Source organism: Ostrinia nubilalis, chromosome 19 (genome assembly GCF_963855985.1).
Source record: "Ostrinia nubilalis chromosome 19, ilOstNubi1.1, whole genome shotgun sequence".
Taxonomy (NCBI): Eukaryota; Metazoa; Arthropoda; class Insecta; order Lepidoptera; family Crambidae; genus Ostrinia; species Ostrinia nubilalis.
The window spans coordinates 10,744,800-10,796,749 of NC_087106.1; the positions used below are offsets into that span (position 1 = coordinate 10,744,800).

General features: G+C 41.3%; 4 protein-coding genes across 4 annotated transcripts in view; 1 reads left to right on the forward strand and 3 right to left on the reverse strand.

The window, feature by feature from the left end:
- Positions 1–7,333: 7,333 nt before the first annotated feature.
- Positions 7,334–15,584, reverse strand: LOC135081343 (AT-rich interactive domain-containing protein 2-like). The gene is made up of 6 exons (XM_063976062.1): positions 15,362–15,584; positions 14,728–14,972; positions 9,746–9,927; positions 9,175–9,268; positions 7,553–7,714; positions 7,334–7,414 (listed from the first exon to the last, which is right to left on the reverse strand). The coding sequence occupies exons 1-6, from the start codon at positions 15,582–15,584 to the stop codon at positions 7,334–7,336; spliced, it is 987 nt and encodes a 328-aa protein (XP_063832132.1).
- A 2,282-nt stretch (positions 15,585–17,866) lies between these two features.
- Positions 17,867–22,230, reverse strand: LOC135081344 (AT-rich interactive domain-containing protein 2-like). The gene is made up of 5 exons (XM_063976063.1): positions 21,934–22,230; positions 21,549–21,639; positions 21,051–21,160; positions 20,405–20,526; positions 17,867–17,958 (listed from the first exon to the last, which is right to left on the reverse strand). Exons 1-5 carry the CDS (start codon positions 22,026–22,028, stop codon positions 17,867–17,869), a joined length of 510 nt encoding a protein of 169 aa, XP_063832133.1. The 5' UTR covers positions 22,029–22,230.
- A 1,159-nt stretch (positions 22,231–23,389) lies between these two features.
- LOC135081346 (RNA cytidine acetyltransferase) lies at positions 23,390–44,158 on the forward strand. Its single transcript, XM_063976064.1, has 21 exons — positions 23,390–23,661; positions 23,734–23,828; positions 23,980–24,139; positions 24,214–24,350; positions 24,493–24,655; positions 25,162–25,304; positions 25,759–26,035; positions 26,563–26,778; positions 28,300–28,527; positions 29,405–29,550; positions 31,450–31,597; positions 32,231–32,373; positions 33,220–33,357; positions 33,894–34,090; positions 34,624–34,628; positions 35,058–35,157; positions 36,221–36,390; positions 36,968–37,130; positions 39,686–39,771; positions 41,524–41,663; positions 44,041–44,158. The coding sequence occupies exons 1-21, from the start codon at positions 23,554–23,556 to the stop codon at positions 44,138–44,140; spliced, it is 3,063 nt and encodes a 1,020-aa protein (XP_063832134.1). The 5' UTR covers positions 23,390–23,553; the 3' UTR covers positions 44,141–44,158.
- A 6,509-nt stretch (positions 44,159–50,667) lies between these two features.
- The window catches only part of LOC135081347 (AF4/FMR2 family member lilli), a 13,340-nt gene continuing 12,057 nt past the window's right edge, over positions 50,668–51,950 (reverse strand). Inside the window, exon 13 of the mRNA XM_063976065.1 lies at positions 50,668–51,950. This exon is cut by the window's right edge and continues 3,503 nt beyond it. The gene's annotated coding sequence lies outside the window, so the exon portion shown is untranslated.

Here is a 51,950-nt window from a genome sequence, read left to right on the forward strand (position 1 = left end):
CAAGGTCACCCAAAGGGCGATGGAGCGGGCTATGCTCGGAGTTTCCCTGCGTGATCGAATCAGAAATGAGGAGATCCGTAGGAGAACCAAAGTAACCGACATAGCTCGCAGAATTGCTAAAATCAAGTGGCAGTGGGCGGGGCACATAGCTCGTAGAGACGATGGCCGTTGGGGCAGGAAAGTTCTCGAGTGGCGACCACGGGCTGGAATACGTAGCGTGGGCAGGCCTCCTACTAGGTGGACCGACGATCTGGTAAAGGAAGAGCCTGGATGCGGGCAGCGCAGGACCGTTCATTGTGGAAAACCTTGGGGGAGGCCTTTGTCCAGCAGTGGACGTCATTTGGCTGAAACGACGATACAAGTGTACATTTAAATTATTTTATCATTAATTTTATTTATCTTCATGTAAATGAATAAACAGCTGTACGTACCTGTACAGTCCGCTGCTGCATGTGCGACTGCTGTAGCGAGTTAACGGGCGCGGGGGAGGCGGCGGGCGCGGGCGCGGCGGGCACAGGCGCCGGCTCTGGCTGCTTCGGCTGCGGTTGAGCCTGTGGAACGACGGTCAATAGGCTAGTTTCCTAAAAAATTTTTTTTAGTCCGTCATGTTTAATATCAAAAAATATTATATTTTTATTTGTCAATCTAACAAATAATTACATAGTTATGGTGCGTTGAAGTTCCGCACGACTTCACAACGTGCGGCACTTTTATGCACGCATTGACGTCACGGGCCTCTTCTTATGAACTTTGACGCGCTTTATCTCTTTAAATTTTCATTAGTTTGAAAAAGTGAAAAATACGTGTAGTTTTTTTGATAAGTTAACTGACGGACTAATTAAAACTCTTGCTTTTTGACCCAGGAAACATCCCTATTAGGCCCGGTTTCCACCAAGGTGGCATGAAGCAGAGAAGTGTTTTGAATAAATAAACAAATAATCGAATTTCATTATTCAGGATACCAGGAAATTCTATTGGTTTTAAAACAATGAAACGCTGGCTCGCTGAGTAATAATACACTTAAAAAGTTGAGTTGAGTTAACCAATCCATCTCTATTATGATTTCAGATACATACAGGATCATCTAAGTGAACGTGACAAAAATATGTCTGCAGCTCAGTCAAAACTCGAGGGATTTTCTCAATTTCCACCTGATGCATGCGATTTTTTTTACAAATTAATCTTTTTTCACTTCTGTGGGCTGAGTGTGACTTTAAATGAAACGCGCTCTATGAGCGCGTTTAAAAAATGTATGAAAATTTTAGTTTTTGAACGTTTCCCGCTAGGGGCGCTGTACAATCCGTCATACATTTTAATGTCATTTTTTGACGCGCTAACTAGTGAGCGCGTTTGATGTAAACTCACACTAGGCCCTCTGGCCACCTTAAAGGTCGTGGGTTAAATGTCCAGTGCCACGATATTTTTCATTCTTTGGCTCCTGGCCAATTCTAGAAGCCTGTGAAAACCTGTGATCTTCTCCCACTCCCAGCCACTTCCTTCCAACAGCCTGTCAACCTGGCTGGGAAAAGTGTTGCTGGTAGGATTTGCATTCGACGATTTGTACTAACTAGTTTAATCAGTCTATGCAAGTAAGCCTGCTGAGATGTCTCCGTTCTCCGCTAACCAACGTTACCTGGTGCGGCGGGTGCCTGTCTGTCGCGCTCGGCCCGCTCACGTCTCCACCACTGAGTAGCTCGGAGCCTGCTGAGTCTCCGTTCTCCGCTAACCAACGTTACCTTCTCCGCTAACCAACGTTACCTGGTGCGGCGGGTGCCGGCGACATTAGCGCCGATTGTATCGTCGACAACACGTGACGTGGTATAAGACACATTGCTGCGTCAAATTAGACTATTATAACGACATGATGTCTTTTTCCTTAGCCTCCAAAGCCTTCAGCAGCGAGACCTCATTGACCTCGTTCTGAGCAAGTTTGTTCAACAGCTCCAAAGCAACGAGCATCCTCCCACGATCCGGCGACATTAGCGCCGATTGTATCGTCGACAACACGTGACGTGGTATAGGACACATTGCTGCGTCAAATTAGACTCTATTATAACGACATGATGTCTTTTGTCTTAGCCTTCAAAGCTTTCAGCAGCGAGACCTCATTGACCTCGTTCTAATCAAGTTTGTTCAACAGCTCCAAAGCAGCGAGCACCCTTCGATCCGGCGACATTATCGCCGATTGTATCGTCGACAACTTAGACTCTATTGCGTCAAATTAGACTCTATTATAACGACATGAAACCCCTACTCTTCCCGCGGGTGTCGTAAGAGGCGACTTAGGGACTACACATCAAACAGAGAATGGGCAGCAGCGCTCTCTGAAAAACATCAATCTTTTAAACTGCGATCTCCAACCCGCCTGCCTAGCGTGGAGATTATGGCAAAACCCTCCACTATAGTGGAGGAGGCTCATAGTCCAGCAGTGGACTGTAAAGGGCTGTTGATGATGATGATGATGATAACGACATGATGTCTTTTGCCTTAGCCTCCAAAGCCTTCAGCAGCGAGACCTCATTGACCTCGTTCTGACCAAGTTTGTTCAATATCTCCATCAGCCTGCTATAGTCTGGTCCGGGAGCACGTAGAATTTTGTCCAATGACCCCAAGCTACCCATCCTTATCGCTCGCGCGTAATTATATTGCTGTCGCGACTATGCGACGGGCGCCCGCAGTGAGTGTGCGAGCGCGACAGCAACATAATTACGCGCGAGCGATAAGGATGGGTAGCTTGGGGTCATTGGACAAAATTCTACGTTCTCCCGGACAAGACTATAACCAACGTTACCTGGTGCTGCGGGTGCCTGTCTGCGTCTCGCTCGGCGGCGGCGGCGAGCGCGCTCGGTCCGCTCACCGTTTCAACTACGCGCATGAGGATGCACGCACGCGGCCCGTAGCTTTGAGCCTGGGTAAATAAAGGTCACTTTAGTAGCTCCTTCGAGGTACAGCCGATCAGATTACACATAATGTTACAAAACAGCACTTAATATTTTTGTTTGTTTGGTGCACAAAACAGAGATACAACCATAATATAAAAGTCATAAAACAAAGCAAGTAATACAATAAGGTCCGGTTTCCACCAAAGCGGAGCGGAGAAGTGTCGAGCCATCAAAAAACAATGCCGGAAATTGGCGTCTTTTTTTTTCGCGCGGCCATCGACCAAACCTTGTTTTATGATTACAAAATAGTGTAATAAACCAAACTTACTATGACATGTATACCTCTAAACTCAGTCTGAACTGAGTTACGAGTATTAGAAGTTTGATGATTTTACATACTAGATTTGCTTTTTGCGCGCAAGTTTTATAAGAAATTACAACAAAATAGTGACATTGTATGTGTAAACAAACAATACCATCCATTAAAGGCTCCAGACATCAGTATGGAGCAGAATCAGCGCAATAAAAAAATACCGCAATATTTTGTTGCAATTTCTTACAAAACTTGCGCGCAAAAAGCAAATCTAGTATGAAAATCATCAAACTTCTAATGCTCGTAACTCAGTTCAGACTGAGTTTAGAGGTATACATGCCGTAGTAAGTTTGGATTATTACACTATTTTGTAATCAAAAAACAAAGTTTGGTCGATGGCCGCGCGAAAAAAAAAAGACGCCACCTTCCATACAAAATCTGGCATTGCCATTTTTCTATAGAATTTGACAGCGGCGGCGACACGTCGAAATGATGTTATTCAACACACTTCTCTGCTCCGCTTTGATGAAAATTGGGCCCAAGACTTATTGCACATTTTACTTGTGATGTACTGTTATCCATTCACATTGCTTAGTAGAGGAGGTTGTATGAGACAAGGAGGTATGCGCACGCGACGCTTCTAATCCCATCTCACAGAATGTCGGAATTGTTTAACTATAATAAACTAGCTGACCCGGCGAACTTTGTTCCGCCTTAATGGCAATAAATAAGCAGAATTTTTTTTTTATTTCGAACGGGATAAAAAGTATCCTATGTCCTTCTCCTGGCTCTAAACTACCTCCCTGACAATTTTCAGCTAAATCAGTTCAGCCGTTCTTGAGTTATAAGTGGAGTAACTAACACGACTTTCTTTTATATATATAGATATAAGATTGGTGACAGAGCGGTTGCATGTGAGCAGTTAACAATCATCATTCAAGCAAAGTAAATCTACTGTAAAATTATCTGTACACCACTACGATGTCTCGCAATGTCAGCGTCAAACAGTTCGTAACACCAAAAGTGGGCAAAAAGTTGTCAATACAACCTTATTCCAATGAGGGCTATCGTTTTAGCGCTCACCAGTTTGCGCCACTGTAGAGTAAGGTCCTGTCACTTGCTAGTAGCGAAGACAGTGGCACCATCTGGTGAGTGCTAAAATAGTAGGAGGACTATCGCATTTGCACTCATCAAGATGGCGCCTCTGTAGAGTAAGGTCCTGTCAATCGCCAGGGGTGCCAACTGTTAAGTATAAAAACGATAGCCCTCATTGTAACAAAGACGCGTTGAGAACTTTTTGGCTACTTTGGGTGTGACAAATAATTAATTTTACACTAACTATACACCCTTGGAGGGCTTAGTGTGAGTTTACATCAAAGCCTCACTAGGGAGCGCGTTAAACAACATGAAAATGTTAGTTCTTCAAAGTTTAAGCTAGGGGCGCTGTACAATCCGTCATACATTTATAGCTGACCCACGCTGAACTGTCCCACCAAACTCAATGACAGGGGGGCGCTACCATCGTTCAACTATATGGTTTCCAACATGGCAAAAATCGGAACCACCGATCCGGTATTGACGGTGGCGCCCCACTGTCAATGTCATGGATAGGACAGTTCAGTATTTTGGAACTATAATTACATTTTTACGCGATCACTATTGACGATGTTTGATGTAAACTCACACTAAGCCCTCGGGACTAGGGTTGCCAGGTCCAAAATCAAAAAAGCCGGACTCTGTACTTTATTTGGTCGGACATTTTATCCTAAAAGCCGGACATGTGACGGGGGGGGGGGGGGTAAATAGTGTCATAGCTCACGAGTGAGTACTGTCATCGTATCATCGGTGGCCCAACATCCTGATGCGTGCGCTTCATATTATTATTCTGTGGCTCAACTTTCGCCTGGCGCAGCAGGCCAAATAAAAAGCCAAACAAAAGCCGGACAGGCCGGACAAGACAAGATTTGGCCGGACAAGACCGTAAAAAGCCGGACGCCTGGCAACCCTACTCGGGACACGCTTTCTCACCTCGACAGTGACCAGCGAGACCAGAGTGTGGACAAGACCTGGTACTCTAGCGACCGCCTCGCTCGCCCGGTCGCCGAGTGACGTCAGAGCGTACACGCATTCCAGCGTACACACTAACACCATGATGTCTCGCAGCGTGAGTAGCGAGCACACGTCGCTGTACACCTGAAGGAAACAATTACTTGTTCATCAACAATAAACAACAAAACATAGATATAATAGGGATGTTTCCCGGGTAAAAAGCAATAGTTTAAAATAGTCCGTCAGTTAACTCATCATAAAATACTCGACACGTATTTTTTCCTTTTCTCAAACTAATTAAAATTGAAAGAGATACAAGTCAAGGAGTGCTTAAAAGTGTAGCACTCAGTGACGTCACGCGGAACTTCAACGCACCATTATATCGTAATTACTCGTTTGATTGGCAAAGAAAAAAATAAGTATCTGTCAAATCTTTTAGCAAAATTGACGGACTATAAAAGTTTTTTTTTATGGAACTAGCCTATTCAAGTCATTTCTTGAGACTGAAATCATCCTAATTTACACCCACCCCACTTAAAACAGTTTAAAACTCTGCATATTTAAGTATGCCCATTTGAACTCGCTTTAAACATGGCACCGATTGATTACATTGTACAAAATATTTCACAAAAATATTCTACAGCACACACAACACAACCTTTTATAATGACGTAAGAGCGGCGAGCTTCCTCGCCCGATCCGGCGACATTAGCGCCGATTGTATAGTCGACAACACGTGACCTGATATCAGGCACGTCTCATCAAATTAGACTCTATTTCAACGAGATAAGAAGCCATTTACCTTGGCCTCCAAAGCCTTCAGCAGCGCGTCCTCATTGACCTCGTTCTGCGCGAGTTTGTTCAGCAGCTCCAAAGCGGCATTTGGCGACACTAGCGCCGATTGTATAGTCGACAACAAGTGACGTGATAATATCAGGCACGTCTCATCAAATTAAACTGTATTACAACGACATAAGATGCCAATTACCTTGGCCTCCAAAGCCTTCAGCAAAGCGTCCTCATTGACCTCGTTCTGCGCGAGTTTGTTCAACAGCTCCAAAGCGACATTTGGCGACACTAGCGCCGATTGTATAGTCGACAACACGTGGCGTGATATCCACGTTGGATCAAATTAGAATCTATTACAACGACATAAGATGCCAATTACCTTGGCCTCCAAAGCCTTCAGCAGCGCGTCCTCATTGACCTCGTTCTGCGCGAGTTTGTTCAACAGCTCCAAAGCGACATTTGGCGACACTAGCGCCGATTGTATAGTTGACAACACGTGGCGTGATATCAGCCACATCTTATCAAATTAGACTCTATTACAACGACATAAGATGCCTGTTACCTTGGCCTCCAAAGCCTTCAGCAGCGCGTCCTCATTGACCTCGTTTTGCGCGATTTTCTTCAACAGCTCCAAAGCGGCGAGCACTCTTGCACGGTCCGGCGACACTAGCGCCGATTGTATAGTCGACAACACGTGACGTGATATCAGACACATTACTAAGCTAAATTAGACTCTATTTCAACGACATAAGATGCCATTTACCTTGGCCTCCAAAGCCTTCAACAATGCGTCTTCATTGACCTCGTTTTGCGCGAGTTTGTTCAACAGCTCCAAAGCGGCGAGCACTCTTGCACGGTCCGGCGACACTAGCGCCGATTGTATAGTCGACAACACGTGGCGTGATATCCACGTTGGATCAAATTAGAATCTATTTCAACGACATAAGATGCCAATTACCTTGGCCTCCAAAGCCTTCAGCAAAGCGTCCTCATTGACCTCGTTCTGCGCGAGTTTGTTCAACAGCTCCAAAGCGACATCCGGCGACACTAGCGCAGATTGTATAGTCGACAACACGTGACGTGATATCAAAGTCTTATCAAATTAGACTCTATTGCAACGACATAATATGTATTTTACCTTAGCCTCCAAAGCCTTCCGCAGCGCGTCCTCATTGACCTCGTTCTGCGCGAGTTTGTTCAACAGCTCCAAAGCGGCGAGCACTCTTGCACGGTCCGGCGACACTAGCGCCGATTGTATAGTCGACAACACGTGACGTGATATCAAACACGTCGGATCAAATTAGAACCTATTCCAACGACATAAGACGTCTTTTACCTTAGCCTCCAAAGCCTTCAGCAGCGCATCCTCATTGACCTCGTTCTGCGCGAGTTTGTTCAACAGCTCCAAGGCGACATGCTGTGACACTAGCGCCGATTGTATTGTCGACAACACGTGGCGTGATATCAGTCACGTCCCATCAAATTAGAATGTATTACAACGACATAAGATGACAATTACCTTGGCCTCCAAAGCCTTCAGCAAAGCGTCCTCATTGACCTCGTTCTGCGCGAGTTTGTTCAGCAGCTCCAAAGCGGCGAGCACTCTTGCACGGTCCGGCGAAACTAGCGCCGATTGTATAGTCGACAACACGTGACGTGATATTAGACACGTCGCTGGATCCTGAAAAAAAACGTATGTTGTCTTACATGTAAAAAATACATTTGTTACGTACGAAATAGCACCTATTTGGTCACCCAACGTTTAGGGTTGCCCAACGAGAGTTGAGGCCATCAACAGTAATCAACACAAGCAAAGACTTGTATCTGTATATACCACAGATCACAGAAACTAAAAGGAGGTAATTATGACAAGGGGCCGGGGCCGGTGTAGCAGCAATATGCCCAAAAACAGAACACATTGCTCGTGAAAGCAATGATGACAGCAGCGACGTCATAATGTAAACAGCTTACATTTCTTGCATAGTACTAAAGATTATTCGAAGTTGAGTACTGATACCGCAGTGTCTCAAGTCGAAAGTATTTGACCAATGCGTGTTGCCAGTGATGGTATACGGATCTGAGACGTGGTCGCTTACTATGGGCCTCATAAGAAGGCTCAAGGTCACCCATAGGGCGATGGAGCGGGCTATGCTCGGAGTTTCCCTGCGTGATCGAATCAGAAATGAGGAGATCCGCAGGAGAACCAAAGTAACCGACATAGCTCGCAGAATTGCTAAAATCAAGTGGCAGTGGGCGGGGCACATAGCTCGTAGAGACGATGGCCGTTGGGGCCGGAAAGTTCTCGAGTGCCGACCACGGGCTGGAAGACGTGGCGTGGGCAGGCCTCCTACTTGGTGGACCGACGATCTGGTGAAGGTCGCGGGAAGAGCCTAGATGCGGGCAGCGCAGGACCGTTCATTGTGGAAAACCTTGGGGGAGGCCTTTTTGCCAGCAGTGGACGTCATTTGGCTGAAACGAACGAACGAACGAACCGCAGTGGATAATGAGCACATATTTTGATTTTTTTGTGTATGTGAATTTCTAATGCGACACTGAGTTTCGAACTCAGCGCATTAGTTGACATCTCTCTATATCTCTATGGTATACACTGTATGCTCTAACGTCTTGCATAGTCGAGCTGACAAGTGCTTTCTGTCTCGCTTGAGACATTTAACAGAGTGAGGTTGTGTTCTGTTTTCAAATATTATATCAGTGTAAGTACGTGTCCGGCTCAACTTTCGTTGAGCGACCTATAAGACGTCACAATACTGATATGCAGTCTTTCTTATGCTGGATTTCTATATTCAATCCTAATCCAAATTGTACGGATTTGGATTGTCAACTGTCAAATTTTAATATGTTTTTGGCCAAAATAACTGCGGTTTTTGATGTTTTTACATTTTTATATTGTTTATAAGACTATTTAAACAATATTAAAGTGTAAATGCATCGAAAATTTTGGAAATATAATCTAAAACTGAATTCAATTTGACAGTTGTAATCCGGATTTGGATAAGGATTGAATATGGGAATCGGGCGTTAGATTGTTAGAGAAATGAAACAAAAAACGATTGGCTCGCAAAACAAAAATGTTCCATATTTCATAAAAATATCACAAACAGACTGCGTGTATTGGCTTACCTTTATTACGAGTTCTGTAGAGACATTCCCAAGAGTGTCCAGTCCAGATTGCCTCAGAGAGCCAACCCAGCAGTTGGCACAGAGGAGCAGGAATCTGTAAAAACAAATGACTAATTGCAAACAAACAACAGAATCAACAGATATACATTTTCAAGACTAGGTACATACTTTGTACATTTTCTTCCGATTGTGAGAGACACGCCAAGTAAGTCTATCACACCACACTAGCACTAGTCTTTTGCGCGTAACCAAGTCAAAATGCTTCATCATTTTTGGATCCCAAGACAAAGCAGTAAGATTCAAAATAGCTTGTTAAGCTATATTTCTCGATCAAAACACTTTTTGAGAGTTACGGTCAAACTAAGTGTTGTCAGTTGTCACTGGTGTGAGTAACACTAGCGTCTTTTCTGATTCAGCAAATTAGCATCATATTCATTTTTGGATCTTAATACCAGGCAACAAGATACAAAATAACTATATCGTCACTACCTGTTTAAAGAGACGTTATTTCTTTCCGTGCGGTGTCACAAAATGTCATATACCTATCACCGTAGTCAAAAACGTCACTCACCTTATCAGAGTAGTATTTCTCGCCAGATACTGCACGTTCTCCTCGTGGAAGGACAGCGAGCGGACGATCGAAGCGATCTGTAGCACCCGCTGTGTGTAAACACACATAGCGCCGCCTGGTAGTACCGGTGCGAAAAGCTGCTTCTCTTCGGACGGCTCGGTCACCCAGTCTTCTAGCATGTCCTGTAATTTAGAGATGTGTATTTATTTTTATTAGAAAGACCGTGGTTTACAACATTGCATTAGGTAAGTCAACAAATAAAACTTACAGCTTAGGTAGGAGTCTATAAATAAAATAAACAATATAATAAAAAGCCCACCAGAAAACCAGAGCAGGTTAGCGTACCATTCCTACATTTTCGATATTCCACTGGCTCGCACCTGTCACTAAGCGTTTCTAACTCTTTTATAATGCGAATAGCTAGGAACAGGAATTCACATCTTTCTCAATCTGCTTTTCAAGGCGAGAGTGAATAGACATTTACTGGGCAGGTATGTACCGCCGTAGACTGCTTAACATTAGTTCAGCATTAAGGCCGGGTAGCAGAGAAAATGGCGAAAATGAGGTTTTCATTTTTCATTTTTGAGGTACTAAACAGTAAAATTAAAGGCTAAGATTTTTTTTGGGCATAGTTGAGGATATTTTCTAGGGCTATTAACGGATGGAAACACGATTTGATGAAGTTGACTCGATAGAATAAATTCCCAAAGTTACCTCTATTCGTTTTCTGTTTATGGTTTTATTTTTAAAATAAGCGATTTGAGATTCTGAATCTTTTACTAAACTAAAGTTCAGAAATAACTTGAGGGCTTTTAACGGATGAAATTTTTATATTGCGTCTTATTTAGTTACTATGTTAAAAAATGTGGAAAAAATCGCCCATGACGGCTTGGACAATCTAAATCAGTCGCGCGGTGGCGCTTACGGAGGTCGGACGCGTGTCAGTTTTATGCACGTGACAGTTCGCAATTTGTCAATATTTTTGACAATGATGACTTTGATGAGTCACAGTATAATAATATCAGTGTTACTGGAGAAAGCTAAAATTTTTGATAATTAAGAATTATGAATTTTGTCTACCTATTGAAATTTAAATCATTGGCATGCATCCTTTTAAACTAAGACTCTACTCATGATACATAGTACATTCCTCAAATATGAGACAAAAGCAATGAGTTAAAATTACATTTTAATAGTACCTACCTACATACAATCGACTTACACTCTTTAAAAGAGCACACTTACACAAATAAATAATAAAAAATTAGGTCAGTGGGTCAAATATAGGGGCAGCTGCACGTCACTAAAAGACGATTCTGTTTACTCGGCATCTGGGCTGGAGAACATCCTTCATCCTTGCTTACAGATGTAGATGTAAATAGAGTTTTAACTGGACAAATTTTACATGAAATGTTTAACAGAAATCAGTTTTTGCGTGAAAGAGTAACAAACATCCAGACATCATGACATCCAGACATGCAAACTTTCGCCTTTATAATATTAGTAGGATATTTCACAATCCAAAAAAATATTTACTATTTAGCATTTACTTATAGTAAATATTAGTTTGGATTGTGAAATATTTAAAATAAAAAAAAGAATAAAACAAAATAGGGTTTCAAATTACCTATCTATATCTAATATTCGTTCGTTCGTTCGTTCGTTCGTTTCAGCCAAATGACGTCCACTGCTGGACAAAGGCCTCCTCCAAGGTTTTCCACAATGCACGGTCCTGCGCTGCCCGCATCCAGGCTCTTCCCGCGACCTTTACGAGATCGTCGATCGTCGAAAGGGCGATGGAGCGGGCCATGCTTGGAGTTTCCCTGCGTGATCGAATCAGAAATGAGGAGATCCGCAGGAGAACCAAAGTGACCGACATATCTAATATTATAAAGAGGTAAAGTTTGTGTGTTTGTATAGTTTTTAAATTGTAAGGGGTAATCACGGGATCTACTGAACCGATTTAAAAAAATCTTTCACCAATAGATAGCCACGTTATATCTGAGTGTAATAGGTTATATAAAAACCGAAAAATTCCACGCTGGCGAAGCGGCGGGCGGAAAGCTAGTGTGGCGTTCGCAAATAAGTGATTTCCGAACGCACATTTACTCTAGGCATAGACAAGTGCTTTTTAATCTGTGGTTTGACTACAAAAACTTTTGACTTGTCAGAGAGAGGCCTCAACTTTTTACCGCGCGCATCGCGATTATAATTACTCTTTCAATAATGTGAAATGTACATAATTCACGTAGTGCTAATTGTGTGTGCTACTTTATTATCATTGTGTCCACGCCTGATTCTACGCAAAGTGCGTCAATACACGCTGTTCTTTGTCGAAACGTCTACGGAGTTTCATTCCGGCATGGGAGACGCCGACTCACCAAAGCCTCCCAAATTGGTGACCCCGACTATGAAATAACCTGCGTCAATGAAGAAGATTGAAACCCATCGGCGTAGGCGCATCCACTAGCAGCAACGAGACTATTGGAATCGATTTTTCCTACACAACATTTTGTCATTCACAAAATGGCGTCGTCTCGGCTTTATTTATAATCTTACATGATTATAAATAAACTAGCTTTCCGCAAAGCATAATTATTAAAGTCGAAATCAAACATTCTTTATTTGTGTGGACCTATATTAACGAGAGATTATAAGACGTCAAATATTTCAAGAAAAAAATTAAAAACTATTATAAAGCTAAATTTTGCTCTCATGGAGCCTTTACCTAATCTGACAAATTAAGACTTAGAGAAGAAACTAATAATAAAACTATTTAACTGTCCTGCAATGAAAAGCTTGATCGGGTACAACACCTCAAGTTATTTCAGAACTTGATTTCATTCAAAGACTCCGAATATCAAATCGCTTAGGTATCTAAAGTCAAACGATTCTGAAATGTCAAGTGGCATAAAGTTGAGACTAATGAATAACCCATTAAGATAGTAGCGCCCTCCTGTCAATGACATACCTGGAACGATAGAGTATTGGACAACTAATAAAAATGCTTTGTCCTAAATGACTGACGGATATCGTAGAGACCTGAAAGTTGGAAAGTGTGTTCTTTGTATGACGTAGGCATCTCATAAGAAAAGATTTTCCGAAATGGGGTCATGAAATGAATGGGGTGAAAAAAGGGGGCAAAGTTTGTATGGGACAAAGTGATTCCTTGGTTCGATCTACTTGAAATTTAGCTTAATGTAATTCATGAAAGACGTGTGGAACGGGTAGAAAGTAATTTTGGCAGTCATTTTCTTCGTAGTTGATATACTACTTATATCAATACTACTTAGTGCCTTTGATTTAATTACTTTTTATTTTTACAAGTGTTTGAAAACTCCATGTCAGATTGTGTTCAATGTCAAGTGAAATCTCAAATTCAAATGTCTCAATCTCAATGAGGAGACTCTGTATTTATTCCTAGAATTCCCCTAACACCGTCAAATTACCATTTCGAATTCAAGACAGTGCAGTTTCCCATCAGTCTGCTTCGTAATGACTATAAACAAAGCTCAAAGTCAAACTCTAGGGACCTCTGCTTAAACTCCCATGAGTTCACAGAGGTACGCAGGTAACCGCGTGTGATGCTCATAGTAATTTTCGATACAGAACCCCGTACATACGTCATACATATTATAGAAAGAAAACACCCAGACCAATACAAACAAATATGTTTCTGCAATTTTAGTATGATATTTTTATTTATTAATAAACAAAGAGACTGAACAAAATTGATGCGTGTACTGATTAATGCTATTAACCACATGCAAAGCTTCGTGAATTTCAACAACTATAATTTATTATCCAAGCTCTAAATAATAATCGCTACTAAGAGTAACTTATCATAAAATGTTTTTCCAATCGCTCAAGCTCCCAAGGGCCTACCGATAGGTCGGGTGACGTAATCTTGAAATTCTTTAAGCCGGCGCAGAACTTCCAGCAGGTCGGGCGACGCCACGGCCTCTTTGAACCGTGTTTACTTCTGCAGTTATATTTTATATTTATTCGATTCTAGAATATATTCCCAAAAAGTCTGAAAGGTGTTTTAATTTGTATCACTTGAATATGATTTGTATTAGAAAGTGTTGTGAGTGTGACGCTTGAAGGGAAGGAAGTCAACCTAACCTAACCAACTGCGTATTTCTATACTGTGTAGCTGGAAATTGTGGCGGGAGCTCTTTGGCGCGCTGTCTTCGGCGAAGAATTGCGCGCGCAGATTCTGACAGCGCGAAATACCTACTTTAGAAGAAATACCAAGCCTTAAAATAAAAATTCACGTCACCATCAGTTCTAGCTGCTCCAAACCTTGCTACAGCGTCTGCTATTGATCCTGCAAGTCAGTCTTACACCAGAAGGTACTTACGTCTTCCATCATCTGACATCTTCTCTAAGGGCTGTTCCAATCCTGGTTTCATGAACTTAGTCTCGATCTTGAACATTACCTGCAGCATCAGAAGATACTTACATCTTCCATCATCTTTTCCAGCATATCAGTCTCCGCGTCCTCCTGCATTATACAATCAGTCAGCGTGTTGTGAGCAGCCAACGCTTGCACCATCAGTTCTGGCTGCTCTAACCCTTGCTACAGCGTCAGCTGATGATCCTGCAAGTCAGTCTTACACTAGAAGGTACTTACGCCTTCCAGCATCTTCTCTAAGACATCAGTCTCCGCGTCCTCCTGCATGAGGCAATCAGTCAGCGTATTATGTGCTGCCAACGCCTGCACCATCAGTTCCGGCTGTTCCAATCCTGGCTGCGTGAACTTAGCCTCGATCTTGAATATGACCTGCATCATCAGAAGGTACTTACGTCTTCCATCATCTTCTCTAGGATATCAGTCTCTGCGTCCTCCTGCATGAGGCAGTCAGTCAGCGTATTATGTGCTGCCAACGCCTGAACCATCAGTTCTGGCTGCTCCAACCCTGACTGCATGAACTTAGCCTCGATCTTGAACATGACCTGCAGCATCAGAAGGTACTTACGTCTTCCATCATCTTCTCTAAGACGTCAGTCTCCGCGTCCTCCTGCATGAGGCAGTCAGTCAGCGTATTATGTGCTGCCAACGCCTGAACCATCAGTTCTGGCTGTTCCAATCCTGGCTGCATGAACTTGGTCTCGTCAGCTAATTCTCTCGCGCCTCCGCCCCCGGCTCGCATCTTCCAGAACTCGTCGGGGTAACGGCCTCGGGCTTCGAAGTAGGAGCGCCCGATTGTGTCGCGGAGACTCGCTATTGATAAAAAAAGTGGAAATTAAAACAAAACCAATAGTAAGAACTTTTTTTGGTTTAGATTTCCACCACTGCAGGACAAGGCAATTCAACTTTCCTAGTGTCCATCAGTAGAGGTCAACTGGAAGACTTAATAATTACCGTTATCGCCCACTGGCATTATCGCTTTTTCACTTCACCAGTGGGGAACAAATGGTTAGGGACTAAGTAGGCGCTACAATATAATTTCTTCATTGAACACATTGTCAACATTACTCAAATTGATTTTAGTAGAATACTTCTAACTTTCAATCGTTGTAATAATAATAATAAAAAAAGATCAAGGCATAATAATTAAGAATACTCATAAAGTCTACTAAAATAATTCTACAAAATTAAATAATACTCACAATGATTATAAACGCCCGCATGCGCCAACAGAAAGTCCAGTATATGCGGCGTGGACGCCAACGGCAATCGATTCGAATGGTCCGCAGCAAGCACGGTGCACACGTTGACAGCAAAGTCTTGCTCGTTCGGCATCGGGGACAGCAGAGACAGCGCCAGCCGCTCCGACGGGCCGGCCACGCGGGAGCCCGCGCGGATCGCCTCACCTGACGCTGACGGTGCCATTAACACAAACTAGGACCGGCCGGGGGGAGGAGCTAAGGCGAGGAGGCGTGGCCTACGTTCTAGGAGGCATGAGATGCTGACAGAGAGAGACAGAGAGAGAGAGAGAGAGAGAAAGATTGTGGGTGGGAGAAAGAGAATCAAAACTAAGGCGTGTCGGAGGGAGTCGGTACGGATGGAAACTAGGGCTGCTATAGCAAGTAACTACGATGTATCTAAATAGGGTTAAAAGTGCTATTATGAACACTAGCTACAAATACATTCCAGAAATATGATAAGGATGGGAGAAAGAGATAGCTTGTAACTAAGGAGGGTGCTAATGTACACAAACTACTACGTATAGCCGGTGGGGGGCAGTTATGGCGAGAGGTAAGGTTTCGAGTACTTTCTGGAATTATATGAATGGTGGACAAGGTGCTATAGTGTTAGACGCATGGAACAAAGAGTGTCAATGTTCGTGAAAGAATGAGAGATGTTAGTCTTGTTCGTTCGGCATCGGAGACAGCAGAGACAGCGCCAGCCGCTCCGACGGGCCGGCCACGCGGGAGCCCGCGCGGATCGCCTCACCTGACGCTGACGGTGCCATTAACACAAACTAGGACCGGCCGGGGGGAGGAGCTAAGGCGAGGAGGCGTGGCCTACGTTCTAGGAGGCATGAGATGCTGAATGAGAGAGAGAGAGAGAGAGAAAGATTGTGGGTGGGAGAAAGAGAATCAAAACTAAGGCGAGTCGGAGGGAGTCGGTTAAGGTGACAACAAGCGTGACCTAACTAGGGAGAATGATACGGGTAGATACTAGGGCTGCTATAGCAAGTAACTACAAAGAAACTAATAAGGTAAAGGTTATGAACACCAGCTATAAATTCATTCTAGAGATAATGATATGGATGGGAGAAAGAGATAACTTGTAACTATGGGGGGTGCTAATGTACACAAACTACTACGTATAGCCGGTGGGGGGCAGTTATGGCGAGAGGTTAAGATTTAAGTACTTTCTAGAATGATATGAATGGTGGACAAGGTGCTACAGTGTTAGACGCATGGAACAAAGAGTGCAAATGTTCGTGAATGAATGAAAGACATGCGAAGTCTTGTTCGTTCGGCATCGGGGACAGCAGAGACAGCGCCAGCCGCTCCGACGGGCCGGCCACGCGGGAGCCCGCGCGGATCGCCTCACCTGACGCTGACGGTGCCATTAACACAAACTAGGACCGGCCGGGGGGAGGAGCTAAGGCGAGGAGGCGTGGCCTACGTTCTAGGAGGCATGAGATACTAACAGAGAGACAGAAAGAGAGAGAAAGATAATCAAAACTAAGGCGAGTCGGAGGGAGTTGGTTAAGGTAACAGGAGGCGTGACCTAGCTAGGGAGAATGATACGGGTGGATGCTGGGGATGCTATAGCAAGTAACTACAATGTATCTAAATAGGGTTAAAAGTGCTATTATGAACACTAGCTACAAATACATTCCAGAAATATGATAAGGATGGGAGAAAGAGATAGCTTGTAACTAAGGAGGGTGCTAATGTACACAAACTACTACGTATAGCCGGTGGGGGGCAGTTATGGCGAGAGGTAAGGTTTCGAGTACTTTCTGGAATTATATGAATGGTGGACAAGGTGCTAGTGTTAGACGCATGGAACAAAGAGTGTCAATGTTCGTGAAAGAATGAGAGATGCTAGTATTGCTCGTTCGGCATCGGGGACAGCAGAGACAGCGCCAGCCGCTCCGACGGGCCGGCCACGCGGGAGCCCGCGCGGATCGCCTCACCTGACGCTGACGGTGCCATTAACACAAACTAGGACCGGCCGGGGGAGGAGCTAAGGCGAGGAGGCGTGGCCTACGTTCTAGGAGGCATGAGACGATGACAGAGAGAGAAAGAGTGGGAGAAAGAGAATCAAAACTAAGGCGTGTCGGAGGGAGTCGGTTAATGTGACAGGAGGCATGGCCTAGGCAGGGAGTGATGTGATAATGATATGGGTGGAAACTAGGGCTGTTATAGCAAGTAACTACAATGTATCTAAATAGGGTTAAAAGTGCTATTATGAACACTAGCTATAAATACATTCCAGAAACATGATAAGGATGGGAGAAAGAGATAGCTTGTAACTAAGGGGGGTGCTAATGTACACAGACTACTACGTATAGCCTGGGAGGGGCAGTTATGGCGAGAGGTTAAGATTCAAGTACTTTCTAGAATGATATGAGGGAAAAGTGTTATAGACATTTATAGTGTTAGACGCAAGGAACAAAGAGTGTCAATGTTCGTGAAAGAATGAAAGAGATGCTAGTCTTGTTCGTTCGGCATCGGAGACAGCAGAGACAGCGCCAGCCGCTCCGAGGGGCCGGCCACGCGGGAGCCCGGGCGGATCGCCTCACCTGACGCTGACGGTGCCATTAACACAAACTAAGACCGGCCGGGGGGAGGAGCTAAGGCGAGGAGGCGTGGCCTACGTTCTAGGAGGCATGAGATGCTGACAGAGAGAGAAAGATTGTGGGTGGGAGAATCAAAACTAAGGCGAGTCGGAGGGAGTCGGTTAAGGTGACAGCAAGAGTGACCTAGCTAGGGAGAATGATACGGGTAGATACTAGGGCTGCTATAGCAAGTAACTACAATGTAACTTGTAATACAGTGAAGGGTGCTGGTGTTCGAAATACATTGCTTATTGCAATAGCTTGTAACTAAAGAGGGTGCTAATGTACACAAACTACTACGTATAGCCGGTATATACTTTCTAGAATGATATGAATGGTGGACAAGGTGCTATAGTGTTAGACGCATGGAACAAAGAGTGTCAATGTTCGTGAAAGAATGAGAGATGCTAGTATTGTTCGTTCGGCATCGGGGACAGCAGAGACAGCGCCAGCCGCTCCGACGGGCCGGCCACGCGGGAGCCCGCGCGGATCGCCTCACCTGACGCTGACGGTGCCATTAACACAAACTAGGACCGGCCGGGGGGAGGAGCTAAGGCGAGGAGGCGTGGCCTACGTTCTAGGAGGCATGAGATGATGACAGAGAGAGAGAGAGAGAGAAAGATTGGGAGTGGGAGAAAGAGAATCAAAACTAAGGCGAGGTAACAGAGGCGTGACCTAGGCAAGAAGAATGATACAGGTGGAAACTAGGGCTGCTATAGCAAGTAACTACAAACAAACTAATAAGGTAGAGGGTGCTATTATGAACACCAGCTAATATACATTCTAGAGATATGATAAGGATGGGAGAAAGAGATAGCTTGTAACTAAGGAGGGTGCTAATGTACACAAACTACTACGTATAGCCGGGGAGGGTCAGTCATGGCGATAGGTAAGGATTCCAGTACTTTCTACAATGATATGAATGGTGGACAAGGTGCTAGTGTTAGACACATGGAACAAAGAGTGTCAATGTTCGTGAAAGAATGAGAGATGCTCGTCTTGTTCGTTCGGCATCGGAGACAGCAGAGACAGCGCCAGCCGCTCCGACGGGCCGGCCACGCGGGAGCCCGCGCGGATCGCCTCACCTGACGCTGACGGTGCCATTAACACAAACTAGGACCGGCCGGGGGGAGGAGCTAAGGCGAGGAGGCGTGGCCTACGTTCTAGGAGGCATGAGATGCTGAGAGAGAGAATATGGGTGAAAGAGATGCTGTAACTAAAGTAACTAATATGCGCTAGCTAATATGGATAATGCAGCGGATAAGGAAGGCGGTGAGAGATGCTTTGACAAGTAAAAACCCTAATTTTTCAATGAAACTAATAGAGTGAATGGATGAGGACACGATGTACTTTTTTTAGAGAATGGTGGATATTATCTATCAAATAACTACACTAATTCTACAGTGAGACTAATAGGGTAAAGGGTGCACATTATAGGGCCACATAAATGTATAAAGTAAATTAAAAAAGTTTGAGTGCAGTGCTATAAAATGAAGTAAAGATATTGTTTGCATAACCAGATAACAAATATCTATTGTTATAGTATATTTCGTATTTGATACCAAAAAAGCATGAAGCTTTTCTATACATAAAATTATTTTATTTTTTATTTTATTTTATTTTCTTTAATTGGAAAAGAAAACAAAAAATTAACAATAGTTATTTGCTGTCAGGCAAAATCAACAATAAACTAGTCTAAAACTAAATGTAGCTAAGAATGAAATCAAAATACTGAATTTAATTATGTATTTACATAACTTACGGTTTTAAACACGCCGACAATGATATTGTAATCACAATAAGCTTTTTGTGATTTAGAAGACGATAAATTGTAGGTAATTATTATAAAAAATATAATAATATTGATGACTATTAGAAACACTCATAATGTAAGCACATTTTTTGGCTGTTCAATGAACATAGTTGGTGTAAAACCTGGACACTGTAGTTGTGTCATCATCATCATTATTATTTAAAATAGCTATGACTTATTTAGCATTATATCAAGATCTTCAAAAATAATAAGTATCACTTTGAAAATATTTTTAAATATTAGAAAATCTCATCAGATCTTAGAACAGATCTAGTCTTTCTTTTATCAAGGTGATTGGGAATTCCAATATTAATCTTGATTTTCCTATAAATAAAGCTAAAGTCGTCAGTCGCCGAGCTCATAGAATATCGTCCAATGACCCCAAGCTACCCATCCTTATCGCCTGCGCGTAATTATGTTGCTGTCGCGCTCGCACACTCATTGTGGCCGCCCGGCACCGGTAGCACAGTCGCGACAGCAATATAATTACGCGCGAGCTATAAGGATGGGTAGCTTGGGGTCATTGGACGAAATTCTATCTGCTCGGAGACCGAACTTTAATGACATATCAAAGACATGGAATAATAAACAAGCTACCTGAAATGTAGACGCTGCCTCCGCCGAAGGAGATTCTTGGCATGCCCCCTCGGCTTCTCCGAGGGTCTTCGTCCAAGTCCATGTCATCGTCACGACCAGGCGGACCTCTGGCTCTTTCATATCTATGGTTGAAACAGTTTAAATTAGAGTGAGTGTTTAAAAAAAAATGTATGTAATTTGATTCTAATTGCATTAAACATGGATACTACCCGAAAATAATAAAAAGCTAGGAATATTAAAATATTTCACCCCTTAGAGTAGGCGCACACCGTTGATTTTTCGTCGGCCGATAGTTTAGTCGGGCAGTTGATCAGTATGGGCATGTATGGGAGTGCGCACAATACGCCGATTCGATTTGGCCGATTCTTCATACAAATTAAAATCGGGCACAACTATCGGCCAACTAAAAATCAACGATGTGCGCCTACTCTTAATCACAAAATCTTAGAATCTTAAAACCCATTTTACCAAAAAACATTTTGAATCTTCTCATCCACATTTGTAAGAAGAATGAGAGTCTTTTTAAAATGAGAGCACATAAAATTGTTTTGTTCGTTTCAGCCAAATAACGTCCACTGTTGGACAAAGGCCTCCCCCAAGGATTTCCAAAATTGTTTGTGTTGCCTTAAATATCTTAAATACTTACTTTTCTAAATAAGTTCCGTACAGTCTTCTGAGTAAAGTGGAACCATTCACACAGGGATGTGGCAGCCTCAATGGCCTTAGAAATGATTCCCACGTGTCATTCTGGTTGACCTGAATCAAATTATCATGTGTATATGCTACAGCTAGTCAAGAAGAAGCTCGGAAAATTAGTGTAGGCTCGAGACCTGCACCAGACATTGGTCAAAGGAACCATGATCGATTAAAATCCAACAATAGGTAGAAAAATAGTACGTAACTTAAAATAGTTTTAAACTTTTGCCCGCGGCTTCACCCGTGTGAAATTTAGTCACAGATCGGCATAAATTATAGCTTATAAAATATGTTAATCTGGGTTACAAAAAATAATTGTGTAAAGTTTCAACAAAATTCGTTCAGTACTTTTTGCGTGAAAGAGTAAAAAACATCCAGACATCCAAACTTTCGCATTTATAATATTAGTAGGATTTATCACAACGTTATAGCTTATTGAAACGTTTACCTTGCCGAGTCCGCCTCTTTGCTGCACCAGTGAATATAAGTGAAACAAATCTATTTCAATCCCATTCACTATTGGGACTTTGAATGGTATGCTGAAATGAAAAGATAACACAGAATTTATTAGTAATTAGAATTTGAATCTTATTCAAAATAATTCTATGATTGTTCTGTCACTAAAATATTCAAGTGGAACATCATGTTTTACAAAATGGTTAACTGAATTAGGTAGGTATATGTTGAAAAAAAATTTTAATAATATTTTTAGCAAATATAACGATGCATCGAGTGTGTAGTGTCCAATAGCTTCTACTGATTATAGTAAATTCAACTCAATAAAAGTACATACGGAAGCTAGTTACGTAGGCTCACAGGAGGTCCATACTCACTTTTTAGACTCATTAAACTGCTTCAGCTCCTTCAGAAATGCGTCTTTATCCTTTATATAGCTGCTGGATTTAGTATTTATTTGAGATTTTGCCATTTTCACGATTTCTACCACCGTAACCAATAACGGCAGTAAATTGTAACATGTAACACTTTAGCTTAGCGTAAAGCGTTGAGGGTAAGCTTAAAGATGAAAAGGATTCACATAATTGTTTTTGGTTCAATTATTTATAAGAATTAATTGAGAAAACTCGAAATTTAGCTAAAAAATTTCTTGTTGCTATTGACATTGACAGCACGCCGGCGGACGCGGATAGATGTTTGTTGCCATATAAAAAATATTCTTAACGTCAAGTGATCCTTAATACCTTAATACCGTTATTTTTATGCACAGTTTGCAACTTTGCACAGCTGAAAGCTGAAAGCTTAAAATGACAACATTAATTTTATGAGTATGTTCTGCCGGGTCTCCAGCACGTGTTTTGCCTTTTTGGGAGGTCCCAAAAAGATTCGAGTCGAGGCTGGGTAGATTCACATCGCAAAGCACAAGCACTGCGGAGTGCGGTGTAGCATAAAATGTACAGCCAGCCTTCTCTCCAAGGCAAGATACAATACGTGGCATTTACATTTTACAGAATCGCTTCATTCATGGAGCAGTAATTCTATAAAAAGAAACTGCAAAAAAAGTATATAAACAATTTGCTTGTGACTAGTTTATTATGAGGTTTTTGCAGAATGTTAACGCAAAAAAGAAACATTTTAGTTTGTAAATCATATTCTACTTTCAGTAGCCTTAAACAAAAGAACTAAGTAGTTAATAAAATTAGTTTATTAGTCCCTACTCATTATTATACTTTGCCCTAATGTTAAGACTCTCCGCAGACTGCATGCTTTGTAAACCGATAGTTTGGTTTTTTTAAGAATATTAACAATTTGTTACTACAAATTATTATTAATCCTCATTCCCCATAACCACTCGCGGTAAGCTACAATATTAGATTATGAATAGGTTCACTACAATAGTCAATCTGCTGCAGCAGCGAGATTCAAACTCGCATTTCCTTGGATTATGAATCAGCTCAATCAGCCAGTCTGACACATGTTCACCTTAACCGTTCAGCCCCCCTAGACAAAACGCACTTTTTGATCGAATCGAAAATCGAATCTGTCAAAACTCCATACAAAAAAGGGGCTTTTCGACCACTTTTCGACTGGTTTGCGATCATAATTTGCACTTTGTCTAGACCCACAGCTATCGTCACTTCGAATCGAACCTGTGAATCGAACTTCGACGCCTTATGAACTGTGTTTCATGTACTTGGAATTTTTAAATAAATAAATGTTGCATTTTTACTGGGTTTTTTGTCTGGCTTCTTTCATAGATAAGGTTCTTTACGCTGGTTTTAATCTATTCACAAGCATCGCAAATATTCAATTAATTGGATATGTTTATCGATTATAATTACCACTTCACTAAATTAGGCAGAAAAAAAATCTATCTGTCAAAACAAATAACATGCGTAATTTTTAGGTTAGAAAAACTTTTAGCCAAACTAAAAAATATAACACGCGTTAAGTTTTAACAGTTTTCTCAGAAATACATAGTTTATTAATTAGTGAAAATGGTGAAGAAGAAGATCGACAACCGTATCAGGGTTATGATTGAGAATGGAGTCAAGTTGGGACATAGGACTATGTTTCTTCTTGTGGGAGATAAAAGTAGGGATCAGGTGAGTTTCTTACGTTAAAATAAACTTCTAAGGAACGTTTTCCTATGATTTAATATTCCCTTTACCTTTTAGGTGCCAATCCTGTATGATATGTTGGTAAAATCCACCGTAAAAGCGAGGCCTACTGTGCTGTGGTGCTATAAAAATAAAGACGAAGCTATTAGCAAGTAAGTATTTCTATATAACATTTTAAGCCCTTATAATATCAAAAACAATATCTATCATTCTCTTATGGTCAGATACTTGCCTGATACAGTTTTCTACTGGGATAATTTTTCATATAATTCTCTATTTAATAAAATTACTCTCAAATTATAGTCATGGACGTAAAAGAGCAAAGAAAATAGCAGCAGGAAAGCTGGAGGTATCAGAAGAGTCGTTATTTGACGCATTTCGAGTAGCAACTACAATCCACGGGAGATATTACTCGGAGAGTCATGCCATGCTGGGTCAAACGTACGGTGTTTGCGTTCTGCAGGTTCGTCAATAGACATAATTTATATAAATCATGCATGTTGTTACCGTAAAATGTTAATGACTTTTTTTTTCTAGGACTTTGAAGCCCTGACTCCAAATTTAATGGCTCGCACAATAGAGACAGTCGAAGGTGGTGGGTTGATTATATTCCTGCTCAAAACTATGGACTCTTTACGGCAGCTGCATTCAATTACCATGGACGTTCATTCAAGGTAAAGTATAAACAGTTTTCAACACTCCATTTTAGCTAAATTATGCTGCTCTAATATAGCAATAACTGCTACAGGTAACTTTACAAATTATCATGTAGGTATTATAATATGACAGAGTTTTTATCTAAGTTTAAAATTTCAGATTCAAAACGGAAGCTCACGATGCAGTAGTGAACAGATTCAATGAACGCTTCCTATTATCACTAGCCGACAACCCCAGATGCCTCATTTTAGACGACAATCTGACTGTATTGCCTATTTCGTCGAAGACCGCACAAGTGGAGCCCGTTCATGCTACACCAGAGGTAGGCTTACCAATAAAAAGATAGTGTTGGAAACTTGGTAAAGTTTTTACTGGTATGTGTCCAATTATCTGCTGGCAATTTAAGAAAGCAATCAGGCTTTGCCCCCACTTACTTCTTATCTACACTAATATTATAAAGAAGAAACCTTTGTTTGTTTGGTTGTAATTAATAGGCTTAAAAACTACTGGACCGTTTTTAAAAATTCTTTCACCATTCGAAATCAGTAATTACATTATTCACGAGTAACATAGGCTATATTTTATTTTGGAAAAAAATAGGATTCCGTAAAATATGTAGATAAAGTAGTCCACGCGCGAAGCCGCGGGTGGAAAGCTAGTTTCTTATAATAATCTTATTCTGAAGTCCCCTTATAATTAAACTAGCTTTTGCCCGCGGCGTGAAATTTAGTTTGTCACAGATCGTTCGTCCAATCTGTTGTCCTATTCCTATCCCAATTTTACCCATCCATTGGTAATCTTGACTTAATATTGTGTTCTCTATTTTAGCGTGTAAACCCTAAACTGACAGAACTAGTGTCATCTTTGTCGGACTCACCGCCCGCCGGCCCACTCGTGGCTCTCTGCCGGACATACGACCAAGCTACTGCCCTAGTAGCTCTTATCAACACCTTAGCTGATAAACAATCCAGGTAAATTAATTTAATCAATTAAATATTAAGTGAAATGGTGACATTTCTTAAACTATTAAAGAGCTTATTTGTGTGAAGGAAAAGAAGTAAATGAGACATACTAATATTGCTTATGAACTCTAAACCAATATCGCTCATGAGCTATACACCAATATTGGTCATGAACTTTAAACTGCTGTCATTCATGAGCTATACACCAATATTTCTCATGAACTTTAAACTGATGTTGCTCATGAGCTATGCACCAATATTGCTCATGAACTATACATTAATATTGCTCATGAGATATCTACCAATGTAGCTTATTTACTCTTTAGAATAAGTTACTTAATAAATGTGACTGAAACAATCATACCCCCTGTATAATGCTATATCAATATTATCTGTTTTTCTTTACGATCAAGCCTAGACTAAACTGTTTGTATACCTATTACAAATATAAATATCTTTGTAGACCTCCACACTGCCTAACCGCCGCCCGAGGTCGGGGCAAATCCGCGTGTCTCGGCCTAGCAGTCTCCGCCGCAGTCGCCTTAGGCTATGTCAACATCTACGTCACTTCCCCTCACCCTGAGAATTTAATCACGCTCTTTGAGTTCGTACTCAAAGGCCTGGATGCGTGTCTGTACCAGGAGCACATAGATTACAATATCGTGAGGTCCACGAACCCCGATTTCAAGAAGGCCATTGTGAGGATCAATATCGCGAGGAATTCGAGGCAGACTGTCCAGGTAAGCGAACATAAGCAATATTGACCTTAACATCACATCGCTAAGAGATATTTACAAAGTTATGTAGCGTTGTCATATAGTCGAATTTCAAGAGAAAAAAAGCCTATTGAATCATCGTGATATTATTGGCTGACTATGTACATGAGCTGCAACGTCTAAGCATTCAGGGTTTCTCAAACATTCGGCTCCACGAACCCCTGTTAAAGTTTCCAGGTGACAGCGAACCCCTTAACTACCTAGCTAATTAAAACGCCCCCCGAAGGAAACAAAACGTACCAAATAAATGTCTTTATAATATCAAAGTGGTTCTTGAGTTCTTGTGTTGGTGTTTCTTGTCGCAAATGGAGTCAATTTTAGAAAAAAAATTGTCGCGAACCCACTGTCGTTGAATTTCGAATAGACTACTATACCAGAGGTTCGGGTCAGAGGTATTGTGAGGGCAATAAGAACATTTATTTTTGCATATCAGTTGTGGGTATATGGGTATAAAGTCCAATAATATTTATTAATCTTACCCTCAATTCCAGTACATCACACCAGACGACCACTCGTTACTGGCGGCGGCAGACTTAGTGCTAGTAGACGAAGCGGCCGCCATTCCTTTGGCGCACGTATCAGCCGCCGCACAGAAGGCGCCACTAGCGCTGTTATCTTCAACAGTATCAGGATATGAGGGCACGGGCCGCGCGTTATCGCTCAAGTTGTTCGCACAACTGCAGAACAAACATAACGCCCCGCCCCCGGTGAGTGTTGATGACGTCACAAGGGCTGCTGACGTAACACTAGCTCGATGCTGACGTCACACTAGCCCGCTTGCGCTTCTATCTTCAACAGTATCGCTCAAACTGTTCGCACAGCTGCAGAACAAACACAACGCCCCGCCCCCGGTGAGTGTAGCTGACGTCACACCAACTCGCTCCTGACTTCACACCAACTCGCTCCTGACGTCACACTAGCCTGCTTGCGCTTCTATCTTCAACAGTGTCGGGATATGAAGGCACGGGCCGCGCGCTATCGCTCAAGTTGTTCGCACAGCTGCAGAACAAACACAACGCCCCGCCCCCGGTGAGTACCAGAAGTGTTGCTGACGTCACACGGCTCACTGCTGACGTCACAACAACAAACTGCTGACGTCACACTAGCCCTCCGGCGCTTCTATCTTCAACAGTATCGCTCAAACTGTTCGCACAGCTGCAGAACAAACACAACGCCCCGCCTCCGGTGAGTGTTGCTGACGTCACACGGTACGCTGCTGACATCACACCAACAAATATTTATTCAACTTTGACCAGTATTTTGACACTTATGATCATCAAAAAAACTCAAAAAAAAGGTAGCCTTTAAGGGGCGCGCTTACATATTATATTATTATTGTCTCCCGATCTTTTGGACCCTACCAGCAATTTAATTGGTAATGTAAGAAAATACTGCTTCAGATGAATAATTTACACCAACTTGTTGATAACAATGATAACGCTCTTTATTTTCCGTCTTCACACACTTTCTCGCACGACTGCACAGTTCAAGAGCATGATCCAGACTGACAAGTTTCTTCTCCCCATTTAAAGATGGCGGCGCTAGCGTCGTACAAATATTTCAATTTCCGTTTAAAGATTTATTTTACTTTAGAGTTATTGTAAAATTAAAATAAATATTTGGAATAATTTTAAACTGTTAATTTTGATTTCAAAATATGTATGTTTTTTTAGCTTACTTATTTTTGAGGCTAGTCCAAACACTGTTAGTATATTTTTAAATATTGTAATAAACTTTACAATAATATGCGTAAACTGACGTGTATACAGGCTGGAAAGGATAAGTGAATTCATTCGATTATTTCTAAACAATACAAGATATCGAAAAACTGTTCACTGATCTTGAAAATGCTTCACGAGCTCTATCAAACGGTATCAAATAGATTACAGAATAAACTGAATCTATCCTAAAATTCAATGTTTCCACCCTTCATACATTTAGTACCATATGGCATAGAAATAATCGAATGGTCACTTACCGTTTCCACCCTGTTATGTCTACATTATCATCTTATATTAATACATTTACATGCCTCCACATTAAACAGAGAACGGGCAGCAGCGCTCTCTGAAAAACATCAATCTTTTAAACTGCGATCTCCAACCCGCCTGCCAAGCGTGAGGATTTTGGCAAATCCCTCCAATTTAGTGGAGGAGGCTCATAGTCCAGCAGTGGACTGTAAAGGGCTGTTGATAATGATGATGATTAACAAATTTCCATTTCCCCAGATCAAACTAGAAGAGCCGATCAGATACCGCGCCGGGGACCCGGTGGAATCCTGGCTAAACTCCCTCTTATGTCTGGAAGCGCCGGCCCCGTCTATAGGCGTGGGAGCTCCGCCCCCGGCCGCCTGCGAATTGTACAGAGTCAACAGAGACGCTCTGTTCTGCTACCATCGCGCTGCCGAGGCGTTCCTGCATAGATTAGTCGCTATATACGTGGCCAGTCACTATAAGGTACGTTTTGATAAATAGACATCGCCTCCTAGTCGTTGTTAAGTGCATTTTAACAAATAGGCTCCGCCTTCTAGTCGTTATAAAGTTTGTTTTGATAAATAGACTCCGCCCACTAGTCGTTATAATGTCCTTTTTTAACAAATAAACTCCGCCTCCAGTCGTTATAAAGTTCGTTTTGACAAATAGACCCCGCCCCCATTGTTATAAGATAAGTTTTAACAAATGCACTCCGCCCACTAGTCGCTATAAGGTTTGTTTTAACAAATTGATTATGACCTCTAGTCGTTATAAGGTTAGTTATTATAAGTAAGCTCCTACCCCAGTCATTATCTATACTAATATTATAAATGCGAAAGTAACTCTGTCTGTCTGTCTCGCTTTCACGCCTAATCCAGAACCGATTTTGATGAAATTTAGCAGGGAGATAGTTTGAGTCCCGGGAAAGGACATAGGATAGTTTTTATCCCGGTTTTTGAAACAAGGATAAAGTTTTTCTGTAATAGACAAAATTCCACGCGGGCGAAGCCGCGTGCGGAAAGTTATAATGGTATTATATGGTTAATTTTTAACCGACTTCAAAAAAGGAGAACTATCTATGTTCCACTATATGCATTTTTATAGGTACTCTCTGTCCCCCAGTAATTTATTAATTTGCTAATGTTCACTCAACTCAATTACTACGATACAGGACTGCAACTTTATGGTGTAGAATCCGGCCCTCAGTAATTTATTAATTTGCTAATGTTCACTCAACCCAATTACTACGATACATAACTGCGACTTTATAGTGCAGAATTTGTGGCCTGTACACTTGGTATTTTTTGCGACAATACATACAGATTAATGTAATTAATTCCAGAATTATCTTTAATTCCAGAACAGTCCAAACGACATCCAATTACTAGCGGACGCGCCGGCCCACTGCCTGTTCGTGCTACTGGCGCCCACGCCGCCCAATGCCACCTCCATGCCAGAAGTGCTCTGCGTGATACAGCTGTGCCTCGAGGGAAGCATATCCGAGAAGTGAGTCCACTTTCCAGAACAGTCCAAGCGACATCCATGCCAGAGGTGCTGTGCGTGATACAGCTGTGCCTCGAGGGAAGCATATCCGAGAAGTGAGTCCACATTCCAGAACAGTCCAAGCGACATCCAGCTACTAGCGGACGCGCCGGCCCACTGCCTGTTCGTGCTACTGGCGCCCACGCCGCCCAATGCCACCTCCATGCCAGAAGTGCTCTGCGTGATACAGCTGTGCCTCGAGGGAAGCATATCCGAGAAGTGAGTCCACTTTCCAGAACAGTCCAAGCGACATCCATGCCAGAGGTGCTGTGCGTGATACAGCTGTGCCTCGAGGGAAGCATATCCGAGAAGTGAGTCCACATTCCAGAACAGTCCAAGCGACATCCATGCCAGAGGTGCTCTGCGTGATACAGCTGTGCCTCGAGGGAAGCATATCCGAGAAGTGAGTCCACATTCCAGAACAGTCCAAGCGACATCCATGCCAGAGGTGCTGTGCGTGATACAGCTGTGCCTCGAGGGAAGCATATCCGAGAAGTGAGTCCACATTCCAGAACAGTCCAAGCGACATCCAGCTACTAGCGGACGCGCCGGCCCACTGCCTGTTCGTGCTACTGGCGCCCACGCCGCCCAATGCCACCTCCATGCCAGAAGTGCTCTGCGTGATACAGCTGTGCCTCGAGGGAAGCATATCCGAGAAGTGAGTCCACTTTCCAGAACAGTCCAAGCGACATCCATGCCAGAGGTGCTGTGCGTGATACAGCTGTGCCTCGAGGGAAGCATATCCGAGAAGTGAGTCCACATTCCAGAACAGTCCAAGCGACATCCATGCCAGAGGTGCTCTGCGTGATACAGCTGTGCCTCGAGGGAAGCATATCCGAGAAGTGAGTCCACATTCCAGAACAGTCCAAGCGACATCCATGCCAGAGGTGCTGTGCGTGATACAGCTGTGCCTCGAGGGAAGCATATCCGAGAAGTGAGTCCACATTCCAGAACAGTCCAAGCGACATCCAGCTACTAGCGGACGCGCCGGCCCACTGCCTGTTCGTGCTACTGGCGCCCACGCCGCCCAATGCCACCTCCATGCCAGAAGTGCTCTGCGTGATACAGCTGTGCCTCGAGGGAAGCATATCCGAGAAGTGAGTCCACATTCCAGAACAGTCCAAACGACATTCCAACTTCCTGCCCCGTACAACCAAACTGTGAAATGGACTGTCGTCTGCGGTGTTTCCGGACGGATACGACCTGCAAGCTTTCAAGAGGAGAGCGTATCTTCACCTTAAAGGCACGCAACGCACCTGTAACACCCCTGGGTCTGCGGGTGTCTATGGGCGACGGTAATCACTTACCATCAGGTGATCCGTCTGCTCGTGTGCCTCCTGTCACATAAAAAAAACATCCAGCTAATAGCGGTGGCGCATAAAAATCATAAGGCATATAAAGTCTCCTTAAGAGCACTATATGATGATCCAAGTCACTAATTCATTGAATACACAACTCTTATGTAGCTTAAAAAAACACGTAAGGACGTGAATCCGTTTCTAACCAAACAGGCTCGTAAAATACTTTCTTCTTTTCATAACAAAAGAGAAACACGTAAGTGTTTATTCCAAAAACTGACACAAAGTCAGGAAAGTCAACCCACTAACTAAAGTGTGAGGAAGTCTCCTTTAGTCAATAGTTGAATATTTTTAACACGGTCTCGGGTCACAAATCTGCCTCTTATTCTTGTTGCCTTCTCACTCAGCACCGCGATGCTTTAGGCCAGACCCAAGACAGGAAATATTGTTGACAATATTTAATTAACCTAAGGAAGAAAGAAAGAATAAGCCAGAATTGTTGAGATCGCGCTTGATTAAGTTAAAAATGATGAATCTATATTAATCTATGGCTTCTTTCCACCAGGTCCGTCAAAGACAGCCTCGGTCGCGGTCGCAAAGCAGCTGGTGACCTGATTCCATGGAACATTTGCGAGCAGTTCGGAGACAAGGACTTTCCTAAACTGTCCGGCGCTAGGATAGTAAGGATAGCCACGCACCCGTCTTATCAGAGGGTGAGTTTACATTGATTTTGATGTTCTATTTTTGTATTTTTAAAAGGTATTGGTATTTTATCGTATAATTTTTAATCATGTTGTTAATAACAACTGTGTGCTTAGTGCAAGTTTACACTAAACATCATCGCTATATAGTCACTGCGTAAAACAATGACAATGAAATATGTGACAAATTGTACAGCGTCCCTAGCAGGTACTTTCAAGAACGAAAATCTTCATTCATTTTTTTGGTGACGACGTTCAATGCAAACACGTACTAAGCACAATAAACACATGGAATAGATCGAATATGAGATTTACATTAGACAAGAATAGCCTCACAACTCAAATATTGTCATCATAAGAATCTTCCTCAAATAGTACATTTCCTCAACAGCTACTCGTTACTCGCTATACAATATTCGCTTCTTTTAAAACTATACAAAATGCCACAGTGCTTAACTTGCACCACGGACAATAAATATCAATTAAGGAGGCCTATCTTATGAGCATTTAGCCTACCTGCCAATAATATCTTCACAAAATCGCTTAAAAGCATGGATTTTTTTTCACAGTGCTTAACTTGTGAGCCGTGTTTATATAATTAAAATTCGCTCATAAACAAACACCTTAAAAATCCTTTACAAACAGATGGGCTACGGCAAACGCGCGCTGCAACAACTAGCTTCATACTACAGCGGAGACATCCCGTGCCTTGACGAGCCCGCGTCCGACGATGAAGATCAAGCCCGCCGGCCTGATGACACATTGCACACAGAGACCATCGTGCCCAGGTAACGAGTTACTCGATCCCGGACGTTTTTTCTAATCCCGGGATTACGAGATTGTAAGGCGATCTCGGGATTTATTTATTATTTTGTATACAATCCCGTAAATCCCTGGATTAGTCAAACTCGGTCCCGAAGATTTCGGGACCAAATATCGTCCGGAATCCCGAATCCCAGAATTGAATCCTCTAGTTACAATACGGGACTATTCCCACCTCTCGTTCCCACCGCTGCAACTCCTGTGTAGCCAGGATCTACAGCTTGACCGCCAATAAAAACCCAACCAGTGAAAGTCAAGTTTGTCCCGGGGGAAAGTTAAACTGTCATTGGACCTGCAACGAAATTTCAAATGAATTAGAAGAACATAGGAGGAGTTCGAAGTTAAGGTTCAACTTCCCTCCGTTGCAAAGCGGATGACAGGTGACAAACAAAGGTTTAGTAACCTTTATGAAAAGAAATACACCACAACGGACAATAAACATCAATTAAAGGGGGCTATCTATAATATGTGTAAGGTTTAAATTCCAGCATATTTCAACACCTTTAAGCCCGTTTTTCACCGCCAAAGAGGAACGAACTAGAGATATCTTGCGAATCAGTCTTCGTGTACATAAAATAAGATTGCTTTCCAACCGAGAAAGATTTCGGGAGTATTATTTGATGAGCAAGCCCAATGTTACTCTTTTTACCCTCTTTGTCATCGTGGAAACAGATGTATGCATTTCACAGAGTTAATCACTCCTCCCGTGCCGCTAATGTTTTTTAAGACCGGAGCAAACAAAATTCTATGTTTATACGAATTCAAACAAAATGTTCAGATAGGTTATCTGACCCTATGGTTTTTAATTTCAGAGCCAAGCCACCTACACTCCTGAAGCGGCTATCTGAAGTCAGAGCAGAGGAACTAGACTACCTTGGTACCAGTTTTGGTCTGACTGAGGAACTGATCAAGTTCTGGAAGTCGCAGAAATATGTGCCCGTTTATCTTAGGTATGTTTATTGTTTGATGATTGATTTGAGAAAAATAATAATAAATCTTTGGACAATTTCACACAGCGCCAGCCAGCCCCAAAGTAAGCAACTTAATGCTTGAGTTATGGGTGCTAGCTTAACGGATATACTACTTATATACTTTTTATGTTGATAATGTTAACTACATGATATTTTTAAATAATTATGTTGAAAGAAGTACGTCGCGAGCTCTGCGTTTTTGGGTAAAGTAATTAACAAAGTTAAGAAGAAAGTAAACCACAATTTAAGTAACATTCCAAAGTTTATTTTAACATATCTCTTTTGAAGCCACTATAGCCGAACGGTGAAGGGGTCGGACTGGCCGACTCGTGATCCGGGGAACGCGGGTTCGGTCCCCGCCGCCGCTCGACTATTGTGGTGAGCTCACTCGTGACACAAGCATATTTAGCTTAGTACGAGGGGCTAACGTTTTTATTAGTGATTCGTACAAATCACTAATAAATAATCTAAAAAAAAAAAGAATCAGAATCAATCGAATACCTTTCAATCCACAGTCAAAAAGCCAACGAGCTGACCGGCGAGCATTCGTGCATTATGCTGCGAGCGCTCGGGCTCGGCGCCTGGCTCGCCGCCTACAGCGCCGACTTTCGCCGCCGCCTCGCCCGCCTACTGGCCCGGTCGTTAAGGAAATTGCCGGCGGCGCTAGCTTTGACTACAATGGTTAACGATAACGTGGCTGTGGACAGACCAGGTTGGTTAATATTGTTGTTTCATCATAAATAACATTTTAATCCCAATTTAGAGACTTAACGGCGCCGGCTGGCCCGCCTACTAGCCTGACTGACTACAATGGTTAACGACAACGTAGCTGTTGATAAACCAGATTGGTAATAACCAATCTGGTTTATTTATCATAGCTAAGTAATTTTATCTATTTTTATTAAAATAGATAAAATTACTTAGCTATGATAAATTAATTACTTAGCTTAAGATTTCCGCTTAGTGACGCCACATTACCCGAGCGTGGAACATCTGCGTGTTATAGTAATGCAAAAAGTCCGCCACAAATCACATGCGACACAAATGCAATAGTTAGTACCAACACCGACACGCAAAAAACCTCTACGCATATTTGACGACTGTGCTCGTCAATAACCCTATTAAGTAATTTAGACACTGAGACTTCTGACGCCGACTCGCCCGCCTACTAGCCAGGTCACTGAGGAAACTGCCGGCGGCGCTAGCCTTGACTACAATGGTTAACGATAACGTGGCTGTGGACAGACCAGGTAAATAACACAAAATTGGATTAAAATCCCATTTTAACAGACCAGGTAAATAACACAAAATTGGATTAAAATCCCATTTTAGACACTTTAGGGACTTTATGGCTTCGGCGAGCCCGTTCGCTAAGGAAATTACCAGCAGCGCTCGCTTTGACTACGATGGTTATCGATAAAGTGGCTGTGGACAGACCAGGTTGGTTAACATTGTCATTTGATCTTTAATAGCCTTATAATAATCCTAATTTAGAGACTTAACGGCGCCGCCTGGCCCGCCTATTGGCCCGGATTCTGAGGAAACTGCCGGCAGCGCTAGCTCTGACTACGATTGTTAACGACAACGTGGCTGTGGAGAGACCAGGTTGGTCAATATTGTCATTTAATCATAAATAACCTTTTAGTCCTAATTTAAATAATATTATAGAGACTTAAAAGCTTCGGCTGGCCCGCCTACTGGCCCGGTCTCTAAGGAAATTACCGGCGGCGCTAGCTTTGACTACGATGGTTAATGATAACGTGGCTGTGGACAGACCAGGTTGGATACTTTTATCATTTACTAGCGACTGACCGCGACTTCGTACGCGTGGATTCCGTTTTACCCCTTTAGGGGTGGAGTTTCGTAAAATCCGTTCTTAGTGAGCACCTACGTTCTAAAAGGAACCCCTTTACAAAATTTGAGACTCCTGGCACTTGTAGTTTCTGAGATTTCGTGATGAGTGAGTCAGTCAATCAGTGACCTTTCGCTTTTATAAATATAGATTGGCGACTGCGTTCATACCTAGATTCTGGCTACAAAGGAAATGCAGCGGTGAGAATAGTCCCATATTTGACGACTGCGCTCGTCAATAACTATATATGTAATTTAGACACTTTAGGGACTTTATGGTTTCGGCTGACCTACCTACTGGCCCGCTCGTTAAGGAAACTGCCGGCGGCGCTCGCTCTGACTACGATGGTTAATGATAACGTAGCTGTGGAGAGACCAGGTTGGTTAACATTTTTATTTGATCGTATAATCCCAATTTAGAGACTTTAGGGATTGAGAAGGCTTGAAGTAATTCCATCTCCAACACCAATCCAATCCAATTGAAATTACTTATTTCAATTTAGAGACTTAACGGCTGGCCCGCTCGCTGAGGAAATTACCGGCGGCGCTAGCTCTCACTACGATGGTTAACGATAACGTAGCTGTGGATAAACCAGGTTGGTTAATTGTTAAAACTGGAAGCTCTTGGCCCGCATCTCAACTTATGGAAAGTAACCGAGCTTCATCCGGATCCTTCAACCACAGAGGAACACTCTTTTACCTCCAACTGCTGGAACACTTTAATGCTGTTAACATTGTTGTTATAGCAATAGACTTAAAACAAGCGTCACCACCAACTAAACCGAACAGAAAAATCTGCCCCCAATGAGAATTCGTCTTACAGAATCCGCATAACAAATACCCATGGGTATCAGTTTTAACAATTTTTCCAGGAGCACACTATTCGCAGTACAATCTCTAGCACGTTACTGTTATACTTTTCGTTGCAAACTAATACTTATTGCTATCACATAAGATTCAATTTTTAGTTTAATATACGTATTGTTCCCAGTGCTCACCAAGCAGCGGATAGCCCAGTACCTCTCAGGGCACGACCTGGGCCGACTCGAGGCCTACTGCCGCCAGCAGGCCGACTACCGCCTCGTGTGCGACTTGTTGCAGCCAGTAGCCGAGCTGGTGTTCCACTGCAAGGCCAATGTCAAGCTGGATGCGGTCCAACAGGTGATGACAGTTCTTTTTTTGACGGCGTTAGGGAAAACTGCTGACAAAGACTTTAAACACAAACTACGTTGCAAACTAGCGTCAAAAACTTGGCTTTGCTGACGTATTTTAACATCAGTTGTTTTGTCGTGACACCATTTTTTGATAGGTCACCTTAATATTGCTGTGGAAATTGCTTTTTTTCTTAGAAACAATTTTCAAAATGTTCTCGAGTGGCGACCACGGACAGGAAAAGTAGACAGGCAGGCTTCTTCCACTCGGTGGACCAACGATATGTATGCTTGAATTTACGTTAGGTACGCTCTCTAGCGACCGAAAAAAATTACATTAAAATGTATGACAGATGTACAGCGCCCCTAGCGGCTTCTTTCAAGAACTAAAATCTTCATAGTTTTTTTTGACGCACTAGATGCGAACAGCTCAGGACCGGTCGTTGTGGAAATCCGTAGGGAAGGCAATTTGTTCAGTAATCAAATGCCGTCCACATTTGATTGAAACGAACGATTTTTTGAAAACTTTGTCTTTTAGTTTAGCTATCTACTAGAGCGCATTTGTGTATTACTTATTCATTCAACAGGTGATCCTCATAGCCATGGGCTTCCAAATGAAGGACGTGGACGACATAGCGGGCGAGCTCGGCTTACCCGGGTCTCAGATCCTGGCCAAGTTCTACGAGGCTTGCAAGAAGATCAATACTGCCATCAACGCTGTGCTAGAAGACACTGTGGCTAAAGAAATAGGTTCGTTTCGACATTTCTTTTCAGCAATAGGATAAAAAGTTAAGAAAACTTGTAAAGAAGAAGCAATTAAGGCTGCTTAACGGAGCCAAGAAATGGATCAACGCGGAGCGGAATTGCGGACTATGACTGTTTATAGACGCGGAGCTATGTAGCGGAGAAAGTATGCGGAGAGGAGTTGCGTACTTTGTTTTTCTACACTCGCGAGCAAAACTATGGAATCACTTACATGAAGTTGTTTCCACGCGATCTTGTGTACTAACGAATTTGTTAGTAACAAAAAAAGTGGCACCATTTTAAAGATTAAACTTTTACCTTTAAATTGATACCAAATTCATTTAAATCACAACAGTATTTAAAAAGATATCGCGGCTGATGTGAAGAAGTAAGGAAAAAGACATGTATCAACTGTTTGATACGTCGCGAGTTGCGGCCCATTTACCCCCTATAAAAACACGTGTTTTCGGATTTTTGCTTTCACACGTTGATCCATACACATCTCAGCTTCTTTTGACACTTTACCTGGGATTCTACACCTTCAGAAGCAGCACAAATCCTTGCACTATTGCAAGCAGGGCTCAGCCAGCGGGCTGTCGCATGTCAGCTCCACATAAGCCAGTCCTGGGTTTCGAAAGTTTTAAGACGCTTTCGGGAGACTAGTGGCTTTATCCCGAGACCAAGTTCTGAACAGCGCCAGTGCACATCGCAGAAGGATGACCGTTTTTTTATGTCAACCTCTCTATGAAATCGTCATTTGACTGGTATCGACGTCCAGCAAGAGCTCAGAAATGTTCGTAAGATAGCTGTTAGCGTGTGGACAGTTCGTCTAAGATATAAGCAATAGAATTTGACTCCAAAAAGGCCTGCCACAGGCTCGAAACTGACGGCAGGTCATCGATAAGCACGCTTTCAATTTGCTCGTACACATCTCGATGGGAAGTCGAGCAAGCCATCCCCATAAGCCACTGTTTCAGCGAACCAGCACTGCACAAATCGCTCCCCAGGCTGCCTATAGACCCGACCTCTTCAACTGCTGCACTGCAAACACAGTCTGCATTCATCGGAGAACAAAACTGGCCTCCATTACTCGCCTACAAATCAAAATAAGTGCGAGTTAATTGAAAGCGTGCTTGTCGGTGACCTGCCGTCAGTTTCGAGCCTGTGGCAGGCCTTTTTGGAGTCAAATTCTATTGCTTATATCTTAGACGATCTGTCCACACGCTAACAGCTATCCTACGAACATTTTTGAGCTCTTGCTGGACGTCGATACCACTCAAATGATGATTTCATAGAGAGGTTGACATGAAAAAACGGTCATCCCTCTGCGATATGCACCGGCGCTGTTCAGAACTTGGTCTCGGGATAAAGCCACTAGTCTCCCGAAAGCGTCTTAAAACTTTCGAAACCCAGGGCTGGCTCATGTGGAGCTGACGTGCGACAGCCCGCTGGCTGAGCCCTTCTTGCAATAGTGCAACGATTTGTGCTGCTTCTGTAGGTGTAGAATCCCAGGTAAAGTGTCAAAAAAGCGGAGATGTGTATGGATCAACGTGTGAAAGCAAAAATCCGAAAACACGTGTTTTTATAGGGGGTAAGTAGGCCGCAACTCGCGACGTATAAAACAGTTGATACATGTCTTTTTCCTTACTACTTCACATCAGCCGCGATATCTTTTTAAATACTGTTGTGATTTAAATGAATTTGGTATCAATTTAAAGGTAAAAGTTTAATCTTTAAAATGGTGCCACTTTTTTTGTTACTAACAAATTCGTTAGTACACAAGATCGCGTGGAAACAACTTCATGTAAGTGATTCCATAGTTTTGCTCGCGAGTGTATATGAGGCGTTAGGCCCGCTTCCACGGCAAGCGTCCTCGCTCCGTTTCCCGATTTAATTTTTTTAAATAAATAAATAATATAATATCCTTGGACATTTTTACACTACGCTTCTAGTCCCAAACTAAACAAAGCTTGTACTATGGGCACTAGACTACGGATATAAACATACTTAAATATTTCTTTTTCTACTGATTTTTAACCGCCTCTGTAGTCTAGTGGTAAGACCACCTGCTTCAGACGCAGAGGTCCCGGGTTCGATTCCCAGTGGGGGCAGAATTTTCTGTTCGGTTTGGTTGGTTCTTAGTCCGCCTGGCTAGCTACCACCATCTTACCTAAGTCTGTCGCCATAACAACAATGTTAACAGCATTGTTGTGTTCCGGCAGTTAGAGGTAAGATAGCCAGTTCCTCCGTGGTTGAGGATTCCGGGTGAAGCTCGCTTCCACCTTCGGCCTGATTGTCACTTCCAATCAGGTGAGATACAGGCCAAGAGCTTCCTCGTTGTGGATAAAAAAAAATTAAAATAAATTCGTAACTCCCTGTCCACTGAAGAAGAATGGAGATTTTAAGAAATTCTATTGGTGGATTTTTTATATCTTAGTCACAGGTCTGCCACCTCACTCCGCTGTAGTGGACACTACAGGCACCCTAAAGGCTATTTTTTGATATTCATAAGTGAAAAAATATTATTGAAAATTGTATTAAGACATTAAATTTAATTTCAGGCATAGACGACAAGAGCGCTGAGGACGCCCAAACCGACGGGCCGGTGAAGCAGAGCCTGCAAGACGAACTGTCGAAGGCCGCTAAGGTAATGCTCGGATGCTTGCTAGCGTACGCTGGCTTTGTGATGTGGAAACGTAATAAACTTTGATATATTAGTTAGTAGTTTTATTGGTTTGCAGTGTAAGGCTGAGTTGCATCATCTTATTTTAAACTAGCGGCCGCCCGCGACTTCGTACGCCTGGATCCCGTTTTACCCCCTTGATCTATCTTACGCTGTTTAGATTTTTTCATACAAATGTTTTTTCCTGCTAACTCTCGTTCCCATGGGAATTTTGCAATATCCTGTTGTAACTAAGCTTTAAGTTTACTAAGGTACCTGCATGCCAAATTTCAAGCGTCTAACTTAAGCGGCTTAGATTTTTCATACAAAAGGATTTTCCCGCTAATTCCCGTTCCCGTGGGAATTCCTTAGTATACTATAACCTGCCCAGGAGTATGAAGAATAATTGTACCAAGTTTCGTTCAAATCCGTCGAGTAGTTTTTGTTTCTATAAGGAACATACAGACAGACAGACAAGACAAACATTTTACTGATTGCATTTTTGGCATCAGTATCGATCACTAATCACCCCTGATAGTTATTTTGAAAATATATTTCATGTTCAGAATTGACCTCTCTACAGATTTATTATAAGTATAGATAACCATAACCGGTGTTTTTGTATTTGCTTTGACAGACTTGACGCTTGTTAAAATTAAAGGAAGATAGTGCAACCCAGCCTAAGAATGTAGTTTTTATCCAAATACCCTAGAAACTTACAACTATAACTTTTTAGACTTTCAACTGTAGAATATATTTTATAGGCGTATCAATATAAATAGCAAAGAAAGACTTTTAAGCACAGAAACGATGTACTGAATTGAGTATTGCCAGTTGGCAATGTTTTGCTGTGGCAAGTTAGTGCTTACTTTTATTAGTGATTACTTTTATTTTTGTATAAGTACCTATTGAATTGTATTTACGCACACATAATATTCCAAGGAAGAGCGATGTCTCCTGGCACAGTTGATGATAAGCGTCAACAAATCAATTAGTCGACTAACGAACAACAGCCAGACTCATGAATGTAGTGAACAAACTGACACAAATAAGTAGTTGGAGATCGATAAAAAAATATTTTTGTAATTCTAAGTTGCTCTAGTAACCAAAGCGCTGTTATAAAAATTTATTTCTGCTGATCTATTAACACATTAAAAGTCTATACAGGGTGGAAACGATAAGTGATCTCACGCGATTATTTCTAAACTATACAAGATATCGAAAAACTGGTTACTAATCCTGAAAGTGCTTCACGAGCTCTTTCTAACGGTATAAGTAATAGGTTACAGAATTAACTGGATCTATCCGAAAATTCAATGTTTTCAGCCTCCATACTAAATGTATGCCAGCCACACAATATTAGAAGTGTTAATTTTTTTTATTAAATAATAAACACTTAATATGAACTCGGAAATTGCATTCTTATTTAAAATTATTCATGGAAAACATTGGTTTTAGGCTTTACTTGCTAATATTATCAAGACATGAGTGCCATGACTGTGGTTACTACCACTTACTACTAAATGTATGGAAGCTGGAAACATTGAATTTTCGGATAGATCCAGTTTATTTTGTAACTTATTATTGGTACCGTTGGATAGAGCTCGTGAAGCACTTTCAGGATCAGTAACCAGTTTTTGGATATCTTGTATAGTTTCGAAATAATCGAGTGAGATCACTTATCGTTTCCACCCTGTATATACGACCAAATAAGAAACTTGAACTAAACCTTCCCAGGAACTGGAGCGCAAGCAACGCAAGGAGCTGTCCCGCCTGATGGGCGAGGACCTGGCGCAGTACCGCATCAAGGGCAGCGAGGTGGACTGGCAGCAGTCGCTTGCCGCATCTAAGCAGAAACACCTCGTCTCCGTCAAGAGGTGAGTTATAGCGACTCACCTGATCCGGATATTGCTCAATTTGATATGAATTCTGGCTCAGGGACAGCCCTAGAGCCTGAGCCAGATTGGTATTGTAGCAGCAAAACTAGTGTTAGACTTTAGGAAGATTAGGCGTCTGACTAACGTGACTTCTGAAGAACAGAATCCTACATTTTAGACAATCAAGTTGATTCATTCAATCTAATGGGCGAGGATATAACCCAGTATAGCATCAAGGGCAGCGAGGTGGACTGGCAGCAGTCGCTCGCTGCATCTAAGCAGAAACACCTCGTCTCCGTCAAGAGGTGAGGCACTCATAAAAGTCTTTTTTTGCAAGTAGGCTTTTAAAAAGCACTTTTACACGTCCCAGTATTTATTATTATTGGTTTTTGGGCCTTTATTTGCGCCAACTCGACCAGGTTTGATCTATTGTGGCAGCCCTTGTCTTTAAAGTTCACTGCTTAGTCCCGTTGAGTCTATAAATTTCCAGATTCTTTGGAGCGTGATATCTGCTATCTCATCCGGGTGCATGATGTGTCGCCCGAGATGGATACTTCTTTTGCTCATTAGCGGGAAGCATGAGCAAAGAACATGCATGGCCGTTTCTTCTTCTGTATGGCAGAATCTGCACAGAGTTTCCTCGGTCATGTTCATGTTCGATTTATGTTTGTTTAGTTTGCAGTGGCCGGTCAGTATTCTAGTCACTGCACAGGCTTTGTATCTTTTGAACTTTAGCAGTTCCTTAGTTACTTTATTGCTATATCCCTGAATGAGTGCTTTTGAGTGTTTTTGTCCCGATGTAGACTTCCACCACTCAATAGTCCCAGTATTAACCCTACCACTGCTTCGGGACAATAAATGGGCCAGTGCTGAGAAGAAGCAGCGCAAGAAACTCAGTCACTATTGTCAGCTTCCTTTTCAAGGGTTTACAGTCTTTAAAATATACAAGTAGTCTTAAGTATTGATGCAAGCTAGCTACCCTAGAATATTGCTCAATGAGGGCTATCGTTTTAGCGCTCACCAGTTTGCGCCACTGTAGAGTAAGGTCCTGTCACTTGCTAGTAGCGAAGACAGTGGCACCAACTTGTGAGCGCTAAAGTGGTAGGAGGACTATCGCATTTGCACTCATCAAGATGGCGCCACTGTAGAGTAAGGTCTTGTCAATCGCCAGGGATGCCAACTGTTAAGTATAAAAACGATAGCCCTCATTGAAAATGGATTCCGACTCAGGGCTGTAGCAACAAAACTAGTGTCAGACTTATCAAGGGCAGCGAGGTGGGCTGGCAGCAGTCGCTTGCTGCATCTAAGCAGAAAAACTTGGTCTCTGTCAAGAGGTGAGGCTTCAAGTTCTAGTAGTCTTTACAGAAACTGCGACCTAATTCACGTAACAAAACTTCAACATGCAAGCGATTTGATCGCTGGAGTCACTTTTCGTATTCACGTGTTCACGTAACAAAACTTCAACATGCAAGCGATTTGATCGCTGGAGTCACTTTTCGTATTCACGTTTTAATCACCCGATTTTGTTTCGATTTCATTTTTATGTCTCCGCGGTATGCACCTATTACATATTTTGAAGTTTGGTTGAATCGAATGACAGTGACTAAACGTCAAAGCGTTGCGAACACCTAGGGAGGGACTGGAATTCGCTGCCTGCTGCTGTCTTTCCCGAAGACTATCGTTCGTTTCAGCTGAAAGACGTCCACTGCTGGACAAAGGCCTCCCCCAAGGATTTCCAAAAAGACCGGTCCTGCGCCGCTTGCATCCAGGTACCTCCCGCGACCTTCACCAGATCGTCGGTCCACCTAGTGGGAGGCCTGCACACGCTACGTCTTCCAGCTCGTGGTCGCCACTCAAGAACTTTCCTGCCCCAGCGGCCATCAGCTCTTCGAGCTATGTGCCCCGCCCGAAGACTATAATCCGAGCCTTTTCAAGGCGAGAGTGAATAGGCACTTCAGGGCAGATGTGTACCATCCTAGACTGCATCCCACTTAACACCAGGTGCGATTGTGGTCAAATTCCACCTCCCAAGGGTCTACTGTATGAACGTTAATGAAACACGACTGGTAAGTTGATTAGTCCCGGGGATTGCTTATAATTTTGGAAATATTTAACTATATGGTAGAATTTGAAATAAAATATGGTACTTTCAGGACAATTTTCCTAAGAAGTTTGCTGATAATTATTTGTCTCTTTCTTATGTACAGTTTTATCGCATATTCCACTGTTATGTTATTTAGATCGACGATGGTACAGCAAGATGTAATTAATAAAATTATAGTTTTAAGTTATGTATGTGACTTTATTGGTGTATCTTCTAATAAATAAATAAATTTACCTTAACTCCTTTGTAACTTATTTCCTTTCTTATTTCCAGTGGCGAGAAGCGTTTGGGCGACGACAGCAAAGAAATCGATGACCTCATAGACGCGCACAACAACAAGGCGAAGAAGAAAAAGAAGCACTCTAGAAACTAATAAATGATCCTGATCAAAGGTGCCTTTTATTTTGTCTTTTACTGTCAGTTAACTACACGCTTGACATAACACAATACAAATCCACACTGCAATAGATAAACTGCGTTTGATAAATGCTTAACTATGTTACTCTTTCTTTTCTTTTAAAATTGAGAAGTAAAAATGTATCTTAAATATTTTTTCCTTTATACCTACACTTCAAATATAACTTAAGATTGATAAAAAAATAATTTATTTCCAAACCTTGTTTAGGTAATAACTTATTCATATTATAATGTCTAATTATCAAAATATTAATGTTCATTTGAAAATTAAAGGAAGGTTAAAGAAAACAACAAGTTCAATAATAATTTCTATAATTATTGTAATATAAAAAAGTGTTGGTAGTTATTCAACCCTTGGAATAGACAATAGATATTTCCTCTTAAACATAACAAATACGCGGCGGCGCGGCGCGGGCGCATCATAAAAAAATAACGATCTTGTGTCGCTCCCCGCCCGCGCCGCCTCTATATTACCTTTACAATATATTGTGATCTAAGAAAAATAATATTTTTCGTCTAACACCCGCCGGGCGTCTGGTAAACAATTTTATACTATAATTTGTTTGTCCTTAGTTTAACACGCCTACTGACGCCGGCGTGGAGCTAAGGCGCTGCGACGCGCCCACACTTCCTCTTGACGTCTTCTTTACGCTAGTATAGAATAAAACATCCACTACAAAACAATACAGAATATCGTAACATTAGCTGCTATTAATATTAAACGTTATGCGTTTCTCGTTTACACTATTTCTCACTTTGTTGCGCTTGCAGGATACCTTTAATTTTTGTTTGAAATGGAGATAATTATTGGCATCATTTTGGAGATTAACTGAAGACTGATTCGGAACGGGAAAATGTGACTACCCTTTCTTTTTGGGCCGGTTTACATTTGTAAAGCCAATGACAGGTCGCGCGACCCATGACAGTGCACGCGACCTGTCATTTCCTTAAGATCGCGCCGGCGATGGCGATCTGCCCCCCTAGACAAAACGCACTTTTTGATCGAATCGAAAATCGAATCCGTCAAAACTCCATACAAAAAAGGGGCTTTTCGACCACTTTGCGACTGGTTTGCGATTATAATTTGCACTTTGTCTAGACCCACTGCACGCGTTGGTGTGGTTGAAACTTTATTCAACTTACAAATGTAAACAAAAGAGAAAGTTGTCCTTAAAATAGAGTTTGTTGAGTATGTAAGTTTGCCATTTTTTGTGTATTTTCACTTCAACAATTTTATTTTAATTTTGCAAGTTAACAACAACTAGCAAATCAATCGTACGGAGTCAATAACAATAAATATTAAATATCTTACAGAGAAAAAAGTTAACTAAGTTAGTAATATTAATTTATCAATTTCCTTAAAAATAAATCTTATTGTTATTATTTGTATCATTTGTTAAGTAAACGAACACTTTTATTACAATAACTTATATCAATAAAATTAATTTAATCCAACTTATTTGTCTGTTCTTTAAAATAGTATTAATTTAGTCGTAGAACGTTTTAAAGGAAGACGTAATATGGACTGGCAATCAATTTAATTTATCAATTAATAAATCAGTTATTAATTTTATGGAAAACAATATGGAGATATTAATTGTGTTTGATTGAGTTATTATAAATAAATTACATTATTGGTAGTTTATTATTAAGACCACGCTTATTGCTAATTATTAATAAATATATTAATGTAAATATATCCATGTTAAATTAAGACGAATTAACTAAAGTAATTTATAGGTAACTATCAATTAAGCCGATGATATAATATTTAAAGATATCCTGCAACGCTCACACGTTATTTGGCTAAGCAAGATGCAAGACTGGGCAGGGCCGTAGTCCGCGAAGACAGAAGTACACAGTAGAAGGAATTGCAGTTAGGAAAGGACTAGCGACTCTTGGCACTTTATCTTATGCTAACCATGTGATACGACACGCAAATTCAAAGAAAGTGTCAAAATACCAAGCTCAGAAAGAGTGCTACCGTTATTGGCAACTGTCACGTTACAACGCACTATAACGTGCAACTACTACGTTATAACGCACTATAACGTGCAACTACTACGTTACAACGTACTATAACGTGCAACTACTACGTTATAACGCACTATAACGCGCAGTTGCTGCTACGTTATAACGTGCAGTTGCCAATAGCGAAATGAAACATACAAGTACTACGTAATAAATACACCTCGATCTACGTAACTAATTACTCGCATTATTATAAAATATATACTTTGATAACGTCAAGAATTTGAACTTATTGTACGTAGATTGTGTGAAGCCAGTATACAGCGAGAGGGGTAGTGAGGACAGGCTCTATACAACGTTCGATTATCGTTAAAGACACAAAAGCAAATGCACTAGACCTTATTGCCACACTTATTTTATTGCTACGACATATACATACTGCTCTACGTATTTATATAATAATGTAAATATAGTCAATTACAACATCCAATAAAACAAAATATTGTTAAACATTATTGCATTATTTAAGTTCATCTAAAACTCAGAGAGGGGGTTTTCGCTTAACCGATCGTATAGTCTTTACCCAGTGCAGAAGTGTACAGTGCTAGAAATTGAAATACTGAGTAATACTTCCAATCCTAAGGAGAAATCGACTTGGTATTATCGGAACCGCGTTCGGTGTTGTGATCCCGAAAAAAAGAGAGGCTAAACGATTTATCACTAAGGCACAATTTAAATTTCCGTTTTGAACTTTATCTAAATAAATATTTTCAATTCCCCTCCTTGTTCGTCAGCTGTGATTGGCATGTGGGTTCTACACCGCGAAGGAGGCTGATGGCTAGCCGTTTACTACTTACGCAAAATGTGTAGGGTCATATCGTCAGTTTGCGTCCATCGCACTATTCGCGTCCAAAAGACGAATAACTCTTGAAAACAGTGGAAAACAACCAAATCGACACAATAGCAAAACTGAAAGTCATCTATGAATGCTTGGATATACGACAGGTGATACTCCTAACTTAGGAGTGTCACCTGTCATGTCCTTAGGAGTCCTAAGTATTTACCACTGTTTTTAAAAGTTATTCGTCGTTTGAACAAAATTAGGGCGGTGGATACAAACAATCGACATGATCCTATGTCCCTGCTTCGTGTGTCGATCCTGTAGTTGTTGAAAAATGCGCCCGATTCTTTCATGACTTTCAGCAACTACAGGACTCACAAAAGCAGGTAATCAGGTACCGACCACGAGACGATAATGAACAGCATCGATACAAACACACCTAAACGATACGCTCCACTAAAAAATTTGCAAAAATAGTAATACTTATTATATGCGTACCTACACATTGACTATCAGATTACGGTTTACTTTAGATACATTCTTTTAGAATATGAATTGCGTTAGAGATTTAGAATTATTCATACGGCCCTTTACTATTTATGAAATGGGTACTTTCTTGAGTTACATGTAAAAAAGAATTATAAAAATGCTAAGCCACTAGTATCCTATGCCCGTGAGTAGCGATATAGCTTATTATTCTAAGTAATGTATAATATAATATTTGTTTATAGCCTGTTTACCAAAATGGCAAATTTTATTGCTTATTGCATTTTCTGTTTCTTTTCACTTAAAGCTATTAACAAAGCCACGACCGTGTCTATAGTTGAGTGTAATACTTTATGTAACTAGTTAAATCTACACACCAAAATTTGTCTAATAAATTAACAGTATCTAGCGTAACTTGGCAAATAATTTATCTGTTGTATATAAAACTTACAACGAACTTTAATTGGTTATAACATGCTCTTTACTGATTATTACTAAACATTGAAGGTGTCGGTAGCACATTGACTTATTACAAAATATCCAATTTCCCCAACGGATTTTGAATTTCGCCTTTAGTTCAAAATCAAATGGGAAAATTGATCATTTTGTTATAAGCTAATATGTTGCCGACTGCTCTAAATAATAAGGCCTCGGTTAAATAGTTTTGATCTGTTTTTAAAGCACACTGCATCTTGACTTATCGAAGTAATTTAAATGGCAATACTTCATACTTTCTCCACTTTTAAACTTCTCTGATTTTGGTGCACACAAAGATAAACACCACCGTATTATGACGAGTGTATTTATACTCTTATATTCTCAATAAATTAACATAGGCGGTAAGTTCTATTTCCTTACTCTCTAGTTCTCCGATCAGTTTGTATTGACGTTATATGTCCTTTCCGAGCTACTATTGACTGTTTATTTATTCCTAAGCTAATATTGTTGGTTTCGACTATCCTAATTGGTAATGTGGGTCCATGACCGAAAAGTACACCGCGAATGATACTATGGTAAGTACTACAAGACAACGCTAAAAACTAGATTCAGTGTCAGTCATAGATTCTGTCCTGTGATTGGTGCAAATATCGAATTTCCACCAGTCAAAATGCTTAATCTATGCTTGAAATTGAATCGAGTTGAGTTTCGTACTGTAATACGCACCTAGGGGACTTTTCGAATCTCTATTAGTTATTTGAAGTTTGGAAAAGTCCACCAAGCCCATGACTTATCCAGTCGGTTTCTCCCATTCGCGATGGACCTTACGCTCAAGAATTTGTTTATTAAGCTAAATACGCGATTCGTTAAAACATTATTGCTTGTAGTAGGTACATATTCTATCACAGTGACGCTCAACTATAGACAGGTCGCTTTGGAGGACTACCGCTACGCCGTACTGCAAATCATATTACAGCAACACATTACCTATCGTATACAGAAGCGACGCTGGCAGATTGCCCGGTGCGAGCTTGCAGCGAACATACGACAACTAAGCTAAGTTCTAATATATTTTAATTGATATTCAGTTGCATCTGGTGTTTCCGATTTACGAACTCGGTACTGTTTTTGGCAGTATTTTCCTTCTATCTTAATTCTTTCCATTCCTTATTCAGGCATCCGACTGATTTCATTCCGCATACGTTGTTTCTTAATTGATAGACTATTATTATGATGCTTCAACCACACCAACGCGTGCAGATCGCTATCACCGGCGCGATCAAAGGCCAATGACAGGTCGCGCGACCTGTCATTGGCCTTTGATCGCATTGGTGTGGTTGAAGCATTATTTATCATAGTCAGTTAAATTTTGTACCGTGTGGTCTATCTAATTCTATTACAAGCCTGTGAAAAAATGTATCCTACCGTCAGATAGGACGGTAGATGAAAAGTATCAAATGCCAGCAACTGCGCGTCTCTCATTGTACAATCGATAGCACATAAAACCATACTAAGATGCAGTGTACTTTGATGTGCTATCGTCTGTACGTTAACAAAAACACGTAGTTGAATTACCAGTTTGACTCGACTTGTATGATGTTCCAACACAACTAACCAACCCATCGCACAATTCCCCTTCTAAATCCACTCTCACTCGAGACAGTACCGAGCTCATATGGTCACGAATGAAGACACGTGATAAGGCTATGCTATGCGCGTGCGCAGATTTGACGTTTGTACTGTGCGCAGGCGCGCGGCGCGGCCGTGCACTGCGACTTGATCTTAGAACCTAGTGTCTAGTAGTAGTGTAAGGTTTCACACATCTTTTACTAAACTAAAAAAATATTTTTTCGAGATTTTATCATATCGTTTTATGGTAAAAACTCTAAACTATTTTCGAGCTAATGCAATTTATTATTAACGTGCATTTTTCAAATATTTTCCAGCAAAAAATGTTTAAACTGTGTGTTTACTAGGACGTAGACCACACACACCACCTCAATTTACTATTGTTTGAATTCACTGTGTCAATTTCTTTATGGGTCATCAGGTCATTGTCATCCCTTTGTAGAACAATCTGCTTTACTTATTATCATGCAAACAATCAAAGTGCATTGTTCATAGCCATTTTAACAGTATTAATCAAGCAATAACATCCTTTACACACAAAATTCTGTAAATGTTTCATTTGTTGTCGCATTATTTTGCTTCCTCAATGCTTTAGTAACTTTATGTGACATGCGATTAGTGTCCAGTAGTATCAAGTATACTTTGGCTTTAGTAATTTAACGTTTTTTGAAGTGGCATAGTTAAAGTGGAAAATTACCGACAAGATCAATCATTCTAAGTTCAGAAATATGGCAACAAGACACTAGGCTCTAAGCTAGGCGCTTTAGTGCGATAGCGGCCTTTGATGGATCGGTACGTTTTGCTTAGGAATTATTTGGGTGGTGTCTGCTGATTCAATTAAATTTGATACTTTTATCAATCACTTTGATAAGTTCTGCATGCACCACCCAAAAAACTGGCAGTTATTTCTATGGTAGCAAAATTGACTAAGGCAAATTGAATTACATTACTACTAACATCTTAGCGGTACGAGATATAAAAGGCGACGATGTAAATACTGTTTTCACGACATTCAAATATCAATATAAAATCACGAAATTGACTATTCTAGCCTCCAGTTACTATCCGTGCTCAAAATAAAAGGAAAATAATAAAGGAAAAGAAACAAAACAAAAATAATTCGTACATAAAAATTAATGTATTGTTTATCTTTAATAACATAAGGTATAGTTACACAAATAATAAAATTAGAGGAAAACAAATTTATACATAATTCTTAACGCGAATAAAAAAACAAATTATACATGCTATCAACACAAGATGCTAATATAAAAAGAAAACAGTTTTTACAATTTCCTAAATAATCATCTAACGCTTTCAACCAGCGCTTCTTGTTCATCGATCTATTAATTATATTTAAAAAATGTCAGTAGATTTTGGCTTCGGTTTAGGATATTCTTAAATTATTTTGAAATCGACTTTTCATTTTTATTCATGGCATATGTGTGCGCTAAGGAAAGGGCACATGAAAATAATTCATCATACTTGCATTCTTGCAAATGCATTTCAACATTCCAAATGAAATTTCTAAGCAATTAATTATTGCTATATTAAAATTTAAATTTGTTTCTAATCAAAAGCGAGAATTTCTAATGGCTTAAAAATAAAGAAGCAACAAAACAAAAAAGAAATGTAATTACATCACTAATAACGTGAAATTTAGAACTAAAACAATAACAAAATCAAGTACAAATACGCGAGTTTCGATCGAGATGCTTTGTGATAAGAGAAATAAAAACAATACAAATGATATTTGTTACAACAATAATAAAAAAATAAAATAAAATGCGATGAACAAAATAATAAGATCGGGCTCACACGACAACGATAAGCTGTGATTGTCCAGTCGATATCAAAAATATATCACAGTAAAAGTTCTCAAACATGCTAACATAATATTAATACCTTACGAATCACATAGTTCAACTCATGTGTAAAGATATTTTTGAACATTTTCTATTGATATTTTTGATAACGACCAAAAACTTTTCACCAATCAAGTGAATTAATGTCGTGGGAACCCAGTTCTAAAGGCACCTGTTTTACTATACCATATTGACATTTTAAAATAAATCGGTTTAAGTAAACTTCGCTTTGTTTACAACAAAAAATCAGCTAGGTACATGTTGTTTACAATAAATAAATAACGAACTAAAAAAAATTAAAATAATATTTGTGCGGATCGTAAGTACCAATTTCGTGACATAAGCATGTAAGAACTCGTTTTAATAATAAACTAAAGGGTAATAATTTAAGTAGAGTAAGTCTGCGCTGGTCCAGCGCTGGTAACGCCCTACACTACTCGAACGCTGCAAGCTCTCTAACAACATGTACAGAATCACGTAAAGTAATTGTCTTAACAGTGCCGCCCGCCACGCCGGGCTCAGGCACGGCCCATACA

Excerpts from the sequence above, each read along its gene's own strand:
- LOC135081343 (XM_063976062.1), bottom strand. The coding sequence starts at position 15,584 with ATGGCACCGTCAGCGTCAGGTGAGGCGATCCGCGCGGGCTCCCGCGTG. Across the intron at positions 14,973-15,361 it reads TGCGGGCGTTTATAATCATT|CGAGTCTCCGCGACACAATC; the intron begins GTGAGTATTATT and ends TTTTATCAATAG. Across the intron at positions 9,928-14,727 it reads TAGAGAAGATGATGGAAGAC|GACATGCTAGAAGACTGGGT; the intron begins GTAAGTACCTTC and ends TCTAAATTACAG.
- LOC135081344 (XM_063976063.1), bottom strand. The coding sequence starts at position 22,028 with ATGGCAAAATCTCAAATAAATACTAAATCCAGCAGCTATATAAAGGAT. Across the intron at positions 21,640-21,933 it reads CAGTTTAATGAGTCTAAAAA|CATACCATTCAAAGTCCCAA; the intron begins GTGAGTATGGAC and ends TTTTCATTTCAG. Across the intron at positions 17,959-20,404 it reads AGGCAGCGTCTACATTTCAG|GTGAGGCGATCCGCCCGGGC; the intron begins GTAGCTTGTTTA and ends CGTCAGCGTCAG.
- LOC135081346 (XM_063976064.1), top strand. The coding sequence starts at position 23,554 with ATGGTGAAGAAGAAGATCGACAACCGTATCAGGGTTATGATTGAGAAT. Across the intron at positions 26,036-26,562 it reads ATTCGAGGCAGACTGTCCAG|TACATCACACCAGACGACCA; the intron begins GTAAGCGAACAT and ends CCTCAATTCCAG. Across the intron at positions 32,374-33,219 it reads ACAGAGACCATCGTGCCCAG|AGCCAAGCCACCTACACTCC; the intron begins GTAACGAGTTAC and ends TTTTAATTTCAG.